The sequence below is a fragment of the Triticum urartu genome, chromosome 1 (genome assembly GCF_003073215.2).
Source record: "Triticum urartu cultivar G1812 chromosome 1, Tu2.1, whole genome shotgun sequence".
NCBI lineage: Eukaryota > Viridiplantae > Streptophyta > Magnoliopsida > Poales > Poaceae > Triticum > Triticum urartu.
The window spans coordinates 103,393,954-103,466,042 of NC_053022.1; positions in this window are offsets into that span (position 1 = coordinate 103,393,954).

Sequence of the window (72,089 nt, forward strand, 5' to 3'; positions counted from 1 at the left end):
TTCTTAGCCTTACTTGTGAACTTTGCAATGAACGTGATCATTTCAGTACCCAATGCAAGTTGTTTCATGATCGTATCGTGTCCAAAAATTGTGATGACTTGATTTCTCTTGCACATCATAATGAACTTAGTTTGTTCTTGGTTTATGAATAAATGAAACATATAACTGAGGTTACTCCAGAATTTTCCCTTTATAGAGTTCTTAATTTTTATCTAGAAGAAATTTATATGTATTGTGCAGTGAATTGCATTGAAAATCCTTATATTGCCAATTACATAAAGAAAAGAAAACAAATAGAAGATGAAGAGAATACTAATGAAAGGGAAGAGACTTCCCAATATCCTCCTATTATTTCTTATGATGAATCAGGTAACGAGGAGGAGCCTTCTATTCAACCAATATCATTAGTAAGGAGCTCGAAAAAGAGGATCGAACCCACACATGATGTGGTGAAGAATAAGAAGAAAAGAAAAAGGAAGAGAGGTAAAAAGATATCTCTCCCAAATAATGCTGCTCCTATTACTGTTGTGCCTCATGAAAATATAATTGTGGAAGATGATGCACTTGATGATGATCTCGTTATGCCTATTACTTGTTGGGATGATTATGATTGGGAAGATATTGATACTTCTTATGATCTCGAAAATCTTTTTGGCACTTGCTTGGAAGAATATGATAATTGCTATACTATTGGTACTATCCATAATATTAATGATGAGGGTGATTATGCTTATGATATGAAAAGGCCCAAGCTTGGGGATGCTACGTTTGATGAAGATGATGTTTTTGAGAATATATTTGCTGCAATTAATGTTTGTCCCAAGCTTGGGGATGCTACGTTTAATGAAGATGATATTTTCAGCCTCCCAAGTTTTGATATGCAAATTTGTTATGATGATAGCATGCCTCCTACTTATGATGATTATAATTATGAAAGTGGATTTGGAGAGGTCATGACTTTATTTAGTAATGATTCCACTATCTTGGAAGAGGTTTCAATTGATTATGATGAGAACAAAGTTGCTACTTATGATGATTAGTGTGATGACACTTATGCTATAAAAAGTAGTGATGATTATATTTATAAAACTTGTCATGCTTATGATTACCCTTTTTCTGAACATTACTCTTTTAATATGGAAACAATTTATAGTATTCGAGTCTCTTATGATACTCCCACTATTCCGAATGAGAAGAATTTTGCTTATGTGGAGAGTAATAAAATCTCTATGCTTGTAGATCATGAAAAGAATGCTTTATGCAATAGTTATATTGTTGAATTCATTCATGATGCTACTGAAAATTATTATGAGGGAGGAATATATGCTTATAGGAGTTGCAATAATATCAAGTTTCCATTCTATGTGCTTAAAGTTTTGAAGTTATGCTTGTTTTACCTTCCTATGTGTAACATCCCAAAATTCTAAATTTTGGAATGTTATTATAAATAGATAGATTTGCTTGATTGTGGTGTGATTGATTGAGTGAAATTCGGAACTTTTGAAAGTCAAATGAGAGGGAATAAAAGGACTTTCCCAAACTTTCATTTTTTATGATCTCTGTGAATTCAAATTCTTTTCATCACCAAACCCTGGAGAGAAGATGACATGACTTCTTCCATTTTTTAAATGACAAGGGGTGTTGAAAATATTTGAATTTCATTTGAGAACATTTCCAATTCTGAAACTTTATGCAACTCAATGATTTTCACGAGAGAAGATAAAATGACTTCTTCAAATTATATGAAATATGAGTTGGGAGTTTCAAAGAAACTCAAATTCAAAATCCATTGAAATTATTTTTCAATTTGGGTTATTTTGATTTTTATTCAAATTATTTTCTCCAAAAACAAAATACATGGAAAATAGGGTACCATGATTCCCTACAATAGAAAATTGGAGAAAAATTTATTTGAAATCATTTCGGTATTTTTAAAATGATTTTTATTGGATTTCATTAGACCAGTAGCACTCTTTCAATTATCTGAATTTGCGTGGATTTTATTTGGAATTATAAAAATGCCCATGTTGTAGAAAATCTTTTTCTGCAAATTTTGGTATATTATATGCCTATATAATATTTTAGTTATTATGTTTTTTATTTTAGTTTAGTTAAAAAAACCTTCCACCGAACTGGGCCGGCCCAGCCAACCGGCCAGGCCACGGCCCAGCCCGACGCCCGCGTGCCCCCGGCCTCCCAAGCGGGACTCCGCCCGTCGCACGCCGCAGCGCCACCATGGCCGTTGTCCCCGCCTCGGACTCCGCGCCCGCCGCCTTTGCCTTACCCCTCCTCCAAGGCCACCTCCTCCCCTCCCCTATAAAGCCGCGCCCACCGCCCCTCTCTCTCTCTTTTCCCCGCTGCTCGCCTGCAAGCGAGGAACCACCGCAGCCGCCGCCGCCGTCGGCGAGTTTCGCCGCCGCAACTGCGCCCTGCCGCCTCTCCTCCCCGCATCCGCGTCGCGCCCCTCCGCCGCCTTGCCGCGCGCCCGCATCCGCGCCGCGCCGCTCTCTCGTCGGAGCCGCTTCGCGTCGCTGCTGCCGCGCCGGAGCTCGCCGTCGCCGCTGTCCCGCCTCGCTGGAGAAAAACCACCGCCGCCACCGGTTCATCTCACGCGACCGGTACAAACCGAGAAAACCCGCCGGTTTTTTTATATATATAGTTCGGTTTTTCTTTTAGTACGGTTTAATTCTTTTGGTTTTGTTATATAGCGAGCGTTCACCCGTTTAGATCTGTAGCGAACAGTTTTCGTCCTTTAAGCATTCTGTAGCGAATGTTCGTTCGGTAGCGTTTCTTTTTTCTTTTTATTTTAGATTCCGGCCAAGGACTTATCTGTGATGATTTTCTTTATAGTTTAGTCCCTGTTCTTCAAACGACCACATCTTTTCGCTCGTTTGTCCAAATCCAACGAAACCAACGCCCACGTCTTCGTTATGATCTCGTCTATCCAGATAAGCAACTTAAACATGTTTTTGAAAATTTTAAAATTTGAATTAGATCTTATTTGTATTCAAGCTTCGTTTGATCATAACTTGAGTTTCGTAGCTCCGTTTGAGTTGATTCTTTTTGCAAATCGAAGCTCTTGACCTGAACTTTCTGATAAGGCCAAATTCACATAATTTTGGTACTGTTAGAAATTGTTTTATGTTGCAAGAGTTATTTGCTTGGTTTCGAAGTTTTCTGAATCGTCTTCTTCGATCTTTCTGATATTTTGAGTGGTTGCTTATGTGTGGTTACTATTGCTTGCTTACGATAGATTGACCGGAGTGTGACGAGTAGAACTATCAAGAGTTATGAGTGCAAATCATCTTCATCAACATTGCAGGCAAGTTCACACTTTGATCATATCCCTTTTCATACCCAGTTTTTATGCATTAGTCTCAACCCTCAAACATTGCATGAGTAGGATTGATAACATGTGGGTATTGGGAAGTAGTTGATGAGGTAGGAACCTATTGCCCTGCATTCAAACCTTGGGAGTTACTATTACGTTATGCTTATAGTGCCATGCTATGCTCGTAGACGTGGATTGGGTTTTGAGAGTATTCATGATGGATGTGAGATTGCTAATTAATGGTTTACTTAAGGTGGCAACTTAAACACACATCTGGGTGGATTGAGGTACCTGGGTATTCCAGGATTGCCTGTCTAGGCACCTGGGTAGACCAAGATTGCCTGTTTTTTATGGACCGCCACCCAGGATCAAAGGGATCATGAGATTATTCATACTAGAAACTTCTGTGTGCAGCCACAAGCTATTATGGGCTATAGCATAGTTGATTAAGTCGTGCGAACTCTTACAGGGTAGAATACCAGATGTAGGGGAAAGTAGGTGTAACGGTCTATCCATCGTAAGGTGCTAGCGCTTCTGAAAGACTATGTCTCGGTCATCCGTCTTCTCAAACACCATGTAGTGCGAGAAACCAAACGGAGGCGATCGAGTCTTGTGGGGAAAAGTGCGCAAACCTCTGTAGAGTGTATAAACTAATCATGATTAGCCGTGTCCCCGGTTATGGACGTCTTGAGTATCTAGTACCTGGATTATCATGTGAATCTCATCACGTTACTTTAAATTAAGTTTGTTGGGTTTAATGATGTTATTTAATTGGGATTGAGAATGCTGTCAACCATTCTCAATGTTCAACAACCACCATGATAGTTAAATAAAATTTATTCCTTTGCAGTAGGGAAAAATTGGCTTTACGTAAAACTATAACCATAGAGCTTTTCCACCAGCCAAATATGCATGTAGTGATAGCCTTTATTCATCATTCTCTATGGTGTGAATTTGCCAGTACATTCAATGTACTGACCCTTTGTGGCTGCAACATCTCATGTTGCAGGATTATCTTACGATGAGTAAGTGATACGTTAGGGTTACGATTTCTACACTCAACTTTGCCGTTGGTGTTGATGGGAATCCACAACCTTGTTACTTCCGCTATTTGGATTGAGGTAATAGTATTTACGTTACTTTAAACATGTGATTTACCTCTGTTATAAATCCTCGAGTATTGTGTGTGTCAGCATACCGATCCAGGGATGACACTTAAGCATAGAGACTTGATCCATTCGGGTCGGGTCGCTACAAGATGGTATCAGAGCACATGTTGACTGTAGGACGTGACCCTAGAAACTGGCAAGCCCATAGCAAAGATTTTTCTCTACAACTTTCCCTTTCAAAAAGATCTTTTACATCTCTTCTCTTCTAAGCTTATTCAAAAATTCCCTTTAGTGAGACCATACCCTTTTTCCCTTTTGACCACTCGAGGATTCGACTGATGAGACCACTCCAAGAAGTACAAGATATTGGACAACTAAGACCGCTTTAGAAGGAAGAGGATTTTACTGTGCATCTGAATAATGGAAACTACAATGGTTGAAGACCGAAGACAAGGAGAATTTGAAGGCTCTGAAGAATTCCCAGATTTGTATGACCTAGGAAGGCTACCCTTTTGGAACTTGGCAGACTATGAAAGTTGTCAATACCCGAGATCAAGGTGTATCGGAGAAAGACTGAACCAAGGAGTTAAAAACTTAAAGTTTTGTCAAGAAAACCCTAAGGCAGGAGATATCAACTATGGAATATAGCTCATGGCAATGACAAGGGCAGAAACACGGTTATCCGTGATGTCATCACCACTAATACTATGGTCACCGAGCTGAGCTAAACATGCATTTCTTCAGAAGGATGGGATGGTATAAGGCTGATGGAGCATCTATCAGCAAAGGATGCAGTTTTAACCTTAGCTGGTGTATCACCAGGATCTAGAGAATTACATCAGGAATTTTAAGATGGACCCGCGGGAAGCCGTATTTTGACAAGGAAGCATTTCGTGAAGAACTTAGGTCCACGAAGCTGAAGTAGCCAAGCTGGAGGAGCAAAACCTCGAGATACCGGAGATTCATCAGGAACTGAAGGACAGTAGGACCATGGTTCATGCGAAGGATGTTGAAACCAGAAGTTTGGAATGCAACTCCAGAATATTAAAGGACATCACGAGAGACTTCGCGTCAATAGAGTTGATCTGGCAAAAGAACTTGAGAAAGACAAGCATGATCGGAAGAAGCCATTGGAGGCATGAACAAGGCTTGAAGAGTTTGGAGACGTTGAAGATTTATTGACCTTTAGAAGACCAAACCCTTGTTATATACCTACGTTAGATGCGACATTTGCGAGCTGTCATTTGTTTGATGCTTTTCCTGACAGCCACAAATAAAATCTGTCTTTTCAAAACTTTTGTTTATATTATGTGTATCCCTCTCTATATCTCTTATCTCACCCCAAACCCATGGACCCAATAGAGGGTGAATGGAGATGAACTCATGTTTTCCTGGACCGATAAGTCAATTGGAGATGGACCAATGGATTCAGAACATGGAGGATCACATGGAGAATAACCCTATAGTTGGAAATGATATGACCCAGCATGCTCCTCAGTGCTTTGAAAGAGGTGCTGCTACTTGGTGGAGGATATACCAAACCATGAATGGATGGCAAGGAGTAACCACTTGGAGAGAATTTAAGTTGACTATGCCAAAGCCTCGGCTTGTGTCCCAGAAGTTGAGGCCTTATGGAAAGGATATGAAGAAACCTTGTGCATGCAAGATTTGTGGAGAAATAGGACACACCCATAAAGAACACAAGGATGAATGCCCTAATTGTGAAGGAAGTCACCCAGTTGAAGAATGCCCAACTAGGCAGATTACTTGTTTCTTGTGTGAAGGGATTTCCCACTATCCTACTCAGTGTCACATTTACCCCATGGTACGAAGGACCGTACAACAGAAGAAAGAAGTAAATAAAGGAGCCCTTATGGAAATTTTAGAAGAACCCGTGATGAAGGAAGATGTGGAGGACACACCTAAAAAGGACCCAAGTAAACCCTGCACTAAGTCTTGCTATTCATGTGGAGAAGAAGGTCACATCTCCCAAAATTGTTTGAATGGGGATCTAGTAGAATTCCCGACAGAGGAAGTAGAGTATGACCCACAAGAAATAGAAGCCATGATTGGCATGGAAAGGTCCAGGAAGAGAAGCAGATTGGATTCCAGGAAGGACCTGAGTCATATCACCTGTTACAGGTGCAAGGAGTCAGGGCACTACCTCAACAATTGCCCAAAAAGGAAACCTCGATACTTGTCAGAAGTAATATGTTTTAGTTGTAATGGAGCAGGGCACTTTGCCAGAGAATGCCCTAAGGAGAAGGAAACTTGTGCTAGATAGTTGAGTTTGCAACAAAAGAAATGGAGTAGTAGAAGTGAGAACATTTTCTTTTATATTAAGGTGTTGAGTTGAGACATGTAATGGAAAAGCGAGAGATTGTAATCACTTGAAATGAATAAAGTTAGCATCATTGGTACTGATATGGATCTTATGAGTTGTTACTCTATGAAGAAGAATTTTGGCCATTCTGAGGATATGAGAAATATGGTCTATGGAAGATTTGTGCATTTTAAGGGTGGTAGTACCCTGTAAGAACCGTTGACCCTTGGAAAAGATAAGGATACTCCACTGAGTGGATTTCGGACAAAATTAATACGAGTTTTGTCTCAGTATGTGTGATACCCCAAGAGTGTGTGGGATGAAGTTGGAGACCGTCAGTTGTTTGGACCAAATGTGATCAAGGAGTTAGAAGAGAATGTTAAGTTGATTCGAGATAGACTGAAGGTAGCTCAGTCCAGGTAGAAGAGTTATGCAGACTTAAAAATGCAAGGAGGTAGTCTATGAAATTGGAGACAGAGCATGTCTTCATGTGTTCCCTCTGCGAGGAATTAAATGATTTGGAGTTAAGGGAAACTTAGCCCCGAGATTTGTAGGACATACTGAATTTTGGAGCGTATGAGAGAAGTGGCCAACAAGTTGGAGTCATCCGAAGGACTGTCAGGAGTTCATGATGTGTTTCACGTTTCCCAGTTGAAGAAGTGACATGCAGAGATGGCCAATATTCCCCTGTAAGGACGCTTGACCCTGGAAAGGTATGTTCCACGAAGTGGAATATGGATTTCATAAGTATAAGTTTTCATTTCGGTATGAGGGATATCCCACGAGGATGAAGAGATGAATTACTATCGGATATAAAAGAGGTATGATGTTGGAAATATGGATCAATGGAAATTCCATGATGAGTCTGAGTAATCACGTCTTAGTTTGGTGCTAATAGAAGGAAGGCAGACAGTACAATTGGATGGATTTAAGTATGCTAGGAAGCTAGAAGTTGGAAGTTGGAAAATGATCAGTTGCCCGATGATAAGTTCAAAGGACTACAAGTGATGAGATGGGCCATAACCCACAGGCCCCAGGACCTGCCAAGAAGCAAGCACATTCTTGCTGAAGGAAAAACCCTGGAGGAAGATACGACGTTTATCGGCAAACGATTTTACAGGAGTAACGCAAAACCTGAGAGTTGTGAAGGAATGATAGATGTTTGTTTGGCTTGCAGAATCAATGGATTATTCCGAACGCAGTTCCTGGACAAGAGAAATTCTGCAATGCTTGTGAGGATGACTGAGTGTTAGTATGCGAGATTCGCTAAACTGTATGCATGGTAATGATTTGGGTGCGGGATGGATTGATCACCATACCGACTTACTCTTATTATTCGCCTTGCTATATGGGATGGTAAATCTGAGTGACTTACGTATAGTAGAGAGACGGCGATATTAAACCTTGTTTAAGCCTTAGAATGGTATAGGTATTTTTTCCCTTGTACAAGGCAGCTTTGCCAACCGTAGGTTATACGGTGAGGATCAACCCAGACCCATTTCCTGCAGGAGAAACCACAAATGGTTGACCACCATGAGATATCGATAGTTGTTTAGTAATGGCGCCAGACCCGTCAGCTAAGAAGACCCAGTCATGGAAGAACCTTAGCAAGATGAAAGGACAGAAAAATTGTGGTAAAGGTTATGCCACTACCGGAAGAGCCCGGATAAGGAATTATCCTGAAGATCTAAGAAGACCGACACTATTAACAATATGAATGGAGTATATGAGTTTTGATGGAACCGTAACCATGCTTCTAACGGTGGTAGCACCCCAGACCCCGGTGATGATCGATGGATTTTGAGAAGACCCCAAACCCTAACCTTTTTCTTGCTAGCCTCTCCGAATCTCGAGGACGAGATTCATTTTAAGGGTGGTAGGTTTGTAACATCCCAAAATTCTAAATTTTGGAATGTTATTATAAATAGATAGATTTGCTTGATTGTGGTGTGATTGATTGAGTGAAATTCGGAACTTTTGAAAGTCAAATGAGAGGGAATAAAAGGACTTTCCCAAACTTTCATTTTTTTATGATCTCTGTGAATTCAAATTCTTTTCACCACCAAACCCTGGAGAGAAGATGACATGACTTCTTCCATTTTTTTTAAATGACAAGGGGTGTTGAAAATATTTGAATTTCATTTGAGAACATTTCCAATTCTGAAACTTTATGCAACTCAATGATTTTCACGAGAGAAGATAAAATGATGCTTCAAATTATATGAAATATGAGTTGGGAGTTTCAAAGAAACTCAAATTCAAAATCCATTGAAATTATTTTTCAATTAGGGTTATTTGAGTTTTATTCAAATTATTTTCTCCAAAAACAAAATACATGGAAAATAGGGTAACATGATTCCCTACAATAGAAAATTGTAGAAAAATTTATTTGAAATCATTTCGGTATTTTTAAAATGATTTTTATTGGATTTTATTAGACCAGTAGCACTCTTTCAATTATCTGAATTTGCGTGGATTTTATTTGGCATTACAAAAATGCCCATGTTGTAGAAAATCTTTTTCTGCAAATTTTGGTATATTATATGCCTATATAATATTTTAGTTATTTTTTTTATTTTAGTTCAGTGAAAAAAACCTTCCGCCGAACTGGGCCGACCCAGCCAACCGGCCAGGCCACGGCCCAGCCCGACGCCCGCGCGCCCCCGGCCTCCCGAGCGGGACTCCGCCCATCGCACGCCGCCTCGCCGCCATGTCCGCCGTCCCTGCCTCGGACTCCGCGCCCGCCGCCTTTGCCTTACCCCTCCTCCAAGGCCACCTCCTCCCCTCCCCTATAAAGCCGCTCCCGCCGCCCCTCTCTCTCTCTTTTCCCCGCTGCTCGCCTGCATGCGCGGAACCACCGCAGCCATCGCCGTCGTCGACGAGTTTCCCCGCCGCAACTACGCCCTGCCGCCTCTCCTCCCCGCATCCGCCTCGCGCCCCTCCGCCGCCTTGCCACGCGCCCGCATCCGCGCCGCGCCGCTCTCTCGCCGGAGCCGCTTGCGTCGCTGCTGCCGCGCCGGAGCTCGCCGTCGCCGCTGTCCCGCCTCGCCGGAGAAAAATCGCCGCCGCCACCGGTTCATCTCACGCGACCAGTATAAACCGAGAAAACCCGGCGGTTTATATATATATATATATATAGTTCGGTTTTTCTTTTAGTACGGTTTAATTCTTTTGGTTTTGTTATATAGCGAGCGTTCACTCGCTTAGATCTGTAGCGAATAGTTTTCGTCCTTTAAGCGTTCTGTAGCGAACGTTCATTTGGTAGCGTTTCTTTTTTTCTTTTTATTTTAGATTCTGGCCAGGGACTTATCTGTGATGATTTTCTTTACAGTTTAGTCCCTGTTCTTCAAACGACCACATCTTTTCGCTCGTTTGTCCAAATCCAACGAAACCAACGCCCACGTCTTCGTTATGATCTCCTCTATCCAGATAAGCAACTTAAACATGTTTTTGAAAAGTTTAAAATTTGAATTAGATCAGATTTGTATTCAAGCTTCGTTTGATCATAACTTGAGTTTTGTAGCTCCGTTTGAGTTGATTCTTTTTGCATATCGAAGCTCTTGACCTGAACTTTCTGATAAGGCCAAATTCACATAATTTTGGTACTGTTAGAAATTGTTTTATGTTGCAAGAGTTATTTTCTTGGTTTTGAAGTTTTCCGAATCGTCTTCTTCGATCTTTCTGATATTTTGAGTGATTGCTTATGTGTGGTTACTATTGTTTGCTTAGGATAGATTGACCGGAGTGTGACGAGTAGAACTATCAAGAGTTATGAGTGCGAATCATCTTCATCAACATTGCAGGCAAGTTCACACTTTGATCATACCCCTTTTCATACCCAGTTTTTATGCATTAGTCTCAACCCTCAAACATTGCATGAGTAGGATTGATAACATGTGGGTATTGGGAAGTAGTTGATGAGGTAGGGACCTATTGCCCTGCATTCAAACCTTGGGAGTTACTATTACATTATGCTTATAGTGCCATGCTATGCTCGTAGACGTGGATTGGGTTTTGAGAGTATTCATGATGGATGTGAGATTGTTAATTAATGGTTTACTTAAGGTGGCAACTTAAACACACATCTGGGTGGATTGAGGTACCTGGGTATTCCAGGATTGCCTGTCTAGGCACCTGGGTAGACCAGGATTGCCTGTTTTTTTATGGACCGCCACCTAGGCTCAAAGGGATCATGAGATTATTCATACTAGAAACTTCCCTGTGCAGCCACAAGCTATTATGGGCTCTAGCATAGTTGATTAAGTCATGCGAACTCTTACAGGGTAGATAGCAGATGTGGGGGAAAGTAGGTGTAACGGTCTATCCATCGTAAGGTGCTAGCGCTTCTGAAAGACTATGTCTCGGTCATCCATCTTCTCAAACACCATGTAGTGCGAGAAACCAAACGGAAGCGATTGAGTCTTGTGGGGAAAAGTGCGCAAACCTCTGTAGAGTGTATAAACTAATCATGATTAGCCGTGTCCCGGTTATGGACGTCTTGAGTATCTAGTACCTGGATTATCATGTGAATCTCATCACGCTACTTTAAATTAAGTTTGTTGGGTTTGATGATGTTATTTAATTGGGATTGAGAATGCTGTCAACCATTCTCAATGTTCAACAACCACCATGATAGTTAAATAAAATTTATTCCTTTGCAGTAGGGAAAAATTGCCTTTACGCAAAACTATAACCATAAAGCTTTTCCACCAGCCAAATATGCATGTAGTGATAGCCTTTATTCATCATTCTCTATGGTGTGAATTTGCCAGTACATTCAATGTACTGACCCTTTGTGGCTGCAACGTCTCATGTTGCAGGATTATCTTACGACGAGTAAGTGATACGTTAGGGTTACGATTTCTACACACAACTTTGCCGTTGGTGTTGATGGGAATCCACAACCTTGTTACTTCCGCTATTTGGATTGAGGTAATCGTATTTACGTTACTTTAAACATGTGATTTACCTCTGTTATAAATCCTCGAGTACTGTGTGTGTCAGCATACCGATCCAGGGATGACACTTAAGCATAGAGACTTGATCCATTCGGGTCGGGTCGCTACACTATGCAAGTTGATTATTGTTCCCATAAGTTGTTTTCTCACAAAATACCTATGCATAGGAAGTGGGTTAGACTTAAATGTGCTAGTCATATTCTTCAAGATGCTCTCTTTATGTTACAATTCTTATCTTTTATGTGAGCATCATTGAAATCATCATGCCTAGCTAGGGGCGTTAAACGATAGCGCTTGTTGGGAGGCAACCCAATTTTATTTTTATTCCTTGCTTTTTGTTCCTGTTTAGTAATAAATATTTCATCTAGTCTGTGTTATGGTTGTGTTATTTGTCTTTAATTAGTGTTTGTGCCAAGTAGAACCTTTGGGAAGACTTGGGGAAAGTCTTTGCGATCATGCTGTAAAAAACAGAAACTTAACGCCCACGAGAATTGCTGCCATTTTTTATTGGAGAGTTCTATTTAGTTAATTATTTTTGAAGATTATTAATAGATAAGTTCCTCACGTCCAGAACTTTATTTGAGACTTTTATGAGTTCCAGAAGTATACGTTTGATCCAGATTACTACAGACTGTTCTGTTTTTGACAGATTCTGTTTTCTATGTGTAGTTTGCTTATTTTGATGAATCTATGGCTAGTAAATTAGTTTATAAACCATAGAGAAGTTGTAATACAGTAGGTTTAACACCAATATAAATAAATAATGAGTTCATTACAGTACATTGAAGTGGTGTTTTTCTTTCTTTTGCTAACGAAGCTCATGAGTTTTCTCTTAAGTTTTGTGTTGTGAAGTTTTCAAGTTTTGGGTAAAGATTCGATGGGCTATGGAATAAGGAGTAGCAAGAGCCTAAGCTTGGGGATGCCCAAGGCACCCCAAGGCAAAATTCAAGGACAACCAAAAGCCTAAGCTTGGGGATGCCCCGGAAGGCATCCCCTCTTTCGTCTTCGTTCATCGGTAACTTTACTTGGAGCTATATTTTTATTCACCACATGATATGTGTTTTACTTGGAGTGTCATTTTATTTACTTTTGTTTTGCTTGCTGTTTGAATAAAATACCAAGATCTGAAATTCTTAAATGTTAGAGAGTCTTCATATAGTTGCATGATTATTCGACTACTCATTGATCTTCACTTATATCTTTCGGAGTAGTTTGTCATTTGCTCTAGTGCTTCACTAATATCTTTTTAGAGCACGGTGGTGGTTTTATTTTGAAGAATTAGATGAACTCTCGTGCTTCACTTGTATTATTTTGAGATTCTTTAGAACAGCATGGTAGTTAGCTTTGGTTATGAAACTAGTCCTAATATAATGGGCATCCAAGAGGGATATAATAAAAACATTCATATAAGTGCATTGAATACTAAGAGAAGTTTGATACTTGATAATTGTTTTGAGATATGGAGATAGTGATATTAAAGTTGTGCTAGTTGAGTAGTTGTGAATTTGAGAAATACTTGTGTTGAAGTTTGCAAGTCCCGTAGCATGCACGTATGGTAAACATTGTGTAACAAATTTGAAACATGAGGTGTTATTTGATTGTCCTCCTTATGAGTGGCGGACAGGGACGAGCGATGGTCTTTTCCTACCAATCTATCCCCCTAGGAGCATGCGCGTAATACTTGGTTTTTGTTGACTTGTAGATTTTTGCAATAAGTATGTGAGTTCTTTATGACTAATGTTGATTCCATGGATTATACGCACTCTTACCCTTCCATCATTGCTAGCCTCTTCGGTACCGTGCATTGCCCTTTGTCACATTGAGAGTTGGTGCAAACTTCGCCGGTGCATCCAAACCCCGTGATATGATACGCTCTATCACACATAAACCTCCTTATATCTTCCTCAAAACAGCCACCATAGCTACCTATTATGGCATTTCCACAGCAATTCCGAGATATATTGCCATGCAACTTTCCACCGTTCCGTTTATTATGACATGCATCATCATTGTCATATTGCTTAGCATGATCATGTAGTTGACATAGTATTTGTGGCAAAGCCACCGTTCATAATTCTTTCATACATGTCACTCTTGGTTCATTGCATATCCCGATAGACCGGCGGAGGCATTCATATAGAGTCATACCTTGTTCTAGTATCGAGTTGTAATCATTGAGTTGTAAATAAATAGAAGTGTGATGATCATCATTTAATAGAGCATTGTCCCAATAAAAAAAGAGAAAGGCCAAATAAAAAACAGAAGGCCCCAAAACAAGAGAAATGAAAAGGGACAATGCTACTATCTTTTTTTCCACACTTGTGCTTCAAAGTAGCACCATGATCTTCATGATAGAGAGTCTCTTGTTTTGTCACTTTCATATACTAGTGGGAAATTTTCATTATAGAACTTGGCTTGTATATTCCAATAATGGGCCTTCTCAAGTGCCCTAGGTCTTCGTGAGCAAGCAAGTTGGATGCACACCCACTTAGTTTCTTTTGTTGAGCTTTCATGCATTTATAGCTCTAGTGCATCTGTTGCATGGCAATCCCTACTCCTTGCATTGACATTAATTGATGGGCATCTCCCTAGCCCATTGATTAGCCGCGTCGATGTGAGACTTTCTCCTTTTTGTCTTCTCCACATAACCCCCTCATTATATTCTATTCCACCCATAGTGTTATATCCATGGCTCACACTCATGTATTGCGTGAAAGTTGAAAAAAGTTTGAGATTACTGAAGTATGAAACAATTGCTTGGCTTGTCATCGGGGTTGTGCATGATGAGAGCATTCTTGTGTGACGAAAATGGAGCATGACCAAACTATATGATTTTGTAGGGATGAACTTTCTTTGGCCATGTTATTTTGAGAAGACATGATTGCATAGTTAGTATGCTTGAAGTATTATTATTTTTATGTCAATATTAAACTTTTGTCTTGAATCTTATGGATCTGAACATTCATGCCGAAATGAAGAGAATTACATGGATACATATGTTAGGTAGCATTCCACATCAAAAATTCTGTTTTTATCATTTACCTACTCGAGGACGAGCAGGAATTAAGCTTGGGGATGTTGATACGTCTCCAACGTATCTATATTTTTTTATTGTTCCATGCTATTATATTATCAACCTTGGATGTTTTATATGCATTTATATGTTATTTTATATGATTTTTGGGACTAACCTATTAACCTAGAGCCCAGTGCCAGTTTCTGTTATTTCCTTGTTTTAGAGTATCGCAGAAAAGGAAAATCAAACGGAGTCCAATTAACTTGAAACTTCACGGAACTTATTTTTGGACCAGAAGAAGTCCATGGAGTATCGGAGATGGACCAGGAGAGTCCCGGGCTGCCCACGAGGGTGGGGGCGCCCCCCCCCCCTGCCTCGTGGATAGCCCGGAGATCCACCGACGTACTTCTTCCACCCATATATACCCATATACCCTAAAAACATCCAGGAGCACAATAGATCAGGAGTTCCCCCACCAGAAGCCTCCATAGCCACCGAAAACCAATCTAGACCCGTTCCGGCACCCTGCCGGAGGGGGGAATCCCTCTCCGATGGCCATCTTCATCATCCCGGTGCTCTCCATGACGAGGAGGGAGTAGTTCTCCCTCGGGGCTGAGGGTATGTACCAGTAGCTATGTGTTTGATCTTTCTCTCTCTCTCTCGTGTTCTTGAGGTGGTACAATCTTGATGTATCGCGAGCTTTGCTATTATAGTTGGATCTTATGATGTTTCTCCCCCTCTACTTTCTTGTAATGGATTGAGTTTTCCCTTTGAAGTTATCTTATCGGATTGAGTCTTTAAGGATTTGAGAACACTTGATGTATGTCTTGCGTGGGATACCTGTGGTGACAATGGGTATTCTATGATCCACTTGATGTATGTTTTGGTGATCAACTTGCGGGTTCCGTGACCTTTGGAATCTATGCATAGGGGTTGGCACACGTTTTCGTCTTGACTCTCCGGTAGAAACTTTGGGGCACTCTTTGAGGTTCTATGTGTTGGTTGAATAGATGAATCTGAGATTGTGTGATGCATATCGTATAATCATACCCACGGATACTTGAGGTGACATTGGAGTATCTAGGTGACATTAGGGTTTTGGTTGATTTGTGTCTTAAGGTGTTATTCTAGTACGAACTCTAGGGCTATTTGTGACACTTATAGGAATAGCCCAACGGATTGATTGGAAAGAATAAGTTTGAGGTGGTTTCGTACCCTACCATAATCTCTTCGTTTGTTCTCCGCTATTAGTGACTTTGGATTGAATCTTTGTTGCATGTTGAGGGATAGTTATGTGATCCAATTATGTTATTATTGTTGAGAGAACTTGCACTAGTGAAAGTATGAACCCTAGGCCTTATTTCCTAGCATTGCAATATCGTTTACGCTCACTTTTATCATTAGTTACCTTGTTGTTTTTATATTTTCATATTACAAAAACCTATATCTACTATCCATATACCACTTGTATCACAATCTCTTCGCCGAACTAGTGCACCTATACAATTTACCATTGTATTGGGTGTGTTGGGGACACAAGAGACTCTTTGTTATTTGGTTGCAGGGTTGCTTGAGAGAGACCATCTTCATCCTACGCCTCCTACAGATTGATAAACCTTAGGTCATCCACTTGAGGGAAATTTGCTACTGTCCTACAAACCTCTGCACTTGGAGGCCCAACAACGTCTACAAGAAGAAGGTTGTGTAGTAGACATCACCCGCCATTCACCGGACGCTGGACGGCCACTTCCTCGTATGATGTATACATGGTGGATGCACCAAAGGAAAATAGCGGTGACGACAAGGAAGACCCAGTTGAGGATAAACCTTCCGAAATACAGTCCAAGTGCCGGCGTCAGCGGCGCTGCTCTAAGTCATGCCGCAGCAAAGATAGCAACACCGGCACAGGAGAAGATGACACTCCAGAAGGTGCCAAAGAGAACGGGACCTCATCGACACAACAAACGAACAAGATGAACGGGAAGATGCACAGGTTAGCCCTGTTAAACAGGCCACGCACAAAGATTCGGAGGACGATAGTTACCTTCCGCTCTCCAAGGATGAGGTGAGCCTCGGCACCGAAGATTTCATCGTGCCCGAGGAACCTCTTGAACTGGAGCGCTTCAAGCGCCAACTAATAGCCACTGCAAGGAGCCTGAAAAAGAAGAAGCAGCAGCTTCAAGCTGACCAAGATCTGCTCAATGATAAATGGACTGATGTCCTAGTAGCCGAAGAATACGGCCTCAAGCGCCCAACCAAAAGCTACCCAAAGCATAAATTGCTACCTCAGTTCGACGAGGAGGCGCCGGAGTATATACCACCATCATACAATGCGGCTGACCGACCACCGCGTGGTCGGGACAAAACGACAGCTTATGCTGAACACCAGCCCGCCCCGCCTCGTCACTCAGGCAAAGGTAACTTACACCACGGCCATACATATGACCTCCAGCAAAACCTGAACAATAAAGCAGGACATAGCAGATCAATCAACGGATCGCGAGGACGCGCCTCGACACGTGACAACGGCCACCTGTTCGGACGTGACAAACCCAGTCATGCGCGGGCTGAACACCACAGACGGACTCCATCAGAGCTGCGTCATGATACGGCCCGATATAGAGGCCCCGCACACCCTCATTGCTTCACTGATGAGGTCCTGGACCAAAAATTCCCAGAAGGCTTCAAACTAGTGAATATAGAATCATACGATGGAACCACAAACCCCGCAGTGTGGATAGAGGATTTCATTCTCCACATCCATATGGCCCGCTGAGATGATCTCCACGCCATCAAATACCTCCCTCTAAAACTCAAAGGGCCAGCTCGGCATTGGCTAAACAGTCTGCCTGAAAATTCCATTGGCAGCTGGGAGGATTTGGAAGAGGCTTTCCTCGATAACTTCCAAGGTACATATGTTTGACCTCCGGATGCTGATGACTTAAGCCATATAGTTCAATAGCCCAGAGAGTCCGCCAGGAAATTCTGGACAAGGTTTCTAACTAAAAAGAACCAAATCGTTGACCGTCTGGATGCTGAAGCTCTAGCAGCTTTCAAGCATAGCATCCGCGACGAATGACTCGCTCGCCACCTCGGCCAAGAAAAGACAAAATCCATGGCGGCCCTCACGACACTCATGACCCGCTTTTGTGTGGGCGAGGACAGTTGGTTGGCCCGTAGCAAAAACAATGCAAGCGACGCCGGCAACCCTGAAGTTAAAAGCAACAAAGATAAATCTCGACGCAATAGATACAAGCACCGAAACAACAGTGACAACACCGAGGATACGGCGGTCAACGCCGGATTCAGTGGCTCTAAGTCCGGTCAGCGGAAGAAGCCGTTCCAAAAGAACAATTCAGGCCCATCCAGCTTGGACCGCATACTTGATCGTCCATGTCATATTCACAGCACCCCCGACAAGCCTCCTAATCATACAAATAGAGAGTGCTGGGTTTTCAAACAGGCCGGCAAATTAAACGCCGAGAACAGGGAAAAGGGATCGCAAAGCGAGGACGATGACGAAGATCCACGGCAACCGAACACAGGTGGACAGAAGAAGTTTCCCCCTCAGGTCAAAACGGTGAACATGATATATGCTACCCACATCCCCAAGAGGGAGCACAAGCGTGCGCTCAGGGACGTCTACGCGATAGAGCCAGTCGCCCCAAAATTCAATCCATGGTCATCATGCCCGATCACCTTTGATCGCCGGGATCACCCGACCAGTATCCGTCACGGGGGCTCAGTCGCACTAGTCTTAGACCCAATAATTGACGGGTTTCACCTGACTCGCGTCCTTATGGACGGTGGTAGCAGCCTTAATCTGCTCTATCAGGATACAATGTAGAAAATGGGCATTAGCCCGTCCAGGATCAAGCCTACAAGAACTACCTTTAAAGGAGTCATACCAGGTGTAGAGGCCCGCTATACGGGCTCAATCACATTAGAAGTCGTCTTCGGATCCCCGGACAACTTCCGAAGCGAGGAGTTAATCTTCGATATTGTCCCATTCCGCAGCGGCTATCACGCATTGCTCGGACGAACTGTGTTTGCTCGATTCAACGCAGTACCACACTATGCTTATCTCAACCTCAAGATGCCCGGTCCATGCGGCATCATAACAGTCAATGGAAATACAGAACGCTCTCTCCATACAGAAGAGCACACATCTGCCCTAGCAGCAGAAGTATGAAACGGCCTTCTCAAGCAGAACCTTCATTCGGCCATCGAGCCCTCGGACACCCTTAAGAGGGTCCGAACTACTCTACAGCAGGAGAGCTCGGCTCATCAGGAGCTCAACTAGAAATCCGGCCTCCATCTCAGTCCCGACCAAGCGGTGGCATGCATGTCGCGCGTACATAACTACACACTCAAAATTCCATGGGCATCGATGGAGGCATAGCTAGCTTGTGATCCATGGCACGGCTCAACCGACATTGGATACACACATACTTTCACTTTTGCTTATTTTCTTTTCAAGTTTTAATACTACATGCCCCATCGGGTGGTCTGGTTATCGGTCCTCTTGAAGGAACACACCAAGATGGCGAGGAGCGCAAACATACGGGGACTTTTTAGGTGATTCCGTTAACGATAACTCTACCTGTTTTCCAGGATCCACATACAGGTCTCCCCTGGTTTCGGCATGTTACATAACCTGTTGCTTATTGCACTATTTGTATCAATGCGCCTTGACGAACTAATTGCATTACAATGAAAACAGTTTGTAGCTGGAGTTGTAGGACCCCAGTTTTTTACCTTTACGTCTTATCGGTTTTCTTTCTCTCTTTTCTTTTTCAGATTCCTGTGGATAACCCCATCAGGTAGCACCCGTACACTTGGTACGTTTGACGTTTGCCAGGGGCTCTATAGCACTCCACACTATGGCAACAAAAGTCCAAACACTTTCTATAAGTATAGTTCGGGACCCCAAATTTAGCATTATATGCATTGGCTCTGAATCATGTCTTTGGTCAATAGTTGGGTTGCCCGGCTCCTGTGCTTTCTACCCTATGTTCCGCTACATCGGCTAGGGTAGTAAAGGGATAACTACTGCGATTGTGTCCTGGTCTAAACCGGATGAGCACCTCAGTAGAGAAAGCCGAAAACTGACTGTCAAGATGTGGCGAGAGCTAGTCAGCTATTCAGAGGTCTCAAATCGTTGGAGATTTTTCCGCATTTCGCGAAGGATCAGTACTTCTCGATCAGACGCTGACAGCACTCTGGTTCGTATACCAGGGGCTGCGCCTATGTTTTATTATAAAACTCCTATGGCTAAGTGAGCGCGTTCAAGCCGCATAGTTTGGTTGCCTGGTTCATTGCGCTAAACAACTCCTTCAAGGACCATATAATTGGATCAAGAATGTTTAGATTCCATCCCGAACACCTCTGTACTACCTACGCGAGGGCAGAAGCCGACGACTGGTTAACCCTCTGATTTCGTACAACACGGCCGCACAGGAGGAAACAATCAAAAACAATAAAAATTATATTACAAAGCGGATTTTTCTCATCATACAAGGAAAAACATGAATGTATTCATTCGAGAATAACGTCCTGCCCGCACTGTGTTGCTACAAGCCGAGATCCCTCCAGGACATCCGCAAAATATCACTCGGGTGTGCGGTGCTCCTTGCCCTCCGGTGGCCCCCGGGCCACCTCGACGGCGTCCATCTTCGCCCACCACATCTTGCAACGAGCGAAGGCCATACGGGCACCCTCGATGCAGACTGATCGCTTGACGATGTCTAGCTGCGGACAAACCTCCACCACCCGCTTCACGAGGCTAAAATAACTGCTAGGTATAGCTTCGGCTGGCCATAGTTGGATTATTGAATCCTTCATTGCCAGTTCGGCCACCCTGTGCAGCTCGACCAACTGTTTCAGTTGATTGGCAAAGGCCATCGGATGTTTTGGCATAGCATACTACGACCAGAACAGCTTCTCCGAAGAATCCCCTTCCCTGCTTTGGAAGAACTTCGCAGCATCAGATACACTGCGTGGCAGATCCACAAAAGCCCCTGGGCAACTCCGAATCCGGGTTAGTAAAAGGTACTTCCTCTCCACATACTTGCTTTGCATGTTAAATGCCTTACCCGCTGCGATCTTCTTCGCCTCCTAGATCTCCTGGAGAGCATCCCGAGCCTCATTCCGTGCGGCCTTTGCGCTCTGACGAGCCTTGGTAAGTTCAGCCTCTTGAGCCGACGCCTCGTGCTCCAAAGCTTCACACTTCTTAACCACGTCTTGGAGCTCCTGCTGGACCTCGCCGACTCGGGCCTTGTGCTTCTTACGGGCGGCTTGCTGTTGGATAGCCTTCCCCTCAGCTTCGACTAGGGCCTTTCTCAGGGCCTCGACCTCGGTCGTCGCTTCTGTACAAATCATGTCATTTTGGTCATCGCATAAAATTTTCTTCTTTTCGAATATATAACAGGTTATTGCTTACCTTGTTTCTCCTGGTGCTGCCTCTTCACTTGGCTCAGCTCTCCCTCGGCCTCCGCCAGTTTCTGCTTTAGTCCGGAGACTTCGGCAGTATGCGAGGCCACAACTAGCAATGATGCATGTATTTAAGAAAAATTTAGTTAGTTTCCTGTCATAGGAGATTGATCCCCTGTCCGGTTTTTTTCTTTCCGAACGCCGGACAATGTCTCAGGGGCTACTGTCTACATTCGGATTCTCTCCTCTTGGCGTCACTTACCTCAAAACCTGTCAGCAGGTTGTTGCAGGCCTCGGTTAGTCCGCTCTTGGCGGACTGAACCCTTTCAATCACCGTGCCCATAAGGACACGATGCTCATCCATAATGGAAGCGCCTCGTAGCGCTTCTAGCAGGTCATCCGGTGCCCCTGGTTGGACAGGGGCCACCGGTGGAACAGGCATCCCCCCTTCTTTCAAAGGAGGGTGTGTGCTGGATTCCGGAGCCACCTCGGTCTCCGGAATTGAGTCCGGTTGAGGGTCGAACTGTGTACGGCCCTCCCCGCCAGTCTCCATGGGGATTGATTCCCCTTGGTGTCCGGCGACGGGGGTTTCACCTTCGGGCGCCTCCTGAGCCTCTCCCCCGCCGGAGATAGTCCTTCGGGACAGCACCTCCGCATCATCCTTGGTCTTGGGGGAGTGTGCGGCCGGCAGGGAGTCGCTGGCCATCGCCTTGGAATCCAGCGAGCCTCCTAATGAGGATCGCGGGGAGTTGTTGTGGGTCGGACTACAATAACATTGCCAATCGTTTCAATACAATGAGGATGAGAAACTTTATGGGCGGATAAGGTATTAGTACTTATGATGCGGCCCGAGGCTTAGCGCGGGGGCATCTCTCCGGACTGTCATCAACGTCCCATGCAGAGTTATCCGCTAGGGAGCCCTTCCCCTTTTTGGGCGCCTCCACCTCCAGTGTTGTGGAGGCCGCCCTCTTCTTCCTCCCCCTATCGGGGGGAGAGTCGCTCTCCTCCTCCTCCTCATCCGCATCATCTTCGGCAGCAGGGGAATGGGCCTTGTCTTCGGACGCCGCGTCCGAAGTGCCCTTGCGGCGGGGGCCACTCTGGACCCCCTTGGCCTTTCCTGGGGCCTTCTTCTCTGGTGCCTTATAAGGCGCCAGCTCCGGCATCTTCGCTAAACGTGGAATGACCGGCTCTTCGGGCAAGGGAGCCGGACACCGGATCTGCTTCGCCATCTTCAACCAGTACTAAAAAGAAATGGTAATGAAAGCTTAGATATCACCCTTGAAACAAGCAAGTAAGGGAACTGTTGAAATAACATACCTCATTGGGGAGGTGATTTATGTCGTGACCACGGTCTGAATCAGTGGCAGACGGTATCTCGTTGCCCTTGAGAATCAACTTCCAGGCATCTTCATGAGTCATTTCAAAGAGCCTCACTAAGGTATGGTGTTTCTTCGGGTTGAAATCCCATAGAGGACGGTGTCGGTGTCAAAACCGGCGGATCTCGGGTAGGGCGTCCCGAACTGTGCGTCTAAGGCGGATGGTAATAGGAGGCAGGGGACACGATGTTTTACCCAGGTTCGGGCCCTCTTGATGGAGGTAATACCCTACGTCCTGCTTGATTATTCTTGATAATATGAGTGTCACGAGAGTTGACCTACCACGAGATTAGAGAGGCTAAACCCTAGAAGCTAGCCTATGGTATGATTGCCTGTTGTCCTATGGACTAAAACCCTCCGGTTTATATAGACACCGGAGGGGGCTAGGGTTACACAAGGTCGGTTACATAGGAGGAGATATACATATCTGTATTGCCTAGCTTGCCTTCCACACCAAGTAAAGTCCCATCCGGACACGGGACGAAGTCTTCAATCTTGTATCTTCATAGTCCAACAGTCCGGCTGTCCGGAGACCCCCTAATCCAGGACTCCCTCAGTAGCCCCTGAACCAGGCTTCAATGACAATGAGTCCGGCGCGCAGTGTTGTGTTCGGCACTGCAAGGCGGGTTCCTCCTCCGCGTACATCATGGAAGAGTTTTGAATACAAGGATAGTGTCCGGCCCTGCAAAATAAGTTCCACATACCACCGTAGAGAGAATAATATTTCCACAAATCTAATCTGCTAACATGTTTCAACAGCGCAACATTATGCCATGGCCCGGTTATTATTCGAACGCTTTTCTCAACCAGCTCCGCACATATCGCGAAGCGGTTTTCTTGACACGTCTTGTCAAAGCAGAGACCGTGTTCCCTTTATCACGGGATTCTCATCAATACGGACGTGGGTAATCCAACTGCGCCATCAATTACAGTGCCTGGGGAATAAGAGGTTTTACCAGGCAAGTGGGGAGACACATCGCCTCTTCCGCCCTTATAAAGGGATAATGATTTACTTTTTTCACCCATGCCTTCTTATTCCTCGCTTACCCATTCCCGCACACTCGAGCTCTAGCGCCCAAGCTCGCGTTCTTCTTCTCAAACCACTCCAAGCATGTCAGGAGCAGGAGGCAAGTGGATTGTCTCCTCCGTCACGGAGGAGAACGTCAAAAAATTACGGGAATCCGGATATCTGGCCACGGATATCACGCACCGGCTGCCCGATGCGGGGCAGATCATCCCAACGCCCGAACCCCATGAGAGGGTAGTTTTCCTTACCCATTTCGTCCGCGGACTGGGATTTCCCCTCCGCCTGTTTGTCCGCGGACTCATGTTCTACTATGGGCTCGATTTTCATTATCTGTGTAACACCCCGGTGTAATGATGCTATAGTAACCCCTGGGGTTAAGTTAATATTTTTGCTAAACATGTGCCTGATCATTATTGTCTCATGTTCTTTCAAATTCTAGTTGAATTCAAATTCAAATTCTGTGTGAAATTCAAAATGCTCAGACATGAAAACAAAAATGTTCATCATGTGCCAAATAATCCACAACTAATATTGGTGGTGAACCAACATTTTTGCAAAAGGTTTAAGTGGCCTAAACTACTTAAAACAATGACCTAAGCAATAAATTAAATGCTTTTTTTAATTTATAAAATTGGCTTTCTTTTTCTAAAGCCTCCCAACCCTTTTGTGGTAGTGCACTTTAATTCTTTGAAATTGTTTTGGCCAGTGGCATAATTTTGCAAAGTCATTATTGGCTAAAAAGAAAATGCAAAAGCTGCTGAAACAAAAGGAAAAGGAGAAGTAGAGGGGAGAGAGAGGCCCTCTACCTCACTCAGGCTTCGGCCCACCCGGCCAGCCGACCCAGCCTGGCCAGCCCAGTCGGCCCAGCTCCCCGCACCGCACCCCCCCTTCCTGTTCCCCGACCCGAGTCGCTACAGGCACTGTCCCCACTGGACCCACCTGGCCGGCGACGCCCGGGCGAGGGGATAAGGCCTGCGCCTCCTCGCCTCTGTGATCCCCACCTCCACTTGCACCACCCACTCCCGTCTCCCACTCCGCCTGATCCTCCTCTCCTCTCTCCCTTCAGATCCATCACCACCGAGCTCCGTCGCCGCCGAGCACCGCGGCCACCGGCGCCCATTCCTCCCTCCGTGGTGTCTAGGAGGTCCGCGGTGGACTTCTTCTTCCTCCTCGTCACCGGGTTGAGCCCGAGGAACGCCACCGTCGTCGCTCGCGTCTTCTTTCCCAACTGCGGCCACCGCTACGCTGCCGTTCGACCCGCCCTGAGTCTGCAGCTACTAAACCTCCGAGGGCCACCGTGTGTGCCGCCCGGTGAGCCCCTCTTCTTCTCCCCTCGCTCCCCTGGCCTCTCGTGCTACCATAGCCACCGCGCCGCCATGGCTGAGCTCAGCTCCGCGGAGCAGCTGGCCTCCGTCGTTGCCATGCTCGCCTGAGCACGGGAACGTGCTCAGTGCAGCCCGCCGAAGCCGCCCGTGCCGCTTGCCCACCTCATCGACCCCCGTAGCATGATCCCGACGAGGTCCCGAACGCCACCACCGCCTCCACTCGTCGCCGACGCCGTTTCCGGCAGCTCCAGCTCCGGCTGGCCTCACCACGCGACGCGGCCGGATCTCCTTGTTCGAATGCGCCAAGTCCCGGGCCAAATGACCCCCTGTGTGCGATTCCCGGTGAAGTCCGGCGAGCCCCGCCGCAGTTTTGGTCGCCGGTGGCGAAACCCCCGATGCCGCCGACGTGGCACCCCTGGGGCCCGCCTCTGGGTCACTGCTCGTGGGCCCCCTAGCCCCAGTTGACCATGGTCAACTGTGCTGACTGGGCACACAGTGTCTCTGACACGCGGGCCCCATCGCATTTTTTGTTAAATAAACGTTTTTTCTAAATAAAAATGATTAATTAAAACGTTAGTTAATTAGTACTAACTAGTCACTGACTGCTGGGGCCCACGCCCCCTAACTAACCCTGTTAGTTTAGTTAAGCCTCTGTTAGACAGAGAGGCTGACAGGTGGGTCCAACCTGTCAGTTTGACTGGTCAGCAGAGCTAACGCAGTGCTGACGTCACTGCTGACGCAATAAACCTTTTCTGCTTTTAAAATAATTCAGAAATTGGTTTAAACTTCGAAAATCCGTTACTTTTAAACCGTAGCTCGGATCGTAAAAGTTTATATATGAAAAACGCCTAGAAAAACGAGACGAATCCGAATATGCGGTCCATTCATTTGTCACATGCCCCTAGCATGCTGAAGATGGAACATTCCCCCTCTGATCATCTGTTTGGTACAGGTCCGGAACCAGGAATTCATTCCCAGTTGAATTTTCCCCCCTTCACCCTCCTTTATCGTGTAGCCTTACCTTAGGTCACACCCGGCATAGCTTATTGCCATGTTATGCTTTGTGATGCTATGCTTGCTTTATATTTACTGTTTCTTCCCCCTCTTCTCTCCGGTAGACCCCGAGACCGATGCCGCCCTGTGATCGACTACGTCGACGACGTCCCCTCCTTGCCAGAGCAACCAGGCAAGCCCCCCCCCCTTTGATCATCCCGATATCGCCCATTCCATTCTCTCATGCTTGCATTAGAACTGTTACTGCTTTATGTGTGATCCTACTCTGATGCATAGCCTGTTGTTGTTACCTGCTTTCATACCTTACCTGCTTATCCTAAACTGCTTAGTATAGGTTGGTTAGTGATCCATCAGTGACCCCCCCACCTTGTCCCAGTTGCCTCACTTTATGTTCAATGACTCGATCAACGTGATCGAAGACTAGGCCCCGACACCACACATCACTTTCCCCTTAGTTGCTCGATACTACTGGGTTACTATCGAGTGCCGAGGGTGAGACCTCTTCAGCACTTATGTTGTTAACCTGTAGTGTAGCTATTCGGTCGTGGTCATCGAGGGTGATTTCCTCCTTAACTACTTACGATACGGCTCTGTCGTGCAACCCCTCAAGTGTGAACCTCGAGGGTGGATCCTCTTACGTTCACCTTGATGATTACATCGAGTGGAATTCATCGGGGGTGATTCCTCGGGTTTTCCCCTTGATGTTTGGACACCCGGATACTTGGACTATACCCCTGTTACTTGGAAAGATGGGTCGACCCTGAGGGGTACCCGCGCGAGCTTAATTGCGAGTGATGTGGAGACGGGTTGACCTGGAGGGTGCCTGCGAGATCATTACGAGGCGTGGTCGGGCATTCTTAGCCCTTGCCGCAAGTACTCAAGACGGGGCAACGGGGTCACATCTTTCATGAGTCTCTGCTTGTTACCGCGCGTTCCTAATCCACTATGATTTGGATATTTGATCCGAGGGGGCTCTGGCCTGATAGCACTAACCATCACGTGAGCATAGTATGGGCATTCTGCGTCGTATGCATCAGCCGAAGCTTAATAGACGTCAGCGACTGAGCGGCGCGCGCCGGGTTGGACTGGTAAGCACCTACCTTGTTGAAGGAGGTAGCTAGGTCTGCTCACCGGCCGCCCACGCAACGTGCAGGAGTTCCCGGGGAGATGGCCCATGACCCCTGGGGCATAGGTTTAGTCTGGCGTGCTAACCTCTCTATTAAGCCTAGGTCGGGTTGCGGCGTATTGTTTGGCAGAGGCCGGGCATGACCCAGGAAAGTGTGTCCGGCCGGAGTTAATCGAGCATGGTGGGTAAGTTGGTGCACCCCTGTAGGGAAGAAAACATCTATCGATAGCCTGTCCTACGGTAACGGACACTTGGAGTTGTATCCCGATCGTTACAACTAGAACTGGATACTTGAGATGAGGCATGGATATGAGAAATGGTTACGAGAAATGGATTGTGATGATAACTGGATAGTATGGCTCTGGGATTGCTTTCTCGCAGGGAGTCGAGAAAGGATCTCCGGCCGAGGTTGATAACACTACTACTTTACATTACGTTGATCTGTACTCTTCTATGTGCTGCAAGATGCTTGAAGATGCTAGTCTTTGATAGGCTAGGCCTTTCCCCTTCTTTCTGGCATTCTGCAGTTTAGTCCACAGATACAGCCCTTTTCCTTTGATACAGATGCATACTTAGTTTAGATCTGATGTAAGTCTTGCGAGTACTTTGGATGAGTACTCACGGCTGCTTTGCTACCTCTTTTCCCCCATACCCGATTGTTGCGACCAGATGACGGATCCTAGGAGCCAGACGACGCCACTGATGACTACTACTACCCGGAGGATGCTTAATACTACGTGAAGACCGCAGACGACTAGGAGTAGTTAGGAGGCTCCCAGGCAGGAGGCCTTGCCTTTTCGATCGTTGTTGCTTTTGTGCTAGCCTTCTTAAGGCAATCTTGTCTAACTTATGTCTGTACTCAGATATTGTTGCTTCCGCTGACTCTTGTGTATTCGAGCTTATGTATTCGAGCCCTCGAGGCCCCTGGCTTGTAATATAAAGGTTGTATTATTTTAATTTGTGTCTAGAGTTGTGTTGTGATATCTTCCTGTGAGTCCTTGATCTTGATCGTACACATTTGCGTGTATGATTAGTGTACGATTGAATCGAGGGCATCACAATCTGGCCCCCAACTTCATCCTCAACATCTCGGCGTTTATTGTCGTGTGCGAGGCCTTCCTCCGCATCAGGCCCCACTTCGGCCTATGGCCGAAAACCTTCAATGTCAAACCGAAGGTGGTGAGCGGCCAGCAAGCAGAGTGCGGAGGCCCCATGGTGGGCAAGATGCCTAATGTCACCTGGCTCGAGGGCACCTATGTGGATACCATAAAGGGGTGGCAATCGGGGTGGTTCTACATCACCGAGCCGCGCGACTCCAACTGGGTGGCGGCCCCCAAATTTCGATCCGGAATCCCCACGTGGCTCACCTCCAGGAAAAAGAAGGGCATGTCCTGGGGCTCTCCGATAGAGTTGACCGGACTCCAGACCTGCATCCAGAACATGACGAGCAAGAAAATCAAGCTCGTCAACGTGGTCCAGGTTATGCTCTTCCGCCGGATCCTTCCGTGTCAACGGCGGGCATTTGTTTTGTGGGAGTTCGACTCGGCCAAGCACCAGACGCTGCGAGAGCTCTATGACACGATGCACGAGGACGTCTGGAGGGTGTTGTTCAAGAGCGCCGAGATCCCTCCCCCTCAACGAGGACCGCGGACTCAGCGCAAAGCGCCCCGCCAATCCGGTAGGCTTTTTATATTTCTCAGGGTATTTATTTGCCCCGGTTTAGTTGTGTGCAGGATCTGAACTTCCATGTCATTAACAGGACTGGATAGAGACGGCGGAGCAGCTCGATAGCCCAACCCCGCTGCCCGAAGATCCTGCAGACGCTCTTCTGACAAAGATGTTGACTCCGGCACCCTATGAGGTGGCGGAAAAGACCAATAAGAAGGCCGCAGGGACCCGAAAGGGTCTCCGGCGCAAGGTTGTATCGGAGTCATAGGACGATGACTCCGACGCGCACTCCTCCCACGGAAAGGAGGAGGAGGAGAAAAGTCCCCCCCCCCAAGCCGGGGGAGACAAGAAAAGGAAGGCCGACCCATCCGGGGAGGTCGAAGGGTCTAAGAAGGGAAGGACCCTCCTTCCGGACTGTGCCACGACGGCCGCTGACAGCGGCGACGAGTGGCTACCCAGGGACAAGCCCCTGGTGAAGTCGTAAGTGTCCGGACACCATAGTACTTCATGGTATGTTTTATTGTACTGCCTTTCCTCATGCCGAACATGATTATGTAGTCCGTCCCGAGCTCATCTCGACGTACCCTCGTCAAGCAGCTCTTTGGACTCGTCGGATATGAACAGCGGTTCTCTTCCGACCGCTTCCACCCCTCGCCCTACGGACAACACCGAGGTGTTGTCTAAACAGGCACCGAGCCAAGGGAGGTGGTCCTGGGGGCGCCTCGCGGCGACTTTCTGGACCCTGGGTACCAAGGGAGCGAGGCTCCTACGGGCTTCGAGTTTGGGCCCCAGCCGGACACTGCGTCGGAACCCTTGATGGTTCTGGACTCCGGCAGGCGGTCCCCCATCAAGGGGGGCCAACCATCCGTGCATGTGTCCTCTGTCCAACCAGAGGCACCGGACAACCTGTTAGAAGCGCTTCACAGCGCTTCCATCAAAGAAGAGCACCGCACTATCATGAGTGCGGTGGTCGAGAAGGTTCAGTCCGCCAAAAATGGACTGACCGAAGCCTGCGCCAGCCTCCTAACAGGCTTTGAGGTGAGCAATCAAAGTATAAGAAAATATACCGCATAGATAGTAGCCCCTGATGCTCTATTCGGCGTTCGCGAAGAAAAGCCGAATAGAGGATCAAATGATAACTCAGGAGTCTAATTAGAGTATGTCTATGTGTATGTACAGGTTTCACTGCTGGCCGCTGCCGCACGTACTACGGAGGTCGCTGCGCTGAAGCAGGACCTAAAGCGGTCCGAGGACGAGCTCGGCCTTACCAAGAGGCAGCTCGAAGAGAGCAAAGGTAAGAAATACCCATGTCTATATAGTTAAAAAGAAGTTCGGGTGTAAAGTAATAGGATCATCATGGATGTGGAAGGGACCACGATCGAGGTGGCGACCCTGAGGAAGGCGTTGTCCGAGGCCAAAGACAAAGCAGCCAAAGAATGCATTGAACGGGAGAAGCAAGAAGCCCGAGTGGGCGAGGTGCAGCAAGAGCTCGAGGCTCTTGCCAAAAAGAACGAGTCCTTGGAGCTTGACTCTAAGACGCGAGAGTCTGAGCTCGCGCAGGCGCTTGAAAGCGTCCGGAGCGCCAAGGCCGAAGCCCACAAGGCCCTCCAGGAGATTGACACGGTGAAGAAGATAGCAGCGGGTAAGGCATTCGTTATGCAAAGCAAGCACGTGAAGGAGACTTTTCTTTTTCTTACCTGAGTTCGGAGCTCTCCAGGAGCGTTTGCAGATCTTCCCCGCAGTTTACTGGATGTCGTGGAGTTTTACCGGGCTGAGGAGGGGAGCTCGACGGAAAAGTTGTTTTGGTCTCAATATACTGGGACCGAACACCCCGTGCCCCTAAGCGACCAGCTGAAGCAGTTGGTCGAGCTTCACAAGGCGGCCGAACAGGCCATGAGGGGCCTTATAGTCCGGATGTGGCCTGGCGAGCCCCTGTCCGGCAGCTACTTCGGCCTGGTGAGGCAGCTTGTGGAAGCCTGCCCGCGGCTTGAAGTCATCAAGCGGTCTGTCTGCATCGAGGGTGCACGCAGGCTTTTGCCCTTGCGAAGGTGCACTGGGCGAAGCTGGACGCTGTGAAGCTGGTGAAGGAGGGGCCGCCGGAGGGCAAGGAGCATCGCCGCCCCGAGAATTATTACGAGAGTCTCCTGGAGGGTTCCCGCCTAGTGGCAGATGAGTGTGCCAAGGATGTAATTTTTGAATGAACATGCTCATGTGATCCTGTAATATGGAACGAGTTCATTTGTGCCATGCGACGCTTTCTTAATTTAAAACATTACCTTCTGTGCGGCCGTTTATAAAATCTGAGAGTTGGCCAGTCATCGGCTTCTGCCCCCATGTAACTAGTACCGGGGTGTTCGGGATAAACCTGAACACTCTATACCCCAATTTTGGGTCCTCCAAGGGAGGTGTTCAGCACAACGAACCAGGCAATCGGACTATAATGCTTTTATCACTCTCACTTAGCCATAGAAGTCTATCGTTTTAAATTTTGGCGAAGCCCCTGGTATTCGGAGGGCCGAATTTGGGGCGCTATACACGCCTAAGCCGGACAAGGCCGACTCTTCGCCCAAAGCGGAAAAAGACTTTAAGGACTTGAGACCTCTCGAACAGCGACCAGTCTCTCGCCTTATCATGACAGCCAGTTTTTGGCTTTCTCTACTGGGGTGCTTGTCCAGAAGAACCGGGACACAATCGCAGTAATTCTCCCACCGCTACCTTAGCCGATATAGCGAAACGTAAGGTACCAAAGCATGGGAGCCGGGCAACCCAACAATTGACCAAAGACATGATTCGGAGCTGATGCATATAATGCTACAAGTTCGGGGTGCCGCACTGTCGAAAGTGTTCGGACTTCTTGCGCCGTATTATGGGGTAAACGAGGACCCCTAGCAAACTGACCGTACCCGAATGTGCGGGTGCGGATTGTCGTAAGTGGACATATAAGAGAAAGAGAGAAACTTAAATAATGCAATGACAGATTAATGATATGCATTGTTTATTAAATAATACGTCGAAGCATACTGGTACAAGTAGTGCAATAAGCATAAAGTAGGACAATTCGAAATGTCCTATCCCAGGGCAAGCTACGCATAAATAGTGAAAAGCGGGTATATCAACTATTACTAGAGAGCACCTGGCGGTTCCCGTGTTCATCTTAGCTTCTGGCCGCCTTGGTTGTTGCTTCGGGAATGTGTCTGGCAATCGTACTGCCGGAAAGGGATTCCAGAGAGTTAGGCCCTGAAAGAGAGAAGGAATGACAAAGGTATACAGCCCCTAGTGCGGTTAAGCCACAATGCGGGGCATGTCCTGATCGTGCCCCCGCCTATGTCCATGGTATTTTCAATGCGTAGTTATGTACGCGCGGCACGGATTTCGTTGCTTCACTAGGACTGGGACGGGGGCCGAACTACTAGGCGAGCTCTGATCATGCCAGGCGATCCTGTTGCAGCTTGTTCCGGACTCGCTTGAAGGTGTCCGGGGGCTGTGACGCCGAATGAGTGGTCTGCCTGAACAGGCTGCTTTATGCTTCTGCTGCAAGGGCCGTAGTGTGCTCTTCCGTACAGAGCGAGCACTTTGTGTTTCCATTTACTGTTATGACCCCGCAAGGTCCTTGCATCTTGAGCTTGAGGTACGCGTAATGCGGCACTGCATTGAATTTTGTAAATGATGTTCGTCCGAGCAGTGCATCATAGCCACAGCGAAACGGGACGATGTCGAAGATTAACTCTTCGCTTCGGAAGTTGTCCGGTGATCCGAAGACCACTTCTAGTGTGATTGAGCCTGTGCAATGGGCCTCTACACCTGGGATGATGCCTTTAAAGGTGGTTTTGCTGGATTTGATCCTCGAGGGATCGATACCCATTTTTTGCACTGTATCCTGATAATGCAGGTTTAGGCTACTGCTGCCGTCCATAAGGACTCGAGTGAGGTGAAATTCGTCAATGATGGGGTCTAGGACCAGTGCGGCGGATCCGCCATGACGGATGCTAGTGGGGTGGTCCCTGCGATCGAAGGTGATCGGGCAAGCAGACCACGGGTTGAACTTTGGGGCGACGGGCTCCATCGCATAGACGTCCCTTAGTGCATGCTTCCACTCCCTCTTGGGAATGTGGGTTGCGTATATCATGTTCACCGTCTTCAATTGTGGGGGAAATCCCTTCTATCCTCCTGTGCTCAGCGGCCGGGGCTCCTCCTCGTCATCGCTATGCAGCCCCCTTGTCCTTGTTTTCGGCATTTAACTTTCCGGCCTGCTTGAACACCCAGCATTCTCTGTTGGTGTGATTGGCTAGCTTTTCGGGGGTGCCGTGGATTTGACACGAGCGATCCAGTATGCGATCCAGACTGGACGGAGCCGGAGTATTTCTTTTAAATGGATTTTTCCGCTAACCGGATCTAGAGCCTCTGAATCCGGCACTGACTGCCGTATCTTCGGTGTTATCGTCGTTATTGCAACGCTTTGGTCTATTACGACGCTGCCTACCGTTAACATCTTTGGTATCCGAGGTATTCGGATTCCTCGATGTGTTGTTGCTACAAGCCAGCCAACTGTCCTCGCCCGTGCAAAAGCGGGTCATGAGTGGTGTGAGGGCTGCCATAGATTTCGGCTTCTCCTGGCCGAGGTGGCAGGCGAGCCACTCGTCGTGGATGTTATGCTTGAATGCCGCTAGGGACTCTGCATCCGGACAGTCTACAATTTGATTTTTCTTAGTTAGGAACCGTGTCCAGAATTGTCTGGCCGATTCCCCTGGCTGCTGCGTTATGTGGCTCAAGTCATCAGCATCCGGTGGCCGCACATAAGTGCCCTGGAAGTTGTCAAGAAATGCATCTTCCAGATCCTCCCAACTGCCGACGGAATCTGCTGGCAAGCTATTCGGCCAATGCCGAGCTGGTCCTTTGAGTTTTAGTGGGAGGTACTTGATGGAATGTAGATCGTCACCACGAGCCATGTGGATGTGAAGGAGGAAATCCTCGATCAATACAGTGGGATCTATTGTGCCATCATATGATTCGATATTTACGGGTTTGAAATGCTCCGGGAATTCATGATTCATAACTTCATCAGTGAAGCATAGGGGGTGTGCGGCGCCTCTGTGCCAGGCTATATCTCGACGCAGTTCGTATGAGTCTTGTCTGCTGTATTCAGCCTGGCCGGATTTACTCTTGGTGTATCCGACACAACGATCATCATCCTGTGTTGGCGCGCGATCCCGCGTCCTGTATATTGACCTTGCGATTTTTTCCTTACTGTCCAGGATGTCTCGCAGGTCCTCTGTGTTGCCCTGGGCCTTAGTATTTTTGACTGAGTGGCGAAGGGGTGCGGTCTGAACTTTAGGCTGAAACGCCTCTCTCGCTCGGCCGCGTAATGGCCGGTCAGCGGCATTGTACACTGGTGAATGAGGTTTCAATGCTTCCTCCTCGAGGTGAGGTAGCAACCTGCATTTTGGGTAACTCTTGGACAGGCGCTCGAGTTCATGCTCCTCGGCCGCAAGGACTTCAGTCCACCTGTCTGCTAGCAAGTCTTGATCAGCTTGAAGCTGTTGCTGCTTTTTCTTCAGGCTATTTGCCGTGGCCATAAGCCGGCACTTGAAGCGCTCTTGCTCGACGGGGTCCTCAGGCATGATAAACTCGTCGTCGCCGAGGCTCACCTCGTCTTCGGAGAGAGGCATGTAATTGTCCTCCTCCGGTTCTCCATATGCTGCCTACCCTAGAGGGCTAGCTTGTTCATCCTTCAGCTCTACATCGTGCTAGAGGGGATTGTTGTTGTCTTCAGAACTATCCGGAGTATTATTATCTCCTGTGCAAGTAACACTGCTCTTGCTGTGGCGGGACTTAGAGCGGCGCCGTTGACATCGGCGCTTGGGTTGCTTCTTGGAGGGGTCATCCTCGGCTGTCTCGTCGCCATTGCCTTCTTTGGGGGTGTCCACCATGTATATATCATATGATGAGGTGGCGGTCCAGCGCCCTGAGGGCGGTGGTCCCTATTCGTCTCCGGCTTCGTCGTCCATACCGTCGAAGTCTTCGGAGTCGAAGTCGAGCATGTCGGTTAAGTCGTTGACAGTGGTTACTAAGTAGGTGGTGGGTGGGCAACGAATTTCTTCGTTGTCCGCATCCCATTCTAGCCGGACATAGTTCGGCCAAGGTTCTCCTGACAGGGAGAGAGACCTTAATGAATCTAGCACATCTCCGAAGGGCGAGTGCTGAAAGATATCCGTGGAGGTGAACTCCATGATTGGCCCCCAGTCGGATTCGACGGGCATGGATGTGAGCGGCTCGGAGTCCATGGCCGGAGATGAACCGAGTGGTTCGGCGGTACGGCTCTCATAAGGGGTGAAGTCAGTATCCGGCTCTATCGCCACTGAGAGTGTGGCCTCCATGGCGGGGTCCATCCCTCCGCTCTCGGATGGCGCGAATTGCTCCGGATTGATGGCCGGAGTAGTTGTGGATGCGATCTCCCGAACATTATCCGACTGCAGAGTTATGTCATGCACGTCGCGACTGTGCGGCGCGTCCGACATGGGCTCGAATCCATCGAAGATCAAGTCTCCGCGGATGTCAGCCGTGTAGTTCAAGTTTCCAAATCTGACCTGATGGCCAGGGGCGTAGCTCTCGATCTGCTCCAGATGGCCAAGCGAATTGGCCCGCAGTGCGAAGCCGCCGAATACGAAGATCTGTCCGGGGAGGAAGACCTCACCCTGGACCACATCGTTACCGATGATCGAAGGAGCCATCGAGCCTTATGGTGAAGGCACAGTGGAACTCTCAATGAAAGCACCAATGTCGGTGTCAAAACCGGCGGATCTCGGGTAGGGGGTCCCGAACTGTGCGTCTAAGGTGGATGGTAATAGGAGGCAGGGGACACGATGTTTTACCCAGGTTCGGGCCCTCTTGATGGAGGTAATACCCTACGTCCTGCTTGATTTTTCTTGATAATATGAGTGTTACAAGAGTTGATCTACCACGAGATCAGAGAGGCTAAACCCTAGAAGCTAGCCTATGGTATGATTGTCTGTTGTCCTACGGACTAAAACCCTCCAGTTTATATAGACACCGGAGGGGGCTAGGGTTACACAAGGTCGGTTACAAAGGAGGAGGTATACATATCCGTATTGCCTAGCTTGCCTTTTGCGCCAAGTAGATTCCCATCTGGACACAGGACGAAGTCTTCAATCTTGTATCTTCATAGTCCAACAGTCCAGCCAAAGGATATAGTCCGGCTGTCCGGTGACTCCCTAATCCAGGACTCCCTCAGATGGCTTCGGCTCTGGCACGGGAGGATCCGGCGCACCAGCAGCACTTGGATTATGTCGACGAGCTTGATATCCCTATCGATCATGCTTTGGATGCGCGTTTGCAGCGCAATCAGCTCGTCCGACGAACACCAGCTTGGGCTCTTCTCGACCCAGGAGGTGAGCCGCACGAGAGCGCCGAAGTTGAATTTGGCAGCTGCGGCCCAGGTGGCGTCTGGGGGTTCGGTGATGTAGAACCATAGCTTCTGCCATTCCTTGACAGATTCCACGAATGTGCCTTTTGGCCAAGAAACATTGGTGAGCTTGCTCACCATGGCGCCCCCGCACTCTGCGTGTTGTCCGTCCACCACCTTGGGCTTCACATTAAAGGTTTTGAGCCATAGCCCGAAGTGGGGGTGGATGCGGAGGAAGACCTCACACACGACGATGAATGCTGAGATATTGAGGAAGGAGTTCGGGGATGATCGTGGAAATCTATCCCGTAGTAGAACATTATCCCGCGGACGAAGGTGTGGAGTGGAAACCCTAGCCCGCAAAGGAAATGGGGGGTGAACACTACCCTCTTGTTGGGCTTCGGTGTGGGGATGATTTGTCCCCGGGCTGGAAGATGGTGGGTGATTTCCTTCGCCAGGTACCCGGCTACCCGAAGCTCGGCGATGTCCTCCTCCTTAATGGAGGAGGCCATCCACTTGCCTTGACCTCCGGATCCGGACATGGTTGAGTGCTTTCTCAAGACAAGGGAAATGAGAACTTGGGCGCTGGAACTCAAGAATGGAGAGGCAGGAGGAAAGTGTGGGAGAAGAAAGGGGAATCTTATCTCCTTATAAGGGCGGTGAATATCGAACGCCCCCCCCCATTCGCCTTAAAATTCGCTTGCTCCCAAGGGCTGTATAAATGGCACGGTTGGGTTACCCGCACCCATATTGATGAGAATCCCGTGATAAGGGGACACGATCTCTGCTTTGACAAGACGTGCCAATGACAACCGCGTCTCGAAATGTGGGGCGAAAAAAGTTTCGAAATTATGACCGGACAGGCGTGACGTCACATTACTAAAGTTGTTAGCAGATGGGACTCGTGTGTTATTATATTCTCTCTACGGTTGTGTCCGGTGTGTGTTACAGGTCCGGACACGATCATATTCATCTGAAGACTATTTGGGAGTTCGGAAGGAGGAACCCGCCTTGCAATGCCGAAGACAGCACTACGTGCCGGATACCTTATCATTGAAGCCAGGTTCAGGGGCTACTGAGGGAGTCCTAGACTAAGGGGTCCTCGGGCGTCCGGCCTGTTATCTATGGGCCGGACTGATGGGCTGTGAAGATATGAAGACCGAAGACGGTACCCGTGTCCGGATGGGACTCTCCTTGGCGTGGAAGGCAAGCTTGGAAAACAACTATGAAGATTCCACCTTATGTAACCAACTCTATGTAACCCTAGATCCCCCCGGCGTCTATATAAACCGGAGGGTGTAGTCCGGAAAGGATATACTCAATATCGTAGTCATACCGGCTAAACTTCTAGGGTTTAGCCATTACGATATCGTGGTAGATCAACTCTTGTAACACCCATATTCATCAAGATCAATCAAGCAGGAAGTAGGGTATTACCTCCATAGAGAGGGCCCGAACCTGGGTAAACATTGTGTCCCTGGTCTCCTGTTACCATCAACCTTAGACACATAGTTCAGGACCCCCTACCCGAGATCCGCCGATTTTGACACTGACACTTACCAGCATGTCATACTTTGATTCGGCGGTATTGTTGGATGAAGCGGCTCGGACCAACATTACGTGTATGCTTACGTGAGACTGGTTCTACCGACGTGCTTCACACACAGGTGGCTGGCGGGTGTTAGTTTCTCCAACTTTAGTTGAATCAATTGTGGCTACGCCCAGTCCTTGTTGAAGGTTAAAACAGCACATACTTGACAAAAAATCGTTGTGGTTTTGATGCGTAGGTAAGAACGGTTCTTGCTCAGCCCGTAGCAGCCATGTAAAACTTGCAACAACAAAGTAGAGGACGTCTAACTTGTTTTTGCAGGGCATGTTGTGATGTGATATGGTCAAGACATGATGTTAAATTTTATTTTATGAGATGGTCATGTTTTGTAACGGAGTTATCGGCAACTGGCAGGAGCCATATGGTTGTCGCTTTATTGTATGAAATGCAATCGCCATGTAACTGCTTTACTTTAGCGATAGTCATAGAAGCAATAGTTGGCGAGACGACAACGATGCTACAATGGAGATCAAGGTGTCACGCCGGTGATGATGATGATCATGACGGTGCTTTGGAGATGGAGATCAAAGGCACAAGATGATGATGGCCATATCATATCACTTATATTGATTGCATGTGATGTTTATCCTTTATGCATCTTATTTTGCTTAGTTCGACGGTAGCATTATATGATCTCTCACTAAATTTCAAGGTAAAAGTGTTCTCCCTAAGTATGCACCGTTGTGAAAGTTCGTCGTGCGGAGACACCACGTGATGATCGGGTGTGATAAGCTCTACGTTCACATACAACGGGTGCAAGCCAGTTTTGCACACGCAGAATACTCGGGTTAAACTTGACGAGCCTAGCATATGCAGATATGGCTCGGAACACTGAGACCAAAAGGTCAAGCGTGAATCATATAGCAGATCTGATCAACAAAGTTATGTTCACCATTGAAAACTACTCCATATCACGTGATGATCGGACATGGTTTAGTAGATTTGGATCACATGATCACTTAGATGATTAGAGGGATGTCTATCTAAGTGGGAGTTCTTAAGTAATTTGATAAATTGACCTTTAATTTATCATGAAATTAGTACCTGATAGTATTTTGCATGTCTATGTTGTTGTAGATACATGGCCCGTGTTGTTGTTTCGTTGAATTTTAATGCGTTCCTAGAGAAAGCTAGGTTGAAAGATAATGGTAGCAACTACACGGACTGGGTCCGTAACTTGAGGATTATCCTCATTGCTGCATAGAAGAATTACGTCCTGAAAGCACCGCTGGGTGCCAAACCTGCTGCAGGAGCAACACCAGATGTTATGAACGTCTGGCAGAGCAAAGCTGATGACTACTCGATAGTTCAATGTGCCATGCTTCACGGCTTAGAATCGGGAGTTTAACGACGTTTTGAACGTCATGGAGCATATGAGATGTTCCAGGAGTTGAAGTTGATATTTCAAGCAAATGCCCGGGTTGAGAGTTATGAAGTCTCCAATAAGTTATATAGCTGCAAGATGGAGGCGAATAGTTCTGTCAGTGAACATATACTCAAAATGTCTGGGTATAATAATCACTTGATTCAACTGGGAGTTAATCTTCCTGATGATAGTGTCATTGACAGAATTCTTCAATCACTGCCACCAAGCTACAAGAGCTTCGTGATGAACTATAACATGCAAGGGATGGATAAGACAATTCCCGAGCTCTTCGCAGTGCTAAAGGCTGCTGAGGTAGAAATCAAGAAAGAGCATCAAGTGTTGATGGTCAACAAGACCACCAGTTTCAAGAAAAAGGGTTAAGGGAAGAAGGGGAACTTCAAGAAGAACGGCAAGCAAGTTGCTGCTCAAGTGAAGAAGCCCAAGTCTGGACCTAAGCCTGAGACTAAGTGATTCTACTGCAAAGGGACTGGTCATTGGAAGCGGGACTGCCCAAGTATTTGGCGGATAAGAAGGATGGCAAGGTGAACAAAGGTATATGTGATATATAGGTTATTGATGTGTACCTTACTAATGCTCGAAGTAGTGCCTGGGTATTTGATACTGGTTCTGTTGCTAATATTTGCAACTCGAAATAGGGACTACGGATTAAGCGGAGATTGGCTAAGGATGAGGTGACGATGCGCGTGGGAAATGGTTCCAAAGGCGATGTGATCGCAGTCGGCATGCTACCTCTACATCTACCTTCGGGATTAGTTTTAGACCTGAATAATTGTTATTTGGAGACAGCATTAAGCATGAACATTATATCTGGATCTTGTTTGATGCGAGACGGTTATTCATTTAAATCAGAGAATAATGGTTGTTCTATTTATATGAGTAATATCTTTTATGGTCATGCACCCTTGAAGAGTGGTCTATTTTTATTAAATCTCCAATAGTAGTGACACACATATTCATAATATTGAAGCCAAAAGATGCAGAGTTGATAATGATAGCAACTTATTTGTGGCACTGCCGTTTAGGTCATATTGGTGTAAAGCGCATGAAGAAACTCCATTCTGATGGACTTTTGGAATCACTTGATTATGAATCACTTGGTACTTGCGAACCATGCCTCATGGGCAAGATGACTAAAACGCCGTTCTCCGGAACAATGGAGCGAGCAATAGATTTGTTGGAAATCATACATACTGATGTATGTGGTCCGATGAATATTGAGGCCCACGGCGGGTATCGTTATTTTCTCACCTTCACAGATGATTTGAGCAGATATGGGTATATCTACTTAATGAAGCATAGGTCTGAAACATTTGAAAAGTTCAAAGAATTTCAGAGTGAAGTAGAAAATCATCATAACAAGAAAATAAAGTTTCTACGATCTGAACGTGGAAGAGAATATTTGAGTTACGAGTTTGGTCTTCATTTGAAACAATGCGGAATAGTTTCGCAACTCACGCCACCTGGAGCACCACAGCGTAATGGTGTGTCCGAACATCATAACTGCACTTTATTAGATATGGTGCGATCTATGATGTCTCTTACAGATTTACCACTATCCTTTTGGGGTTATGCTTTAGAGACGGCTGCATTCACGTTAAATAGGGCACCATCTAAATCCATTGAGACGACACGTTATGAACTGTGGTTTGGCAAGAAACCTAAGTTGTCATTTCTTAAAGTTTGGGGCTGCGATGCTTATGTGAAAAAACTTCAACCTGATAAGCTCGAACCCAAATCGGAGAAATGTGTCTTCATAGGATACCCAAAGGAGACTGTTGGGTACACCTTCTATCACAGATCCGAAGGCAAGACATTCATTGCTAAGAATGGATCCTCTCTAGAGAAGGAGTTTCTCTCGAAAGAAGTGAGTGGGAGGAAAGTAGAACTTGATGAGGTAACTGTACCTGCTCCCTTATTGGAAAGTAGTTCATCACAGAAATCTGTTCCTATGACTCCTACACCAATTAGTGAGGAAGTTAATGATGATGATCATGTATCTTCAGATCAAGTTACTACCGAACCTCATAGGTCAACCAGAGTAAGATCCGCACAAGAGTGGTATGGTAATCCTGTTCTGGAAGTCATGTTACTTGACCATGACGAACCTAGGAACTATGAGGAAGCGAGGATGAGCCCAGATTCCGCAAAATGGCTTGAGTCCATGAAATCCGAGATGGGATCCATGTATGAGAACAAAGTGTGGACTTTGGTTAACTTTCCCCATGATCGGCAAGCCATCGAGAATAAATGGATCTTCAAGAAGAAGACTGACGCTGGCGGTAATGTTACTGTCTACAAAGCTCGACTTATTGCGAAAGGTTTTCGACAAGTTCAACGAGTTAACTACGATGAGACATTCTCACCCGTAGCGATGCTTAAGCTCGTCCGAATCATGTTAGCAATTGCTGCATGTTATGATTATGAAATTTGGCAAATGGATGTAAAGACTGCATTCCTGAATGGATTTCTGGAAGAAGAGTATTATATGATGCAACCTGAAGGTTTTATCGATCCAAAGGGTGCTAACAAAGTGTGCAAACTCCAGCGATCGATTTATGGACTGGTGCAAGCATCTCGGAGTTGGAATAAATGTTTTGATAGTGTGATCAAAGCATATGGTTTTATACAGACTTTTGGAGAAGCCTGTATTTACAAGAAAGTGAGTGGGAGCTCTGTAGCATTTCTAATATTATATGTGGATGACATATTATTGATTGGAACTGATATATAATTTCTGGATAGCATAAACGGATACTTGAATAAGAGTTTTTCAATGAAAGACCTCGGTGAAGCTGCTTATATATTGGGCATTAAAATATATAGAGATAGATCAAGACGCTTAATTGGACTTTCACATAGCACATACCTTGACAAAGTTTTGAAGAAGTTCAAAATGGATCAAGCAAAGAAAGGGTTCACTACAAAAAAAATACACTTCCGTGATGATGCGTGTTTGTCACAGTAGGTCGCTTTTTTTGTCATGCATGTACATCCATGACAAATTTATGACAAAATCAAGATAGTCATACATGTGCTGTCGTAGAAGTGTTCCATGACATTACCAAAATTATCATCACGGAAGTGTCCACTTCCATGACGATAAATCGTGCGTCACAGAAGTGCTTTCGTCAATGGTGACCGACACGTGGCATCCACCGTAATGAAACGCTGTTAAGCTATCGGGTCGCGGTTTGGATCAGATAACCCATTAACAGCCCCGACCAATGGGAAATTTCCACGTGTAAAATTCTTATTGGCCGGACGAAACACGTGTCAGCTCGTCAGTTGGTCAGATAGGCACCTATGATACGTTGACACCTGGCACGGCCCAACAGAGGCCCATTCCTGTGAAAAGGTCGGCCCGTTTGACTTGGTCAAAAGGTGGCGGGCTGGCCCATGGAAAGCCTATTAACGGCATGTTCGCATATAGCCCATTTACAGCCCGCTAACCCAAGGCCCGTTACGCCCTATCCGAATTAGGCCCAGTAGCGTCATCTAGGCCATCGAATATGATTCCAGCCTGTTTTCACTTCTGGCCCATGTATGGCCCATGACGTCTTTCGGCCCATATGAGGCCCTATGTAACTCTTGGCCTATTAACGGCCCATGGTGAAACTGGCCCGTAATGAACAGTGTATCACTTTACAACCATTAACGGCCCGTGGTGAAACTGGCCTGTAATGAACAGTGTATCACTTTATACCCATTAACGGCCCGTTATTCCGTTGGGCCGTTTCCAGCCCATGTTATCTTTCAGCCTTCTCAGAGCCCATTTATTCTTGGGCTCATTTCCAGCATTCGTTTACTTACGGCCCTTTACTGTCATTTTCTGCTTGTGGGCCAAATTCAGCCCGTGGTTATAGTCGGCCCGTTTGTGGTCCGTTAATATGTTGGGCCGTTTTCATAGCATCATCAAATACGGCCTATTAACGATGGCCCGTTACGGTCGGCCCATGAACGGACGATTCCAACTCTAGCCCATTTACGGCCATAATGCGGCCTGTTATTGGCCCATGTTTGGCCAATCGATCATACGACCCGTATAAGGCCCATTGATGATACGACCTGTAGAAGGCCCATTGTTTCTACGGCCCATAGAAGGCCTACTGTTTCTACGGCCCGTAGAAGGCCCACTATTTCTACGGCCCATAGGAGGCCCAGTGTCACTACAGTAAATATTAGCCCATGGTTATTGTGGCCTAGTTTAAAAAATAGGTAATTGCAGCCACTAGTTAACCGCGGAAAAAGAACTGCAATGACTACAAGCAAACAAATAAACAAGACAACAGGGAAATAAATAAGCAAGCAACTAATGCTAGGCTATCACGACTATTACACATATTACATCCACTGGGCATCAAAGTTCGCCACCAGTGCAAATATAGGGAACAAAGCAGCATATCATATACACTGGCCGTCAAAATTGGCCACCAGTGCAAATAAATGCGGCAGCAAAACAAGAGCATAACTGAAACAACTTCCGAAGAGCTCAAGAAACGTTATCATGGGTATGCACCATGCTAGCAATAAGCTTAGCAAGCTGATTAGCTTTGTCCTGTTTGGCCCTAAAATCCTCCAATGCTTGATGTTGCACCAGAAAGTATGCATCTGAATGCTCCAGGGACTTCCGCGGTCCTTCCGCTTCTTGTCGCAGCACAGCTGATCGATGTCTTTCAGCTTGTAGTTGAGACTCAAGAAACCGAACTGATTCAGACAGTGAGTTTGAATAGCTTGTGCAAGCGGTAGTGGCCAGTAACTCCAACACTAAACCAAGACAGGATGTGTCACTATCCTGAACCTTATCTGCATTACTTCCTTTACCGTTGCTTAATAAGGCACTGTTCCCCAATATTCTGTCAGCATTCTAAAAGAAGAAACAAGCAGACACATAACAAGTATAGCATGTACTAGTATATGAGACTCATTTCGGTGAACCAGATCATTAGTAAGGTGGACAGGATTAAACTACCAAGTCTTCTATTTCCATGTACTAGTACATAATAAAAGCATCAAACAAACATATATCTATGTCCTATGGTAGCAATGGAATCTTAAATTAGAACCGTTGTTCTTTAGGTTTAGGCACTTGTTCTACATGAAAAGAGTACAGTAAGACGCAAGAATATAATACTTAAAAATAGAAAATGAGCTCATAGACCTTACCACATTCTTGGCTCGGGACCATTACAGAACAAGGCGTTCCCAGTCATCGTCCAGTAAATGTGTCTCAGGAGAACGTAAGGGAATTTGATGAGTTTCTTTGCCGGTGAAGTACGTTTTCTTCAGGTAATTCCGATACTGCCACCAAGCATTCTTGAAGATAGCAAAGGTATTAGCACAGGTTACCTCATCCTGAGTTTCCAAATCGGTCCTTCTCTATAGAGAAAAATGGGAAAATTTGCTGTATTATAACCATCATGGAGGTAGGATGTATGGGACGAAGCAAAGTAATTGCCATGAATAACATTACTTACACATAACTCCTGGATAGACACCTGCAACTGGCATTTTCCTTCATCTTCAGTATAATATTTCCAAGATGGGAAGATACGCACATACGATTTAACAACATTAAATGTGGTAGATGCTAAACTACGACTAGCTGGTTGTGCTTCCTCCACAGGAATAAGCCTACTAACTGATGGAGTTGGGGTTCGCCGTGATAGTACTAGCCCTTTGGGCACTAGAGTTGCCTTACTAACTGCTCTTGTTTGGGAGCTCTGTGGTGGAGATGGTGCTGTGTCAACAGGAACTGGGTTACTATCGGCCGGGGTTGGGGTTAGATTGGGTGAAGCTGGTTCTCTGTCCATCGTAGTAGGGGTACAATCTGTGAGAGTTTGGGTTATGTGTGGTAGGGCTGGTTCTTGTGCATGTACAACCGGGGTGCTATCTCCACCAAGAGGTAGCACTGTTTTATTTGAAGACCGTGTTTTTAGTCCGCTAGATACTGGCATCACCCGCACCAATTCAAATGGCTGATAAACAAGAAACATAGTTGAATGTACAGACATTGTATGAGTGACAGATGCAATAGATGGTGTGGAAAAAAGAGGGCATGAAATAGTTGGCATGTATATTGTTTAACTAAAACGGATAGCATGACATAATTTCACATATATGATGCCTATCTAAACTGGATAGCATAGCATAACATAATTCAAAGATATGATGAATAACTAAACAGGATCGCATGACATAATTCCCCTACATGTTATCTAAGTAATCAGGATCGCATCATTTAATTCACACATGTGATTTATATGCTAAACAGAGGGCATTAGATATGATGTCTGAACTAAGAACATGGTGTTGAATATTGTGTATATGATGTCTAATCTATGGAATGCAAGACACCATATGCATGATATGAGCAGTATAATCATGCCAAGTTAGAGCATACACCTCGGTGGGGGAATAGGACTGGTCATCTATCTCTGAATCCATCTCTAAGGAGCTATCGGGACCCAACAAGAGATCTGCTTCGACAGGTAGCACTGTCTGCTCTGAATGCCTTGTTTTCACTCTAGATTTTTCAATCTCCCACCCAAATGTCTGATTCACAGGAAGAGTAGTTTAATGTACAAACATTATCGACAAATGGAAATGTAATGAAGAAAAGGATGGGCAAGATATCATTCAAATATATGATGCCTGGTTAAACATGATGGCATTGCACATTTCACGTATATTATGGCTGGCTAAAAGACATGAGACTACACAATTCCCATATATGACATAGAAACTAAACATGTGGCATTACAGAACATGTCTAAACTAAGCAGATGACATATATGATGTCAAAAGTAGGCACTGCAAGGCAACATATGCATGATATGAATAACATCATCATGCCAAGGTAGAGCAAACACCTTGGGGGGTAAATAGGAGTGGTCAGCGGCGTCCGAATCCGCCTCAGAACAGATATCTTCCTCTGGATTACAATCTGGAGAGGGGTGGGGAGGGTTTGCCATTGAACCCACCATGGAGCGATGTCTGCATGACATTGTATTGCCGCGCAAAACTCTTCTCTTTTTCTCTACATGTTCAGCATGACTGTGTACAATATCTGACATGCATACTAAAAAAATATGGTGAGATTATGTAAGGAGAGCATGCAGAAATTTAGAGTGATGGTAACCACCAGTGGATCGCTGTTTTTCCGTTGAACCAAAATAGCCCTAATGGATCGACGTGAATGTATAATAATAAGTGATGCAACAAGTGTACAACCTCTTTGTCGTAGCCGTGTCGACCTCGGCATCATTGGGTTGGTCGCTGAAGCAGTTGAGGCAGAGGTGGCTGTCGGAGGTGTGGAGGAAGATCTGAGGAATCAGTAGACGGCGTCCAGGGCACTACTCTATTGTGACGGATCGTTCTGTCATTGGAGCAGCTCCGGTGAGCAGTAAGACGTCAAGGCTGAAGCAGCACAAGACAGACATCGTCAATCTCAAGTGGGATTCTAATAGCATCTCCAATAGATGATGTAAAATGGATGTAAAATTAACATCACCAAAAACCACCTGACTACAACAGATGAGGTAAAAACTGTTGACTCTGAACTTAACTGTCGAAACTGAAATTTACTATGGAATCTGAATGCTACTGTCGAAACTGAACGCAATGGTAGCAGAGAGGCACTTGACATGTAGTTTAGGGAGGGCCTGCAGTTCATCTTCAACCTGCACCCCCCTGAGCCTCCAGCCACCACCGGCCGAACCGCCGGCCCCAGTGCTGCCTCGCCGCCCCGAAACAACTCGCCACCGCCGCCCCGGCCAGCCCTCTAGGCCCCCCGCCCCCCACCCTGAACCCTAAGATAGATAGTGGGGTACCTCTCCGGCGAGCCCCCGTCCCCGCTGCGGGTGGTTCTTCCTTAACTCCGGCGAGCCCCCCCAACCCTTGAAAATTGACTGATCCAAAAGTCGATTCAGTCGACTGAAGTGTGGCTTAATCGGAGCAGAGCAGCAGCACGAGCGAGGGGCAGAGCAGCAGCAGCTGGGCGAGCGAGCAATCGAGCGAGAGCCGGAGCAGCAGCAGCAGATCCGGCTGGTATGGACGCCGCCACCGAAGGGGCCTCGCACTGGGGGAGAGCCACCATGGAGATGTCGCCCGCGGCGCCGGCTTCAAGGTAGCCGCTCCATGGGGGTGCGGGATGGAGCACCATCGGCGCCGGGAGGTCGAGTTAAAGAGAAGGTGCTATGCGATGAGTGTACAACCTCTTTGGTGGCGCCGAGTAGGCCTCGACTTCGTCCGAGGAGTCGGTGAGGATGTTGTGGTTCCGGTGGAGCAGGTTAAGGCGGCGATGTGGGGATGGAGCAGCCGCGATAGACGAGGCGATCGTCAGAGCAGCTCCTTGGAGGTGGAGGACGGGGCGGCTGAACCGGCAGGACGGCGAGATGGACGACGGATCCTCATCCGGGGAGGTGGACGAGGGACGTCAAGCTGTTGCGCTGGACAACGTAGTCGGGGAAGAGGCTCCGGCTGGGCAGCGGTGACGTGGCGGACGGAGGAGGGTGGGGTTTCACGGCTGGAGCGAAGAGGTTATGGCGGCCTGGGATTTCCAATGGCGAAAAGGGGGCGATGGGAGGGGGTGAAGCATGACTTAGGAACGCGCTTGTCCAAAATGTAGGGTGTGTTACAATAGTACACCCCACCGATTTGAACTAGCGGCCCTTTCGGCTCAGGGTTAGAAGGGGGATGTCACGTGTCGGGATTTGGCAGCTGGAGGGAGTTTTCACGCGTGTTGTAATTTCGGGATAGCAAGGTGTGGGTTGTGAAGGCGCCAGTTTTGGGAGCACGATATCTGAATTTTCGGGATATAACAAGACGCGGGTTGAATTTTAGGGACAAGCCTAACGTGTAGTAATATTGTACTTGTACGTACCAAATTAATTCACACTTCCCTCAACCAAAAAGAAAACGAAAAAAATAAAACTATTCACACCACACAAAGAGAGAGTCTTGCCCCATTTTACTATACAAATGCTATTCAAAGCTACTCCCTCCTTCCATCTATATAGGGCCTAATGCGTTTTTCGATGCTAACTTTAACCAAATATTAGAGCAATGATATATGACATGCAACTTACACAAAGCACACCGTTAAATTTGTCTGTGAAAGGTTCTTTCAATGATATAATTTTCACATTGTGCATGTCATGTACTATTAATCTTGTCAATAGTCAAAGGCGGTCTTAAAAATCTCATTACGCCCTATATAGATGGAAGGAGGGAGTATGAATCCATGTTATGTCTGATTAAATTTTTCCGCTTGCTATATAATGCATGTAACCTACTCATACCAACATTTTAGTGAATTCCAAATGTCTATACTACCACTGCAATTCGAACTAAATTTGAATTCGTTTCTCTATTTCAATAAGAATCTACAATCATGATTGTTGCCAACTTCAACCATCATAGTTTCCTTGCTATCCGCCAGATATAAATCAGACGGCCTATAATGCAGGATGGCAGGCACACCATCATCAACAACTCCGTTTTTTATAAGAGTAGAGATAAAACATATTAAATGTAGTATACCATGTTCATAACCACACCATGTGTATCACCGTTATATATATTCACACATCCGTCGGTTTGAAACACTATGATAAATTCTTCAAATATTATCCGAATTCGCTTTTTATAATGAAGTATATATGATCTCTATTCATCTTTTACACCCACACAACCCTCTTATCTTTGTAGCTAGCGCTAACTTTCTCTTGTGCATGCACACGCCCGCATCCCTCTCACCCTCCCTCAGCATTCTCTAGCTCCATCGCAAATTCGTCTTTCACTTTAGGTCGTTCACCCACGTGTGTGTAGGCCCCCCAGCTCCTTCTTTACAGCACACATCGATCGATATGCCTCTCTAGCCAGGTGGGTGTGCCTAGCACAAACACAAGCTTCCCCTCTTCTCTTGTCACCGTCCATGCCTCACTCCCACCACTCTTTTCATTGTTCTCGTACTCGCACACTCCTCCCCCTTGATATAGTATGCCTCTCATACCACCTCCTACATGCATCCCTCTCTCTCTATCCTTCTCCTCATGCCTCATTTGCTTCTAACACACACATGCATGTATACCGATCGATCTCCCAACATATACCTAGATCGACTTTAACTACCCCCCATCGATCGACGTACCTCACAAGTTATGTCTCTCCTTTATCTTACAAAGGGCGATTGACCTTCCTATGTAGTTACATCTGCTTACCACAGCCACATCGTCCCCCCTCATCATTCGTGCATGCCTCCTGACCCGTCTCTCACACGCACGTGCACAGACAACAAGCAGCCATCTCCTCTCTTATTGATATTGCGGGCATGCCCTCCGTTTGTCTAGCAAGCCTATCCCACCATTTGTTAGAAGCAACTCCACTACCACCCCCTCCAACACTCTAGCTCTGTCTCTCTCCCAACCTTATTCATCTCCTGCACATATGCATGGATGTCGATCGATCTCCCTTAATGCATGAGGCAGATCGATCTCCTTAATACATGAGGTAGGCCTCTCTCCTCCTCCTCCACACATATACCAGCCATTGTACCTCTATAGTTAATTAGGCCTCCCTCTTCCCCCACCACACACTGATAGTCGAGCGCTGCAAGTAGGTATCCATGCCACAGAGACAAACTGCACATGTCCCATCTCACGTTCCAGTAGGCCAGCCACTCTATATCTTTGACGTGGGCACACACAAATTCGATGGCACTCTTTATCGATCGTGCGCGCACATACACACACACACATCATCCCTCTCTTCGATTCTATGGACACCTCAAGCCGATGATACCTCCACTCTCTTCTCGTGGATCGCCCCCTCTATATATATGTTATATCCAGGACTCTATTTCACACACATTGCATATGTTAAATTTTTTTATTGCCCCCCCCCCCACACACACACACAAAAAAAAACTCTCAAGAACCCACACACTATATCTCTCTAGGTTTGTATCTCTCTCACACAACCCCACGTAGGTGGTGTATGTATACAAGAAGAGAATAGGTGCACCGTGCACGTACTCACGCTTCGTGCCCAGCCACACCCGCGCGGGTACACGATGGAGCTCATTTCTCCGCAGAAGCTGAATTTGTTTTTGAAACATCAAGTGGCCAGAGACTCGAAAACTTATTTTCCCATTAGTGACTTGTCAGGGCGATGGATTTTAGTTTGTACGATAATGCTGCATCCACCTAAAGTAACGAAAGTTCTTACGTAAACTTCCTAGTAATTCCCTCTTCGTAGGTGCAGCATTACTCCTAACATTTGTAATATCAGTTTGAAACTTGTAATATTGCCGTGTCCTATTCCTGCGTTTTCAAAATCCTGTGAATCAAACAGGTCCTGAGTTGGTGATGATGTTGTGCCTCCCATCTTTCACCAATAGCCGTCGGATCTAGATCTGACGCATACAAACCAAGCTTCTCCATTTTTTGCAAAAAGATGCCCGCACTTGTTCCCTATTTACAAACAACTCCTTGTCTCGCACAATCTAGGAGTAGAAGGCCGTGGAAAAATCTGGCGCGATGGCCGCTGCCGGAGCCGTCCACCCCCAATCTTGGTGTTCCGTGCAATGCACGGGCATCTACGCACCGGAAATTATGTTGAACAGGGCTAGTTGTGAGCAGGCTAGCTCTACAGCCATGATGATAGTGACTGCAGACGGTGAGGCTGACTATGGTATGCTGAACACGGCACCTATACTCAGGTGTCATCTCCGGCGCAGGGTCTTGTCACTTCACTATGAGGAGTAGCACGTAATAATTTGACCAACGGGTAGTACAGTGCTAGTACTCCTACTACTACATTGGTAGTACTACTACTAGTACTAGTAGCACCACCGTATGGATTTAGGAGTACTACCACGTCCACCGGCACCAAGGAACGTCTCCAGGTAGTATTTCTTGAGGCCGCCAGGGCGAGGAGCCGCTTGGACAACAGCTTCGTCTCCTTGTTCGACGAGGTCCTTGTCGGTTTTCTCGACAAGTTCACCGTCGTCAAGAAGCTTGCGGACAACTTTGACGTAAGCCTCCAGCCGACGCGCCCAGGCTCTGCGATGCCCGCCGCCCTCAACAGCCACTATGGTAACAACCTCTTCGATGCACTAGTGGCCCTGCGACTGCCCACCGTCGTGCCGGAGAATGTCCACCTCGAGGTCGCGCTCGCCGCGTAGTGCCTGGCGCAGCAAGACACCATCGACATAATCAGCCACGTCTACGCGCAAATCATCCACAAGGACTACTACATGCAAGAGGAGGACGATAGGATGCTGGCCTTCTTGGAGCGTAGGGCAACCTTGGACGGCACTGTTCAGAAGCACGTTAAGCTCGCCGCCAACGCTGCTGCTCCTCACACGTCGGTTGGTGACTCGGCACACTAGGGCGTGAGGATGTCGTTGAACGTTGATGGATCCGTATGTATTTTTATCTTTCCGTCAAATCCATGTAGTAGTATATGATACTACAGTAATTATCTTGTCGGATGGCTAAGAAAACAGGAGGGAGAAGAGATGGCTGTAGCACGGACTACAAGAAAATTGGTGTCGGATGGGACTCGTGTGGGTGGCGTGTGCCGTACTACTAGACGTGAATGCTACTGAGTTATGGCCCATGCCACCCCACTATATCGAGGTACGTAGAACAAATTTCCTGCAGTCCGTGCTCAGCCCTCCTCTATCTCTCTTCTCAGCCAGCCAGCGGACGCACGGAGCCCATCTTCTGTTTGCTCACATGCGGCCCCACATGTCAGTGAAAATGCAAGAGGACCCACTGAACCTGCACATCTTTCACCTCGACGTGCTGGTGATGAAAAACAAATCCAATAAAGATCTTCGGTGGCCGCTTTTGGAGTTACTCAAGAGTAGTAAGATTCTATTTACAGTTTAACCCAAGATGCACATCTCGTGGCTTCAACTACCACTCTATTTTCTTTCATGACACGACCTGGATGTTGGATGTCCCACGTGTCGGCAAAAGGAGGAAGAACCGGACCAAATCTTCGGTTCTGCTCTCAGATTAGACTAGTTGTGCTAACTTAAAAAAAATTATTGTGTACTCCCTCCGTTCCAAAATACTTGACTTCCATTTGTCCAAAAATGGATGTACCTATATACTAAGACATGTCTAGATACATATATATTTTGACAAATAGAAGGCATGTATTGTGCAACGGAGGGAGTAGAATGGATGCAAGTTTTTGTATTGGGAAGAAGAGTACATCCATATATTGATAGAGCGCAATTTAGTAGATGTTCTATCACTTTTAGCTAGCACAGACGCAAGATCGAGCCTCCGTAGATCAACAATGAATGCATCGAGAAGGCACTAATCCAACTTATAGGAGTAGTAAAATGTATTCTTGTGGCTCTTGTTTTCTTTGGTCTTGCTTTTCTAGTCAAAATTATCGTTGGAGTCCGTGCAAAACGGAGGTGCGTTTGGGGTCGTGCGTTGGAGTTGGCCTTACAAGTGGGACCGCAGTTAAGGAAACCGACTATCGGCAAACCCCCACCTCGCCCGCCGCGTGATGGCTGAAGTTAGAGAAACGACGAGGTTGAAGAGATTGCTCTAGCACAGACTCCAAGAAATAATATGGTGTCAGATGGATGTCGTGGTGGTGGCGTGTGCCATGCTCCTGGACGTGAATGCTTGTTCTGGCCCATGCCACCCTACTACTCCTACTACTTACTCCTACTAGTATATAGTATACTAATATCAAGGATTCAAGGTGCTGGTTACGTACAACGAACACATTAACATATGGCTACAGTAAAAAAACGCCCGACGCGCGAAGCATGTGAAGCTAGTACAAATTTAGAGAAGCGACTCAAAAGCCATTCATAAATTTAGTAAGTTTATCACGGGCATATAATTTTATTACACATAACAGGTCATCAACCCACATCGACAACGAGGATACATTATAAATACTAAAGTTTTCACCACACAACAAATAACAAGCCATGAAATGAACTTCAACTCAACCATTCCGCGGCGTTGGAAACGCTTGCTTTGAACCACAACTGATTCTCTGGGACGGGCCATCTGTTGTCGATCTGGAGACCAACGTAGGACCGATCATCCAAGCTGAAGCGGCCTACTATATCGGTACGAGGGTAGGTAACCACCCAAATGTCCGAGGTATAGACACAGTTGCTTCTCATAAATGTGTTAACAGCAGTTGGATCGCCTTTCACCATCATCGGATAGTTTTGTCCAAGGAAGAGCGAGTTTTCTCCAAGACTATCAATTCTATGCCACGGAGAAGGAGTTGGCGCTAGCACACTAGTATCCATCCCGAATACCATGCAACGGGTGTTGGAATAGGTCCGGAGAGTGCGACCATGGGAGACACCTGCTTCCTTACCAGTAACATCATCAGTGGGTTGTATACACACAAGAAGAGGTGGTCCATCGGAATTAGTTGCCAGGCGCCACAGAGTATATCGGCGCTGTTCGTCCTCATGCTCGTGATCATCACCATCGTCATCTCCCCCTTGGTTATAAAAAATTTCAAGTATAGGTGGTGGGATGTTCACAGGACCTTGGAAACACAAGAAGAAGGCTAATTAGTAAAGGGAAACTTGCTAACCCGCATGCATGTGGATGAAACAATTATAATTACGGTGGAAGACAAACAGACCGAAACTACTAGGATGCCATGCAAAAACAGTGCCACGAGTGGTGGCAGCAAACACAAGGCCCTCGTATTGAATTGCATCACAGTACTCATCCGTGTATAGAAACTGATTTTTGAGCAATATCCATCGAGTCGAACCACGAAGGATGGCAACAAGCTTGTCGTAGATAGCAACAACTTGATAGTTGTTGTAATTCCAAGAGCGGTTGGGAACTCGACAAATTGCTATCTTCCATAGAAGACAGTCACCATGATCGTATTTGAACGTGCGTACATTACCGGTGTGCTCAACCTCTAGGCAGTGTGCTGAGATTTTTGGAAGTGGAACCCGGTGACGAGTGTACACATTCACAAGTTCCCACTCGCAGTTGGACCCGATGTAAACAACCCAATCTCCATTTGCGCCCGCCCAAGCCTTTCCCTCGAGAGATGGCATCTTAACATCATGCGTATCATTATCAAGCGACATCAACTGGCACAGGGCGAGGCCTCCGTCGTGCCGGCGCCAGTCATCAGGGTCACAGCGAAGAAGATAGGGGAGATCAAACCGCTCCTTGACTCTTGGGTTCTTTGTAATGATGTTATTAGTTGAGTCGAGAATGGGCTTGAACGAACCTACCATGCTAGCCAAGGTGATGACGTCGCACCGATCAATGAGTTCCTCCACCACGTCATCTTTCAGATCGGGGCAAGAATAACGGGGTCGTTTCCGGCTTGTTCCCTCCACGGAGAAGACGATCGAACAATGGCAGAAGAAAGGGTGAAGGGCTGAAGGAAAATCGAGGAGGGAGAGGAAGAGCGTGCAACAGCAGTTCCAAATCGAGAGGGAAAGGCGAAGAGTCGGTGGACGGTTGCGAGTTTGCCACGGTTCACGAAGAGGCGCCCCGGCCTACACGTCCGTTCGGAAATACTCCTACTACTCGCTGTCGTCTCACTGATATGTTGGAACGGGACCACATGTCAACGAAACATGGTGTGTAATTTCTTGTGCAAAATTCGATCTGGCCGCATTGGCCCGAGGTGCCGCATTAGTTATCGACCTTTATTTTTTTAATGGTGTGCCGATCAGTTTCGAAGCACGACTAACTGGTACTGTACGTGGAGAGGATGACAGCAGGGACCCGCCAAGGTCATGGCAGTACACAAGCAAGTGCCTCCTTATTTCAAGCCAATAAAAAATGGCTCCTCCTAGTGGATTTCTGACATCTGGGTCCCATGCCATTGTCAACGTAGTCAATAAACGAGAGAATTGCACAACGAGCGGCTGACACCAGGGACCCAGCAGCTCGCCCGGTTATTTTTGTTTTGGGTTAATTTGATAAATGCCACTCCAAATCTGGTGTATCCGAGAAATGCCACTGCAATTTCCAAACTTTGAAAAATGCCATGTCATGCCATTTCTAGTGGCATTTTTCGAAGTCTGGAGTGGCATTTTTCAAAGTTTGCAAACTGCAGTGGCGTTTTTCAAAGTTTGCAAAAATTGCAGTGGCATTTATCAAAGTTTGGAAATTGCAGTGGCATTTTTATGAATCGCCATAATTGGAGTGGCATTTATCTAATTTGTTTTTGAGACGGAAGCAGGGTGTCAACTGGGCTGTGCGGGACACTCTGGCCTGTCTAGACAGCCTTTTCTTTTATGTTTACCACACACCAGCCCAGTAGTTTTTTTCTTTCTGAAAATGGCTAGCCCAGTTCTTTTGTGATTTGTCAAGTAAGTCGCTTTATCAAGCCTGCTGGGCTACAAATCTTTCAAGACGAGGAGAGCTTCATTCGGCTGGCCGAGAAAATGGCCTATCAGTAATGAGAAATGGGTTGTACATTTTTAAAACACATCAAACCGGCAATTATTTTCAAATATCTTTTTTTCATTTCAAGATTTTAAATTGCATTGATTTTTATGCGTGGACGACTTATTGGATTTTATATTGATACACATTTATTTTTTAAATCAGTCTGAATGTGACTCGAAATTTCGGGATTAAAAACAGTACAGACCGCACCGACATATGCAAAATTTCGTATAATTTTTTAACCGTGGCCACAATATGGGCTGTAATGCTAACATAAAGAATATGGGCTCCAAAAAAACCCATAAGAATTAGCAAATGGGCTGTAAATTATTTGAAATAACGGCAGATGGGATGTATGCTGTTTTCCACAGATTTGAGGCTTTCCACAGATGGCATGTATACTGTTGGATGTCCATCCAACGGCTGTCGTGCTTCTTCAATCTCTGCTCTTCCTGCTCCAGCCGCTCAAACAAGCGCCGGCGGGACTGCCTGCGCCATATAATCACCCAAGTATTTAAGCATATCGGAATCATATTTCAATTGTCTACCAAAATAAGCATTGAAATTTTCTTGTTTAACAATAAAATTATCAAACTCATCAAAGCATTGCCTAGCAGGCTTATAGTGAGGGATATCACCTTCATCAAATCTATAGAGAGAATTTACCTTTACTACCTGTGTTGGGATATCGGAATCAGGAGGTTCTTCAATAAATAAAGAATTGAGATCATATGTTTCTTCAACAGGCGGTGAATTAAGACCATGTATTTCTTCAATAGGAGGTAAATTCTTAACATCTTCAGCTTTAATACCTTTTTCTTTCATAGATTTCTTTGCCTCTTGCATATCTTCGGGACTGAGGAATAGGACACCTCTCTTCTTCGGAGTTGGTTTAGGAATAGACTCAGTAATTGGAGCAGGAGCTGGCTCAGGAGGTGCCCAATTATTTTCATTTGTCAACATATTATTCAATAGAATTTCAGCTTCATCCGGTGTTCTTTCCCTGAAAAGAGAACCAGCACAACTATCCAGGTAATCTCTGGAAGCATCGGTTAGTCCATTATAAAAGATATCAAGTATTTCGGGTTTCTTAAGAGGATGATCAGGCAAAGCATTAAGTAACTTGAGAAGCCTCCCCCAAGCTTGTGGGACACTCTCTTCTTTAATTTGCATAAAGTTGTATATTTCCCTCAAAGCAGCTTGTTTCTTATGAGCAGGGAAATATTTACCAGAGAAGTAATAAATCATATCCTGGGGACTACGCACACAACCAGGATCAAGAGAATTAAACCATATCTTAGCATCACCCTTTAATGAGAACGGAAATATTTTGAGTATATAGAAGTAAAGCGATCTCTCATAATTAGTGAACAGGGCAGCTATATCATTTAACTTAGTAAGATGCGCCACAATAGTTTCAGATTCATAGCCATAAAACGGATCAGATTCAACCAAAGTAATTATATCAGGATCAACAGAGAATTCATAATCCTTATCAGGAACACATATAGGTGAAGTAGCAAAAGCAGGGTCGGGTTTCATTTTATCTCTAAGTGATTCTTTGTTCCATTTAATTAATAACCTCTTAAGCTCATATCTATCTTTGCAAGCTAAAATAGCGGCAGAAGATTCCATATCAAAAAGATAGCCCTCAGGAATAACAGGCATATTTTCATCATCACTATCATCATCGTATTCAGATTCAATAATTTCTTTTTCTCTAGCCCTAGCAATTTGTTCATCAAGAAATTCACTAAGGGGCACAGTAGTATCAGGCATAGAAGCAGTTTCATCATAAGTATCATGCATAGCAGAAGTGGCATCATCAATAACATGTGACATATCAGAACGAATAGCAGAAGCAGATGTAGGTGTCGCAAACTTACTCATAACAGAAGATGAATCAAGTGAAGAGCTAGATGGCAGTTCCTTACCTCCCCTCATAGTTGAGGGATAGATCTTGGTTTTTGGATCTCTCAAGTTCTTCATAGTGTCCAGCAGATATAAATCCCAAGTGAATCAAAGAATAGAGCTATGCTCCCCGGCAACGGCGCCAGAAATTTGTCTTGATAACCCACAAGTATAGGGGATCGCAACAGGTTTTGAGGGTAGAGTATTCAACCCAAATTTATTGATTCGACACAAGGGGAGCCAAAGAATATTCTCAAGTATTAGCAGCTGAGTTGTCAATTCAACCACACCTGGAAACTTAGTATCTGCAGCAAAGTGTTTAGTAGCAAAGTAATATGATAGTGGTGGTAGCAGCAACAAAAGTAAAGACATCAAAAGTAATGTTTTTGGTATTTTGTAGTGATTGTAACAGTAGCAGCGAGAAAGTAAATAAGCGTAAACCAGTATATGGAAAACTCGTAGGCACCGGATCAGTGATGGATAATTATGTCGGATGCGGTTCATCATGTAACAGTCATAACATAGGGTGACACAGAACTAGCTCCAATTCGTCAATGTAATGTAGGCATGTATTCCGTATATAGTCATACGTGCTTATGGAAAAGAACTTGCATGACATCTTTTGTCCTACCCTCCCATGGCAGTGGGGTCCATATTGGAAACTAAGGGATATTAAGGCCTCCTTTTAATAGAGAACCGGAACAAAGCATTAGCACATAGTGAATACATGAACTCCTCAAACTATGGTCATCACCGGGAGTGGTCCCGATTATTGTCACTTCGGGGTTGCCGGATCATAACCATAGTAGGTGACTATAGACTTGCAAGATAGGATCAAGAACTCACATATATTCATGAAAACATAATAGGTTCAGATCTGAAATCATGGCACTCGGGCCCTAGTGACAAGCATTAAGTATAGCAAAGTCATAGTAACATCAATCTCAGAACATATTGGATACTAGGGATCAAACCCTAACAAAACTAACTCGATTACATGATAAATCTCATCCAACCCATCACCGTCCAGCAAGCCTACGATGCAATTACTCACGCACGGTGGTGAGCATCATGAAATTGGTGATGGAGGATGGTTGATGATGATAACGGCGACGAATCCCCCTCTCCGGAGCCCCGAACGGACTCCAGATCAGCCCTCCCGAGAGGTTTTAGGGCTTGGCGGCGGCTCCGTATCATAGAACGCGATGATTTCTTCTCTCTGTTTTTTTCTCTCCGAAAGCAAATATATAGAGTTGGAGTTGGCGTCGGACGGTTTCCAGGGGGCCCACGAGGTAGGGGGCGCGCCCTAGGGGGGGCTCGCCACCCACCCTCGTGAGAAGGGTGTGGGCCCCCTGGTCTTCATCTTTGGTGAGGATTTTTTATTGTTTTTTCTAAGATGTTCCGTGGAGTTTCAGGCCATTCCAAGAATATTTGTTTTCTGCACATAAAACAACACCATGGCAATTCTGCTGAAAACAGCGTCAGTCCGGGTTAGTTCCATTCAAATCATACAAGTTAGAGTCCAAAACAAGGGCAAAAGTGTTTGGAAAAGTAGATACGACGGAGACGTATCATCGTCCCCTTCCTAGGCCTCGCCGTCGTCCACCGCCGTGGTGCTCTCCGCGCGGCGTGGTCAACGTGGTCAAGGAACGACTTCCATCGGAAGAGTACTCTACGTGGAGAGGCTGACAGCTGGGTCCACGGCCACAGCCCAGTTTTTTTATTGCTTTGCCAAGTAAGTCGCTTTGTCAGGCCTGTTGGGCTGCAAATTTTTCAAGACGAGGAGAGCTTTCATTCGGCTGGCCGAGAAAATGGCCCATCAGTAATGAGAAATGGGTTGTACATTTTTAAAACACATCAAACTGGCAATTAGTTTCAAATATCTTTTTGTTCATTTCAAGATTTTAAATTACATTAATTTTTATGCGTGGAGAATTTGTTGGATTTTATATTGATATACATTTATTTTTAAAATCAGTTTGAATGTGAGTCGAAATTTCGGGATTAAAAACAGTTCGGACCGCACCGAAATATGCAAAATTTCGTATAATTTTTTAACCGTTGCCACAATATGGGCTGTAATGCTAACAAAAAGAATATGGGCTCCAAAAAAACCTTAAGAATTAGCAAATGGGCTGTAAATTATTAGAAATAATGGCAGATGGGTTGTATGCTGTTTTTCACAGATTTGAGGATTTCCTAGAAAAAGGTTGACGCACAAGCACTGACTGTTGGATGTCCATCCAACGGCCGTCGTGCTTCTTCAATCTCTGTTCTTCCTGCTCCAGCCGCTCAAACAAGCGTCGGCGGGACTGCCTGCTCCCTCCTCCTCGCAGCCGGCTGTGCTGCCGCGCAGGCCTCACTGCCCGACCGTACTCCCATCGCTGGCCTAGCCATCCCTCTACTCACCCACACCTGCTGTTATTCTCCGGCGACGGCAGACGAACCAGTAAACCCTCGTACAGTCGTACTCCCCTCTACGTGGGAAACAACTGCCTAGTCTTCCCTGCCTCTGTGTCGTCCCCTTCCTAGGCCTCACCGTCGTCCACCGCCCTGGTGCTCTCGGCGCGGCGTGGTCAACATGGTCAAGGAACGACTTCCATTGGACGTGGACTATACGTGGAGAGGCTGACAGCTGGGTCCACAGCCACAGCAAGGAAGTGCCTCCTTATTACGCAGAAAATAATGATTCCTCCACCTGAAAGCTGGGACCCACCGGACGGGCCACTGTATTTCGCGAAAAAAAACGTTTCCCCTTGATTGTTGGGACCCACCAGCTACATCTTCGCACGCAAGGAAGTGCGTCCGGGCAAAAAAAACGATTCGCCCCCTGACTGCTGGGACCCACCAGCTACATCTTCGCAGGCAAGGAAGTGCCTGACAGTCGGGACCCACCTGGTCGAAGCGTACGTAGCGTTGTCATTCTGGTCGCGAACGTGTACGTACATACTAGTCGATGTAGAGGCGCACACGTGTCGTAGTAGAGGCGCGCACGTGTCGTAGTAGAGGTGCGCACGTAGCATGTACACGTACGTACAGCGGCCAGGGTGCAAGAAAGAAAATACGGCCACGTATGTGTACATACGGGCGGGGTCTCGAACGCCTACTCGCGCATACGTACGGCGAGGGCTCGTGTACATGGCTGGGTCGGAATGGAGAAACAACGTCGTTGTCGTGTTCATGGGGAGGCAACGGAATGCGTCGTGTTCATGGGGAGGCAACGGAATGCGTCGTGTTCATCAGGAGGCAACGGAATGCGTCGTGTTCATCGGGAGGCAACGGAACGCGTGGGAGCCAACCGGCTGGGTCGGAACGGAATGCGTGGTCGTGTTCATCGAGAGGGCTTGGACGGAACAGGCGATGGAAACAAGGCATGGCGTACCGCACAACGAAGGAAACGGACCTCCTACATTCGGAACGGGGTCCTGTTGATCGAGAGGGGTCTGGCGTACCGCAAAACGGAGGAAACGGACTTGTGTTGGAGCGCTACGGTCGAAACGGGGTCCTGTTCATCGGGAGGGGTGTGGCGTACCACAAAACGGGACTCCACGGGATACTGTTCATCTCCACCGTCGACCCCCTCTATCCTCCACGAGCTACTGTTCATCCACCGTCGACCTCCTCCAGCCTCCACCTGCGACTGTTCATCCACGGGCTCCTGTTCATCCAGCCTCCACCGCGCGCTACTCCACCGGCTACTGTTCAACCAGGCCTCTCCACGAGCTCCTGTTCAACCACCCCTCCACGGGCTACTGTTCATCCTGCCCTCCACCGTCTACTATTCATCATGTCCTCCATGGGGTGGTCCTGTTCATCCATCCCTCCACGGGGTCCTGTTCATCCAGCCCCAACCGGCTCGATCGATCGGGGTCCTGTTCATCCAGAGGCAACACCACGGGGTCCTGTTCATCCACCCCCACCGGGAACTGTTCATCCAACCCCCCCCCCCCCCCCCGCAACGCCCACTGTTCATCCAGAGGCAGCATTGATCGGCTTCAGTTAGCAGCAGTAGAGAAGGAATCGCTCGATCGGGTTCAGTTAACAGCCATCGATCGATCGCTCGGGTTCAGTAACGCGTAGCCTGCAGTGCAATCGCTCGGGTTCAGTTCGAGCCCAACGCCTCGCTCGAGTTTAGTTAGAGCCAACGCCTCGCACACACACGCGTACGTGTACAAGAGAAAGCGCATCGCTCGGCCCCCGACCTCCCACCGTAACCGGGAACTCCTCGAAATTTTCTCCTCCTCGCTTCTACCACGGTTTTTTCCATCATGGACGGCCCAAAGAATGTCATGCAGCTGCGTCTCCGGCCCGCCCAGGACGAAAAGCCCATTTTCTGTCATGATTTTTTGTCATAGAAGTAGGAGCCCACCACATCTACGATGATACCGGGTTTTGTCACAATTATCATCATAGAAGTGTCATATGTATGACAGAAAAAAATGCATTCGGCCCAAAATGTCACGGATGTGTCTTTTTTTTGTAGTGGTTCTTGCCTGTGTTACAAGGTGTGAAGTTGAGTCAGACTCAATGCCCGACCACTTCAGAAGATAGAGAGAAAATGAATGTCATTCCCTATGCTTCGGCGATAGGTTCTATCATGTATGCAATGCTGTGTACCAGACCTGATGTGTGCCTTGCTATTAGTTTAGCAGGGAGGTACCAAAGTAATCCAGGAGTGGATCACTGGACAGCGGTCAAGAACATCCTGAAATACCTGAAAAGGACTAAGGATATGTTTCTCATTTATGGAGGTGACAAAGAGCTCGTCGTAAACGGTTACGTCAATGCAAGCTTTGACACTAATCCGGATGACTCTAAGTCACAGACCGGATATGTATTATTATTGAATGGTGGAGCTGTCAGTTGGTGCAGTTCCAAGCAGAGCGACGTGGCGGGATCTACGTGTGAAGCGGAGTACATAGCTGCTTCGGAAGCAGCAAATGAAGGAGTCTGGATGAAGGAGTTCATATCCGATCTAGGTGTTATACCTAGTGCATCAGGTCCAATGAAAATCTTTTGTGACAATACTGGTGCAATTGCCTTGGCAAAGGAATCCAGATTTCACAAGAGAACCAAGCACATCAAGAGACGCTTCAATTCCATCCGCGACCAAGTCAAGGAGGGAGACATAGAGATTTGCAAAGTACATACGGATCTGAATATTGCAGGCCCGTTGATTAAGCCTCTCTCACGAGCAAAACATGATCAGCACCAAGACTCCATGGGTGTTAGAATCATTACTGAAGGAAATATGCCCTGGAGGCAATAATAAAGTTGTTATTGACTCTAGTGCAAGTGGGAGACTGAAGGAAATATGCCCTGGAGGCAATAATAAAGTTGTTATTTATATTTACTTATATCATGATAAATGTTTATTATTCATGCTAGAATTGTATTAACCGAAAACTTAGTGCATGTGTGAATACATAGACAAACAGAGTGTCACTAGTATGCCTATACTTGACTAGATCGTTGAATCAAAGATGGTTAAGTTTCCTAGCCATAGACATGAGTTGTCATTTGATTAACGGGGTCACATCATTAGAGAATGATGTGATTGACTTGACCCATTCCGTTAGCTTAGCACTTGATCATTTAGTATATTGATATTGCTTTCTTCATGACTTATACATGTTCCTATGACTATGAGATTATGCAACCCCCGAATACCGGAGGAACATTTAGTGTGCTAGCAAACGTCACAACGTAACTAGGTGATTATAAAGGTGCTCTACAGGTATCTCCGATGGTACTTGTTGAGTTGGCATAGATCAAGATTAGGATTTGTCACTCCGATTGTCGGAGAGGTATACAATATCTGAGTACAGACATAAATTAAACAAGTTGCCATAAGATAGCTAGCACAAACTGGGATACATATCGAAAGAGGCGCGGGCCTCTTGCCTGGGATCCTCCTAAACTACTCCTGATCGTCGGCGGCGGCCTGCACGTAGTAGTAGGCACCTCCAGTGTAGTAGGAGTCGTCGTCGACGGTGGCGTCTGGCTCGTGGGCTCCAATGTCTGGTCGCAACAACCAGGTATAGAAAAGGGGGAAAAGAGGGAAACAAAGAAACCGTGAGTACTCATCCAAAGTAGTCGCAAGCAAGGAGCTACACTACATATGCATTGGTATCAATGAAAGGGGTAGTATATGTGGACTGAACTGCAGAATGCCAGAATAAGAGGGGGATAGCTAGTCCTATCAAAGAATATGCTTCTGGCAGCCTCCATCTTGAAGCGGTAGAAGAGAGTAGATGGTAAGTTAACCAAGTATCATCGCATAGCATAATCCTACCCAGCGATCCTCCCCTCGTCGCCCTGTGAGAGAGCGATCACCGGGTTGTATCTGGCACTTGAAAGGGTGTGTTTATTAAGTATCCGATTCTAGTTGTCATAAGGTCAAGGTACAACTCTAGGTCGTCCTTTTACCAAGGGACACGACTATTCGAATAGATAAACTTCCTTACAGGGGTGCACCACATTTCCCAACACGCTCGATCCCCTTTGGTCGGACACACTTTCATGGGTCATGCCCAGCCTCGGAAGATCAACACGTCGCAACCCTACCTAGGCACAACAGAGAGGTCAGCACGCCGGTCTAAATCCTATGTGCGCAGGGGTCTGGGCCCATCGCCCATTGCACACCTACACGTTGCGTACGCGGCCGAAAGCAGACCTAGCCCCCTTAATACAAGCGCAAGCTTACGATCCAATCTGGCGCGCGCCGCTCAGTCACTAACGTCACGAAGGCTTCAACTGGTACCACGATGTCGAGTGCCCATAACTGTTCCCGCGTAGTTGGTTAGTGCGTATAGGCCAGTGGCCAGACTCAGATCAAATACCAAGATCTCGTTAAGCGTGTTATTTTGAAGTAATCGCGGACGCCGACCAGGGCCAGGCCCACCTCTCCTAGGTGGTCTCAACCTGCCTTGTCGCTCCGCCACAAAGGTCCGCTTAGAGGGCCGTCGGGACAAACATCCTTTCGGTCCCAATCCGTGAATCACTCGCGGGTACTCTACGAGCCGACCCGACTTTAGTCACCACAGGTATCATATATTATGTATATAGGTATATACCCGTGATCACCTCCTGAGTGATCACGACCCGATAGTATAGCATGGCAGACAGACAAGAATGTAGGGCCACTGATGGAATACTAGCATCCTATACTAAGCATTTAGGATTGCAGGTAAAGATAACAACAGTAGTAGCAAGGACAGGCTATGCATCAGAATAGGATTAACAGAAAGCAGTAACATGCTACACTACTCTAATGCAAGCAGTAGAGAGAAGAATAAGCGATATCTAGTGATCAAGGGGGGGCCTTGCCTGGTTGCTCTGGCAAGAAGGAGGGGTCGTCAACACCGTAGTCGACTGGGGTAGCAGCGACATCGGTCTCCTAGTCTACCGGAGAGAAGAGGGGGAAGAAACAATGAATATAATGCAAACATAAGCATGCCGATGCATGACATGACAATGAGCGGTGCTAGGTGTGCCCTAACGTGGTAGTCGGTGATATCGGCGAAGGGGGGGACATCTGGGAAAGTATCCCCAGTGTTTCGCGTTTTCGGACAGATGAACCAGAGGTGGAAGGTTGCACGTTCGCTATGCTAGGGACGTGTCATAAGAAAACCACCTAGCCGGAGGGTTTGGCCGACAGCCAAAGCTCCCTTAGCAACGGTGCCGTCTTTAAAGATGGAGCGAGGCATCCTTCCTGATGGCGATGACACAGAGGAACTCTCAATGAAAGCACCAATGTCGGTGTCAAAACTGGCGGATCTCGGGTAGGGGGTCCCGAACTGTGCGTCTAGGCTGGATGGTAACAGGAGGCAAGGGACACGAAGTTTCACCCAGGTTCGGGCCCTCTCGATGGAGGTAAAACCCTACGTCCTGCTTGATTAATATTGATGATATGGGTAGTACAAGAGTAGATCTACCACGAGATCGGAGAGGCTAAACCCTAGAAGCTAGCCTATGGTATGATTGTTGTTGTGTATGTTGTCCTACGGACTAAAACCCTCCGGTTTATATAGACACCGGAGAGGGTTAGGGTTACAAAGTCGGTTACAATGGTAGGAGATCTACATATCCGTATCGCCAAGCTTGCCTTCCACACCAAGGAAAGTCCCTTCCGGACACGGGACGAAGTCTTCAATCTTGTATCTTCATAGTCCAGGAGTCTGGCTGAAGGTATAGTCCGGCTATCCGAACACCCCCTAATCCAGGACTCCCTCAGGGGGGAAGAAGGAAAGAGGGGGGCCGCCCCCCTTTGCCCTAAACCAATTCGGTTTGGGCCTTGGGGGGACGTGCCCCACACTTCCCTTGCTTCCCTCCTTTTCCACTAAGGCCCATGTAGGCCCATTAAGCCCCCGGGGGGTTCCGGTAACCTCCCGGTACTCTGGTAAAATCCCGATTTCACCCGAAACACTTCCGATATCCAAACATAGGCTTCCAATATATCAATCTTCATGTCTCGACCATTTAGAGACTCCTCGTCATGTCCGTGTTCACATCCGGGACTCCGAACAACCTTCGGTACATCAAAACATATAAACTCATAATATAACAATCATCGTAGCGTTAAGCGTGCGGACCCTACGGGTTCTAGCACACGTTCAGCTCGATGACGATCCCCGGACTCCGATCCAGCAAAGTGTCGGGGAAGAGTTCCGTCAGCACGACGGCGTGGTGACAATCTTGATGTACTACCGTCGCAGGGCTTCGCCTAAGCACCACTACAATATTATCGAGGACTATGGTGGAAGGGGGCACTGCACACGGCTAAGAATATGATCACGTGGATCAACTTGTGTGTCTAGGGGTGCCCCCTGCCCCTGTATATAAAGGATCAAAGGGGGGGTGCGGCCGGCCAGGAGGAGGGCGCGCCACGAGGAGTCCTACTCCCACCGGGAGTAGGATTCCCCCCCTTTCCTAGTTGGAATAGGATTCGGGAGGGGGAAAGAGGAGAGAGAGAAGGAAGGGGGGTCGCCGCCCCCCTCTCCTTGTCCTATTCGGACTAGGGGGGGAGGGGCGCGCGGCCCAGCCCTGGCCACCTCTCCTCTCTTCCACTAAAGCCCACTAAGTCCCATATACCTCCCGGGGGGTTCCGGTAACCTCCCGGTACTCCGGTAAAATCCCGATTTCACCCAGAACAATTCCGATATCCAAATATAGGCTTCCAATATATCAATATTTATGTCTTGGTCATTTCGAGACTCCTCGTCATGTCCGTGATCACATCCGGGACTCCGAACAAACTTCGGTACATCAAAATGCATAAACTCATAATATAACTGTCATCGAAACCTTAAGCGTGCGGACCCTACGGGTTCGAGAACAATGTAGACATGACCGAGACACGTCTCCGGTCAATAACCAATAGCGGAACCTGGATGCTCATATTGGCTCCTACATATTCTACGAAGATCTTTTATCGGTCAGACCGCATAACAACATACGTTGTTCCCTTTGTCATCGGTATGTTACTTGCCCGAGATTCGATCGTTGGTATCTCAATACCTAGTTCAATCTCGTTACCGGCAAGTCTCTTTACTCGTTCTGTAATACATCATCCCACAACTAACTCATTAGTTGCAATGCTTGCAAGGCTTATGTGATGTGCATTACCGAGAGGGCCCAGAGATACCTCTCCGACAATCGGAGTGACAAATCCTAATCTTGAAATACGCCAACCCAACAAGTACCTTCGGAGACACCTGTAGAGCACCTTTATAATCACCCAGTTACGTTGTGACGTTTGGTAGCACACAAAGTGTTCCTCCGGTAAACGGGAGTTGCATAATCTCATAGTCATAGGAACATATATAAGTCATGAAGAAAGCAATAGCAACATACTAAACGATCGTGTGCTAAGCTAACAGAATGGGTCATGTCAATCACATCATTCTCCTAATGATGTGATCCCGTTAATCAAATGACAACTCATGTCTATGGTTAGGAAACATAACCATCTTTGATCAACGAGCTAGTCAAGTAGAGGCATACTAGTGACACTCTGTTTGTCTATGTATTCAAACATGTATTATGTTTCCGGTTAATACAATTCTAGCATGAATAATAAACATTTATCATGATATAAGGAAATAAATAATAACTTTATTATTGCCTCTAGGGCATATTTCCTTCAGTCTCCCACTTGCACTAGAGTCAATAATCTAGATTACACAGTAATGATTCTAACACCCATGGAGCCTTGGTGTTGATCATGTTTTGCTCGTGGAAGAGGATTAGTCAGCGGGTCTGCAACATTCAGATCCGTAGGTATCTTGCAAATTTCTATGTCTCCCACCTGGACTAGATCCCGGATGTAATTGAAGCGTCTCTTGATGTGCTTGGTTCTCTTGTGAAATCTGGATTCCTTTGCCAAGGCAATTGCTCCAGTATTGTCACAAAAGATTTTCATTGGACCCGATGCACTAGGTATGACACCTAGATCGGATATGAACTCTTTCATCCAGACTCCTTCATTTGATGCTTCCGAAGTAGCTATGTACTCCGCTTCACATGTAGATCCCGCCACGACGCTTTGTTTAGAACTCCACCAACTGACAGCTCCACCGTTCAATGTAAACACGTATCCGGTTTGCGATTTAAAATCGTCCGGATCAGTGTCAAAGCTTGCATCAACGTAACCGTTTACAATGAGCTCTTTGTCACCTCCATAAATGAGAAACATATCCTTAGTCATTTTCAGGTATTTCAGGATGTTCTTGACCGCTTTCCAGTGATCCACTCCTGGATTACTTTGGTACCTCCCTGCTAGACTTATAGTAAGGCACACATCAGGTCTGGTACACAGCATCGCATACATGATAGATCCTATGGCTGAAGCATAGGGAACATCTTTCATTTTCTCTCTATCTTCTGCAATGGTCGGGCATTGAGTCTTACTCAACTTCACACCTTGTAACATAGGCAAGAACCCTTTCTTTGCTTGATCTATTTTGAACTTCTTCAAAACTTTGTCAAGGTATGTGCTTTGTGAAAGTCCAATTAAGCGTCTTGATCTATCTCTATAGATCTTGATGCCCAATATATAAGCAGCTTCACCGAGGTCTTTCATTGAAAAACTTTTATTCAAGTATCCCTTTATGCTATCCAGAAATTCTATATCATTTCCAATCAACAATATGTCATCCACATATAATATTAGAAATGCTATAGAGCTCCCACTCACTTTCTTGTAAATACAGGCTTCTCCAAAAAAGTCTGTATAAAACCAAATGCTTTGATCACACTATCAAAGCGTTTATTCCAACTCCGAGAGGCTTGCACCAGTCCATAAATGGATCGCTGGAGCTTGCACACTTTGTTAGCTCCCTTTGGATCGACAAAACCTTCTGGTTGCATCATATACAACTCTTCTTCCAGAATCCATTCAAGAATGCAGTTTTGACATCCATCTGCCATATTCCATAATCATAAAACGCGGCAATTGTTAACATGATTCGGACAGACTTAAGCATCGCTACGAGTGAGAAGGTCTCATCATAGTCAATCCCTTGAACTTGTCGAAAACCTTTCGCAACAAGTCGAGCTTTGTAGACAGTAACATTACCGTCAGCGTCAGTCTTCTTCTTGAAGATCCATTTATTATCAATTTCTTGCCGATCAGCGGGCATGTCAACCAAAGTCCACACTTTGTTCTCATACATGGATCCCATCTCAAATTTCATGGCTTCAAGCCATTTTGCGGAATCTGGGCTCACCATCGCTTCTTCATAGTTCGTAGGTTCATCATGATCTAGTAGCATGACTTCCAGAACAGGATTACCGTACCACTCTGGTACGGATCTTACTCCGGTTGACCTACGAGGTTCAGTAGCAGCTTGATCTAAAGTTTCATGATCATCATCATTAACTTCCTCACTAATTGGTGTAGGTGTTGCAGAAACCGTTTTCTGTGATGAACTACTTTCCAATAAAGGAGCAGGTACAGTTACCTCATCAAGTTCTACTTTCCTCCCACTCACTTCTTTCGAGAGAAACTCCTTCTCTAGAAAAACTCTGAATTTAGCAACAGAAGTCTTGCCTTCAGATCTGTGATAGAAGGTGTACCCAACAGTCTCCTTTGGGTATCCTATGAAGACACATTTCTCCGATTTGGGTTCGAGCTTATCAGGTTGAAGCTTTTTCACATAAGCATCGCAGCCCCAAACTTTTAGAAACGAAAACTTTGGTTTCTTGCCAAACCATAGTTTATAAGGCGTCGTCTCAACGGATTTTGATTGTGCCCTATTTAACGTGAATGCGGCTGTCTCTAAAGCATAACCCCAAAACGATAGCGGTAAATCAGTAAGAGACATCATAGATCGCACCATATCTAGTAAAGTACGATTACGACGTTCGGACACACCATTACGCTGTGGTGTTCCAGGTGGCGTTAGTTGCGAAACTATTCCGCATTGTTTCAAATGTAGACTAAACTCATAACTCAAATATTCTCCTCCACGATCAGATCGTAGAAACTTTATTTTCTTGTTATGATGATTTTCAACTTCACTCTGAAATTCTTTGAACTTTTCAAATGTTTCAGACTTATGCTTCATTAAGTAGATATACCCATATCTGCTTAAATCATCTATGAAGGTGAGAAAATAACGATATCCGCCACAAGCCTCAACATTCATCGGACCACATACATCTGTATGTATGATTTCTAACAAATCTGTTGCTCTCTCCATAGTTCCGGAGAACGGCGTCTTAGTCATCTTGCCCATGAGGCACGGTTCGCAAGTACCAAGTGATTCATAATCAAGTGGTTCCAAAATTCCATCAGTATGGAGTTTCTTCATGTGCTTTACACCGATATGACCTAAACGGCAGTGCCACAAATAAGTTGCACTATCATTATCAACTCTGCATCTTTTGGCTTCAACATTATGAATATATGTGTCACTACTATCAAGATTAAATAAGAATAGACCACTCTTCTTGGGTGCATGACCATAAAAGATATTACTCATGTAAATAGAACAACCATTATTCTCTGATTTAAATGAATAACCGTCTCGCATCAAACAAGATCCAGATATAATGTTCATGCTCAACGCTGGCACCAAATAACAATTATTTAGGTCTAATACTAATCCCGAAGGTAGACGTAGAGGTAGCGTGACAACCGCGATCACATCGACTTTGGAACCATTTCCCACGCGCATCGTCACCTCGTCCTTAGCCAATCTTCGCTTAATCCGTAGCCCCTGTTTCGAGTTGCAAATATTAGTAACAGAACCAGTATCAAATACCCAATTGCTACTGCGAGTATTAGTAAGGTACACATCAATAACATGTATATCACATATACCTTTGTTCACCTTGCCATCCTTCTTATCCGCCAAATACTTGGGGCAGTTCCGCTTCCAGTGACCAGTCTGCTTGCAGTAGAAGCACTCAATTTCAGGCTTAGGTCCAGACTTGGGTTTCTTCTCTTGAGCAGCAACTTGCTTGCTGTTCTTCTTGAAGTTCCCCTTCTTCTTCCCTTTGCCCTTTTTCTTGAAACTAGTGGTCTTGTTGACCATCAACACTTGATGCTCCTTCTTGATTTCTACCTCCGCGGCCTTTAGCATTGCGAAGAGCTCGGGAATTGTTTTATTCATCCCTTGCATATTATAGTTCATCACGAAGCTCTTGTAGCTTGGTGGCAGTGATTGAAGAACTCTGTCAATGACACTATCAACCGGAAGATTAACTCCCAGCTGAGTCAAGTGATTATGGTACCCAGACATTCTGAGTATATGTTCACTGACAGAACTATTCTCCTCCATTTTGCAGCTGTAGAACTTATTGGAGACTTCATATCTCTCAATCCGGGAATTTTCTTGGGTTATTCAGAGACATTAATTTAGGAGCTATTGTCATATCTTACAAAACTAAAAGTAAAATAAAACAGAAAGGAAAAAATAAATAAAAGAAAATACAAAACAGAAACAGAAAATAAAATAAGAGGAGAAACCCCCCTCTGGGCCACGGCCTAGCTGGCCTCTGGGCCAATCAGGCCGACTAGGCCGGCCCACCCTCGCGCCCTACTAGGTCCCCCGACCCCCCCCCCCCCCCCCCCCCCCCCCCCCCCCCCCCCCCCCTCCCCGATCTGGATCGGGGGAAACGATGACCCCGCCGCCCGGATCGACCCACCGCGCCGCCTCGACCACTCCTCACTGGACGCCTCGCCATCCTCTCCACCGACGCCGCCATCGCCGACTCGTCCCTGTCCTCCTCCTCGCCCCGAGCAGAGGCCGCAGTTCCTACACCGCGCCCTCGACCCCGCGTCGGACGCCGTCGTCCTCTCCGTCGCCGGTGCCGCCCCGCCGGACCTCCCCGAGCCCACTACCAGTGCCCTACGGCCCCGCAGTGAGCACCTCCCTCGCTCTCCCCATCCCTGTCGCCCGTCCCGGCCACAGCGCGCCTGCCTCACCTTCTACTCGCCGCTGCACTGCCCGGGCGCGCACTTCACACGGCCACGCACGGCCGCCCCCCCTCACGCAAGGGCCTCGTCCCGGTTCTCGACTGCTCGCTCGACCGACCGTTAGCCTGCTTTGGCCCGCCCCAGAACATAATTAAAAATAAAAATAAAAATAAAAATAATTAATTAACTTAATTAG